The sequence below is a fragment of the Mugil cephalus genome, chromosome 11, assembly GCF_022458985.1.
Source record: "Mugil cephalus isolate CIBA_MC_2020 chromosome 11, CIBA_Mcephalus_1.1, whole genome shotgun sequence".
Lineage (NCBI taxonomy): Eukaryota > Metazoa > Chordata > Actinopteri > Mugiliformes > Mugilidae > Mugil > Mugil cephalus.
In genome coordinates, this window is record NC_061780.1 from 18,007,313 (window position 1) to 18,070,210 (window position 62,898).

General features: G+C 44.6%; 1 protein-coding gene across 6 annotated transcripts; it reads right to left on the reverse strand.

The window, feature by feature from the left end:
* Positions 1-12,405: 12,405 nt before the first annotated feature.
* On the reverse strand, positions 12,406-60,010 carry LOC125016266 (zinc finger protein 516-like). Of its 6 annotated transcripts, XM_047598644.1 has the most exons (7): positions 57,241-57,674; positions 48,677-48,762; positions 28,856-31,076; positions 24,815-26,215; positions 21,660-21,764; positions 19,274-19,344; positions 12,406-16,197 (listed from the first exon to the last, which is right to left on the reverse strand). In XM_047598644.1, exons 3-7 carry the CDS (start codon positions 30,621-30,623, stop codon positions 16,138-16,140), a joined length of 3,405 nt encoding a protein of 1,134 aa, XP_047454600.1. In that variant the 5' UTR covers positions 30,624-31,076; positions 48,677-48,762; positions 57,241-57,674; the 3' UTR covers positions 12,406-16,137. The 6 variants fall into 6 exon arrangements, with proteins under 6 accessions (XP_047454600.1, XP_047454596.1, XP_047454599.1 ...); XM_047598640.1 differs by lacking the exons at positions 19,274-19,344; positions 57,241-57,674 and adding an exon at positions 59,936-60,010; XM_047598643.1 differs by lacking the exon at positions 19,274-19,344 and having other exon boundaries at positions 28,868-31,076; positions 57,241-57,676.
* Between the last annotated feature and the right edge of the window lie 2,888 nt (positions 60,011-62,898).

A 62,898-nucleotide genomic window follows, 5' to 3' on the forward strand; every position in this document is an offset into this window, starting at 1 on the left:
AACTGTTCAAACTGAACTTTATTTAATGTCTCTTGTTCTACTTCCTTACAATTGCTAATATTATAAATGATTAGAATTAGTTAAAAGTAGTAAAACGCTAAATGCACATGTATGTATTAGTCACAATCAGATAATGTAATAATGTATATAGGGGCTGTTTATTACCATAATGTAGATTTTTTTTAATTTTGACTCTATAATGCAGGGAGGTATGAGGTAATGGAGCGCCTTTACTTAATATGCATAATAAATGAAGGGTCTACCACTTCACTAATATGACACAACAGATTTTGACAATGTGTTGCCCTAAAATTCAAATATGCAACACAAAAAACAAGCGTTTACAGTTTCAGGTCTGGGTGCAAGGAGTAAACCTGCATGAACTCACACACAAAGCTATAGAAACTCAACACCTGACACAAAGCTAAGAGATCACTGTGATGTGCAGAGAGTAAACATGACCAAAGCAAAGTATAAACCACTTTGACTGTGTTCCCTCCTCTGTTGCTCCCCCTCACAGACACGGCGAGTCTACCCTTGACGTCGGCCGGAGAGAGGCCGAAGACTTCACACCTGAGACGGCCCGTCCATCACCTCTCATCCTGCCGGGGTGCCTTCTGAGGGTTGCTGTCCTGCGCTGTGAGAAGCAGCGGGTGAGGCTGGGGGGTGAGGCTAGGGAGGGGTTGGGGTTGGGGTTGGTGCGATCGGATGAGGGAGGCGAAGGGGAGGGAGGGGGGATGAGGCGAGGCGAGGCGAGGCGAGGCGAGCGCGTGAGGTGCTGCTGTCCGGGCCTCCTGTCCTGCTGTCTGGAAACTCTGCGGCCACATGGGAGCCCACGGCGCTGTCAGATGACCTGACAAACCGAGCTGCCGTCACATCTTCTGTGTATACGGGAGGCATGAGGCGCGGGTTTTGTTTGAGCGTACACCTGTGTTTCCTTGCGCGTGTGTCTGTGTGTCCTTGACTGTCATGTATGAGTGTTGGTAGCTGGCTTTTATCTGCGCTCCTTCTGGCCTGACATCCTTGCACTCTACTGTGGCTTAGACTAGAGAAAAGAAAAAAAAAATCTATTTTTTTCTAAAGCGACATAAAAGGAAATCAGAATGCAAGTCTGGCTGACAGGTCTAGCAGGATAAGCAGCTCAATCATCAACTTGCCAGCTGTCAAATCCCCGAGCCAGACAGAAACACACAGACACGCGTAATGCGGGAGGTTAGCGGGCCGCTGGGGGCTCGCTTCAAATCTGGAGCTCTCCGTATCATCTTACCTTTCCTGGGAGGTGCGTGAAGCGAGGTGTAGCAAAAGAGCCTCTTAGTCTAAACGTTAAAATTATAAAATCTAACGCGGCGAACGCGGCCTGATCGGAGATGCCTGTCTCGTTGCTTTTTGTAAACACGGGGCCCTGCTCTCTTCCTCGCCACTTACTTGCCAGTCAGGCTGCGGTGGTAGAGGGCTACCCCCCCCCCCCTACACACACACACACACACACACACACACATACACACTCCCTCCTCTTCCCCTCCCTTCCTCCTCCTCCTCCTCCTCCTCTTCCTCTTCTCTGTCCCACGGCCTGCTGCTGGGCTGGAGGATGACTGACGCTGTCATAACGTCTGGCAGTCAAACACGCCCGCTCCTGACGGGTGGCGGCAAACGCAATGTGACACAGCCAGCAGTATCTGGTTTCTCCTGCACCGACTACATTTCATATGGCTCAGAGGGGCTTAGAGCGGCCACGGGGAGGGCGTCTCTGTTGGTGTGTGTGTGTGCGTGTGTGTGTGTGGCTGTAGGAGGTAATCGAGCAGATGTCAGGAGAGAGTCTGAGAGGGGATGTGTACACTAAGGGACGACTGAAACCTGTCACATTGATTTTTGCAGTGGTCTCGTGGCGCGCGGGCGCGCTTGCGTCCGCGCGCGCGCCGCCCTCAGAGTGGCGTGCGAAGCACAGGAGCGTGTCCACGTTCAAAGCGGGCATGTTAAATTGTTTGCGAGGTAACAGAGCGAATGTAATCACGCTGCGGGATCGACCCGTTGCGTTCCCTCATTGTGCTAATGCCACCGCCGCACGCAGACGGCACAATAAGAAAGGAGATGTATAACCGTTTAAAAAAAGATCAAATAAAATGCATTTGATATTTTTGGAGCGTTCGTATCAGCTTGTGCTCATTACACGTGTGAATATAAACTGTAATATTGGCACATCATGAATCATAATCTATTCTAAGAGAGCCAATTCTGCATTTTCACATGTTGTATTTTTGTGATAACGATAATGATTCCCAATTAACCTGCTGAAAAGAATAATAATAAAAAAAAGGTTGGGGGGGGTGGGGTGCATTCCAATCATTCATGTCTGGCAAAAAGAAATTGTTTAGCACAGACGTAAAAACTGTACGAGGAAAGAGTGATTAAATGAAATCGGCAACACCCATAAAAAGACAATTTTTGGCGGGATTAATGAGGATGCTTCGTGACAAATTTTGCTCCAAGACGATTTTTCATTCCTCTCTCATTTCTTCTCAAGACCCCCCCCCCCCAAAAAAAAAAATATATATATATATATTCGCGCATACCACACAATGTGTCCTACCTGGTTAGTCAGTGCATCTATTTTCTGTGCGAGACGTTAAAAACACAAACCATCAGAGTGACCATTATTTTTAGTTCTCAGATGTGCGCTCTAACTCTGCGTGTTCTGTGGGCAAAATGAGCCGAGGGCGCGGGGATAAAATGTCACAGCTATATATCCTCAGGCTCATTTTGGTGTAAAAGCAGCCACAGTACGGCTTGTTGAGCAACATGAGCCGAAGCATGACACCCGTTCACCTACCTAGCTCCTTCTTCTCCCTCCTCCTCCTCCTCCTCCTCCTCCGTCTCCTTGTCTATGAATCCTAGAAGCAGAACATTCCCAGAAGAGGAAACACAGACGCTCTCCAGGTTCTAGGTTAAATACAGACACCGCAGCCGCCACAACGCTCATCGCAGAACTCTCCCCGCCATACATAGTGTGCCATCTTTTGGCCGCTCGCAGTACTGCTTCCCCCCGCCCCCCTTTCCTTCTTTGCAGGAAGAGATCATAAAATCAGTGAAATAAAGTGAAATGGTTGTCAAGGGATGGATATGTCCCTTGCAACGTGAAGTGGAACTTGAGGAAATCGACGGATCTCCTGCGGCTTTGCGGAGGACTACTGCTGCAGGGTTCTTTTTTTTTTTTTTTTTTAAACCCTCACAATTTATGCGGGCTCTCTGGTAGCCGTAAAAACACACATTTCTGCCTTCTGATGCCTCGCACGCTCGCTCCTGATGAGAGGATCGGATGAGTGAATGAGCCCGAGAGCCGAGAGCAATTACGGCGGTTAAAAACAATTAGAGATAAATATTACAACTTTGGATAAATTCGCAAGGACCAAGGCGTGCACGTCTGCGGCGGGCGCGCGTATGCGTGAATGGCATGCGTGCATACATTTCAGCAAAACACGGGGAGAAATAGAGATGTTCACCTTCGAAGGGTCACTCTCCTCTCCCTGGCTCATTAAAAACAGCCCCATTAGCGGTGTTCCTTCAGAGCCTGACTGCCGACAGATATGCAAGTGTGTGTGCATGCGTCTGTGTGTGAGAGGAGTGTGTGGGTATGTGTACCACGGATGGTAAAGACATGCAGCGTTTTGGAGGCCTCTGGGCTGCAGAAGAATACATTAAACAGCAAAGAGCCCCTCTCCTCTTCCTGACTGACTCCTGCTGGGACTACTTAGCATTTCTGGGGTGAAAACTTCTCCAGCAAGGTTGTCAAACACTATATACAAATTACAGTGGAGCCAAATTGCTCCTGTATATAGTTATTTAACTTTTGTGTGTGTGTTTTTTTTGCGCGTGTGTTTGTCTTGGCCTGACGAAGGCTGTATTCCCCCGATGCACTACGGGCAATGTCGCTAGAAGGGAGAGAGAGAGAGCGCGGCGAGAGAGCGAGATCTGTAAAGATTGTGAAAGAGACATTCAAAGCTACGAATCCCACAAGAGTCCAAAACAACTTCGCAATCGTTTGCTCATGAAAATTCGAGCAGTTTTAATCTGTTTTTTAGGTCACAGATGGTAAGAGAAGTAAAAATGTCTCTCTTTTTTTGCACTCATTGTATCCTGATCCGGGGAGAATTAAGCAGAAAAATTAAATTAAAATGCTAATCACAGTCAAACCACATCCAAGTTTGTGTCCTTGGTGCCTGATAAAGTTATGATGAGTGTGGTTTGACTGGCAAAGATCGGACCTCAGATCCGCACCGAAAGTGATAAGTGTAGCCCTATTTGCATGGGATTAGTTTTTACTTTTTCGCGACTTTTGTTTGATTTGCAGCTTTTTTCTAGTTCTTGTCACTTAGGAACTATGAAGGATGCTATAATTCAGAGTTTTAACAGATGTTAGAGCGTAAAGTCAAGCTGTAGCTGAACTATTCACTCGTTTAGACGGATGAAACCATTAAATCTATCATGAATGTGTTCACCTGTAAGGGTGAAGCTGTTTTAAACCACCAGGTCATTGGTAATAAATAGTATCAAAAATATATTTTTATCATCCATTATAATTTGCAAAGTAATTAAAACTGTCTCCGACACGCAGTGGAGTGCGACGGAAAGTAGCAGAGCCAGAACAACTGAATGTAAATTAGAGTAAAACACAGTTTGTTTATCCCTTGTGACTAAACCACATGAAACACAGATGTACGGGGTGGTATTTGAGTCACAGGATGTCCGCAAGTATGTGATTGGTTCGCTTGGTAACGTAGCGTGTTTCCACTTCAGTATTTCCAGCTACTTCTCCACCAACTCTGAAGCAAAAATTTGGCTCAAGTTTCAGTTGTTCAAAGTGAAGCAGGAAGTAGAATGAGAAATTAATCCAAATGGCAAAAAAGAAAGTGTTACTAGTTTTTGGGTGGTGTTTTGACAGAGCGAACCAGGCTGGCAAATGCACCGGCGTAGGCTACATGCGTGGGCTGCGGTGTCTATGTCCCGCAGGACTTTAACTGAGCCTTTAAACCCCGTCCTGTCCTGCTGGTGTAATGAGGAGTTTTTAAGTGTGTGTTTAAGGGATGTTTGAGGTGTTTGAGTGTACTTTCTACTTCCCCATTGTCCAAACAACAGTGAGTTTCAGGCATCCAGACACACTCAGATTCTGTACACAAGTAGAAGCACAAGTATGTCTATGAAAACAATGGAAAAATGTTACACTGTGTGTGTAAGTATTATTTGGAAAAATTAAGTTTTAAAAACAAAAGTGGTCTTACTGAAGGGAATAATAATTCTTTGTTTGGGTTTCATTTGACATTTTTCTCTTTTGGTCTCAAACAATTATTGAAATCTGTTTTTTGGTGGAAGACAGTGGACCAGCTTGTCTGGGAACGACTACTACTGCTGCTTGTGTAGTGTTTCCACCACTAAGAGGCTTCAGCAGCACAGTTTCTATTTAAATCTACTTCTTTAAGAGAAGTTATATGCAAAGCAACATGATCAAGGTTGTTAACACGGATCAAAATCGTACTATATTTAAAAATTCAATCCCAGTTGCCGAATTCTTCGTTTAATTCAAGATCAAACAGATGTTTTTGGTTTAGCTTAAATACATATTGAGCTGTTAGAATGATGTTCTGGGGAACGGAGGGTGTTCGTGAAGGTCTGTGGAAGGACAGTAGGGAGTGCGAATGTGCATGTGTGTGCGTGCGCGTGGACCTGTCTTGTAGGAGTGATAACAAATCGCCCCGCCGCTCCCTGCCACCGGTCATCCATTAAAAGTGAACCAGGATTCAAATACTCGACCCATCAGAGGTGCCAATAACGAGGAGCGCCATAGAAAATTACAGGGGGAATTTAAGTCTGCTGGCTAATGGCATTGGCACCGACACTTTGCCAATACACATTTAGCGGTGCGGTGGTGCGCCTGGCCCGGGGTGCCGGCAGAGACTGACACATCTCTCTTGAGTCTGTCCAGATGGGAGATTGGCCTGTCATTCAGCGGCCAGACCACTGCCATTACCCCATGATCACCCCCAGCTCTTCTCACCCTTTCAACCTCCCCTCGCCTCACCCACCCCTGCACTGAAATACCCTCCGTACTCCCTTCATTTACAACGATCCTTTGTGTTTTCCTCTGTCACTGCCAGCCCTGTTGTCCATCCCCGTTTTATAGTGGATTGTGGTGGTAAACAAAAAAAAATGGCCCTTGACAGTAGTAGTATTTTACAGTAAAATGCTACAAATAAATGATATCTAGTGTTGTTTAGTTGCTTTCAATCACTAAGAGGTTAAATAGTCTGAATGCCTGTTAATTATTTGAAGTGGAGTAGACTTATTGAACTGGTTGAACTTTAAACCGAGATGAAGAGCGCAAGGTCGCGCGACTCACTTAATTTTTTTTACATGAGAAAGCCAAAGCGATTCAATCGTTCATTTCCCAGCCCTCAAATAAATGCAACCGTCTTTTGTGCGTGGAAAAACTACCGTCACCTTTGTGAAATCTTGCCGCTGCCGAGCCTGGTGTCGAAACCACCTCCATCGCGTGACCTCCGCGAAGAAACGCACGGGAAAAGCTCGCCGCCCTTGAACTAGGTTGGAGACCGTCGCTAATTAACCAGAGAGGCCGTTGTTTGATGGAAACGCAATGCTCGTTTTTCACGCAGTAATCTCCGCCGTGTACAGATCCGGGGAAAGAAAATGTCAGGATTTCCCCTGGCCCTGTTATCCCCTGTGATTCGCCTTTGCTTGGGGAGAACTATAGCCAAGTGAGCCACTGAAGAAGAGATGAAGGGTATGGGACAGTGCTTGCATCAAAAGGAATGGCTGAGGATGACAGAACAAGGGTTGAGCAAGAAATGAGATGACCCCCCACCACTGGAGACAACACACACACACACACACCCTTTCTTAATCTCATGTCATGTCAATTGCTAAAGAGGGCGTGACTGATAAAATAGATTTCCAACTTAAAGGCTTTATAACACCCACTCCCTCCTTTGCTTTAATTCTTCTCTGTTGTCTTCTTGCAAAGGAACAAAAAAAAAGTCGAGAGTAAAAAAAGGGCAACTGAAAGATTTCTGCCAAAAGTGTAACGTGAAATTTAAGCTGCAGGAAGCAGCCACCAGCATTAGCTGGTTAAGTATCAGCAGCAGAGAAGGGGTAATGAATGTAGAAGGGGAGACATATGAAATGTCATTAATGTTAATTCTAATCACTTTTTGGCTATTAAGCACAAATTAGCGAAGGCGATGTTAAATGTCATGGTCTGTCCTGGGATTCGTGGAAGAGAGGGTGGGGGCCACGGAATAGGTTCTCATTTCCATACTTAAGATCCAACTTAATTCTCAGAAGGGGTGATGGAAAAACGAGGTTGTAAACCGACGACGATGACACGCCGGCTCTGGGAAGAACACAAACGTTTTCTGGCGGCTGATTCTTCATTGTTCGCGCTCAAGGTTATTTTCTTGAGCTTGTCGTCGGACGTCATTCCCTTGAATAATTCTGCTCAGGCTTTTCCTCCCCTCTGGCTTTAAGGTTTCTGCGCTATTTAAGACCAATCATGTCAGCGCGGAAAAGAATTAATCCTGCTTAAAAATATGTTCCATGACTAGAATGCGCGTTAACATTCTGTCGCCGGGTATAGACTTTAGTTCAGTGGCACCCGAGATAGTTGAAATAAATAATTGCGCGGGCCAGATATGAAGAGGAGTTCATTGTCAAGTTCACTTGTGAACTCAGAAGCGCTTGTTTTCGTGCAGGTACTATCTGTCAAGCATTAAATCCTGGAAGAAAATTAAGGCAGCGAACAATGCGGCATTTTTAAAAGCAAGTCGAGCTAAAACCCCACAAAAACCCTGTCATGTAATTCGTTGCGATAGATAGATTAACCTCAGTGCACCGCAGAGGCCTCTGCATTCTTGTCCACATTGTTCTAATGGCAGCCCACGGTCTTTGGGAATATCCTGCTTTTTTTTTCTTCCTCTCTCTTCTTTCCGCTGTGCATACAGTTGACTGTGGGAGAGTAAATAACATTTGATATGCATAAACAGCCCCTTCCTATTCATTACTGTCAGAGCGTTGGAGTGCAGGAGGCGGAGGTCAGCATGTGAAGGTCCTCCTCAGGCAGGAGAAACGCCTGTGGTAGCTGTCACTCCTCTACCCTCCCACCACCACCGCAACTCAACCCCCAGCCCTCCCTCCACCACCTCCTCTATCCTCCTCTTCCTCCCTCCCTCCCTCACTCTCCTATTAGCACAGGCTCCAGGTCATAACCTTTCCGTGGCATTTTGCGATTCCACAACCCTTTGATTAGTGCAATATTTACATATTTCACAGTGGAGAGGGCGTTCTTGTGTCGCAGACACTTGAAGTGTTGTAAATGTGTTTGGCCTTTTGCCTGGGAAATGCGGAGGAGTCAGACTCTCCCGTGGTAACTGTAGTCAAGGCTGCCGTGCTGATATACACCGCAGTGTGTTTTAAGTATATTTACCCCACACCGGCGCAGCCGTTCTACACATACAAGAGCCGTTCCGTCTGTGATGTGGCCCTTGTCCTCCTGAGGAAGACCGTTTAGCGGCCATTAGAGAGGGATAGTGCTCCCTGGTGGCAGATACAGATCAGACTCTCTGACTCGGACGGTGCACTGCAGAACTCCACAGAGGAAAAGAGGAAGCCAGAGGGTGGCTTCAGTTTATTCTGAAGCCACCCTCGGTTCCTTAAACTGAATTTTCAAAGATTAGTACTATGTTAATTAGAAATATAAATGGGAAAAAAAGTGAATTAATTGAAGACAGGATGAGAAACTTTATTCTGTCTTCAATTAACAACTTGAAAAGCTTCTAGGTAAGCAGTAAGTCAACATTAACACTGGAAGTCACTAATTATTGCTACTACTGATGCACTATAGTTTACTTTTATACATATATATATATATATATATATATATATATATATATAAACTAGTGTCCATCCAGGTGCTGTGTAGCTTGGTTTAGCATAAAAATTAAGTAAAGGAATATTTTCGCTCATCATCAACTTGCTGGTACCTGGGTCTTGTTCATTTGTCTGAATGTTGCATGCAAATTTAATGCTTCAGGTTTGTAAAGCAACGAAAAATGACCAAACGTGGTGCCTCAGAGACGTTTTTCCTACTTTTTTTTTTGCCAGTAGCACTACATGGAGGACTAAATGTCTCTTGTCAAACATCTTATCAAAATGAATAAACTGGGGCACAGCGTATCCACAAACTGAATCTAAATATTCCTTCTCAAAGATACAGTTAATATATGTTTAAAGGCCCAGTATGTCAGATTTGGTGCCATCTAGATGTGAGGTTGCAGATTGCAATCAGCACTCCTCGTCATCAGTTTCCAGTAGCTGCTTCCACAATTATCATTGTCTAGGCTTGTGTGGTCGGCTGAATCAACTAGCACCAAAACGTTTGTTATTTCTTGTGTATAACTATAGCTCATAGCTTCCACATCAGGTTTGCCTCTGGTTTGTCTGATCTGAGCAGCTATAGAAACATACAAGCTCAACATTTTTGGATCTGTGTAAAAAGACATAGATTCAAATGTCTGACAGATTCATAGTTACAGGTGATTGTACACTGAAGTAGCTATGTATGCTATATTTAATTTGTGCTATCCTACTAAATCCTGCACACTTGTCAAAGAACGACTCTACAATCAGAAAAAAACGCAATCTGCAGATACCTCTTTGGTTATACCTGTGGAAAAGCAGACTTCCAAAGAGAACATTCAACAACTTCCCTTTATGACACATAAAGATGTGAAATAATTTTCCGCTGTGTTCTCCACCACACCTATCCATCAAACCTGAGTCAACCTGACATTCGGCGTATTTTCCGCCTCAGCCAGTCATTCTATCAGTCAGTCAGTCAGTCAGCGTCTCTCTGCTGTGTCACAGAAAGAAGAGATGTCAGCGAACAGGTTTTTTCAGGCAGCTCTGGGCCGTCACGTCTGCCTCCGCGGTGACTGATGAGGTTGGGAAGAGTGACGGGCAGCAGCAGTCTTTTCTCAGCCCGCGGGCCTGCCTGGCATTAACGTTATGTGCCATGTTCTCAGAGGGAACCTGTCATTCAGCCGTCACTCACACCGACAGACAGATGGTGCACACAGACAGCGAAACATGAAAGAGACTGGCAAAGTGGCAACCGTTCCCTAGGTGGTCCCTCGCAGTCGAAGGGTGTGGGTTTCTCGTCACCGTTGCTTGGCAGCACGACTTCAACCGCAAGGCCGCACATGGACATCAAGGTGGCAGAGGAGCCCGGACAAACATCAAAGTCCCGATCCATCAAACGTCACGTGCGATGAAAGGCAACAGCTTGCAGTGCGGCTTGGGCCTGATCTGTCGTCACCTCACCTTCATGAATCACAACCACTTTCGCTTTCTTCTGCAGGTAATGGAGATTATTCACAGAGTTCAGTCAGAGCCAGGAGGCACCATTAGAGACGGCACTGTGTTCGAGAAGCAAGTGAGATAAGCAATGCCACGAGTTTAAGTTGTGTAATTGATCCCAAATACAGTGTAAAATGGCATTTATATAATTATGACTGCGGTGTTTTGGGGGTAGAAATACTTCTAAAGGGGCATGGCTGCTATCATCAGGACATAAAAAAGGACATAAATCAGGAATTAAACAATGTGCGTATCCATTCGCACTGCAAAGATCCCTGCATATTCAGATGTCCCGAGATTTATTAAGTTTACCCAATAACGATAACATGATGGATAGCTAGACAGCAAAGAATGTGGCTTTGGTAATGCGCTGTGGATCTCACAGGTTAAGCAGATCCTAAGTGGTGGTCAACTGTTTGAAGTGGTTTGAAGATCATTTTATACAAATGTGGCAAAGCAAGCACGTTGGTACACCATCATGTCTTCTATATCAGGAATTTAAAATGGAAAAGGACTTATTGGATGGAGATTTAAATTATTAAAGATGGCTTTATAATTTGTGGCGGCAAAAAAAATAACAAAACATCAGAATCCCAAAATTCACTAGACAACATAAAGGACTGGTCAGGGCTATGGACATTTGTCTTGCCAACTATCTGTAAGGAAAGTGTCACATTTAGTTATAAATAAATGGTTAAGTATTTGCCACTAAACTATTTAAATTATCCATATGAGATAGGCCCGGGGTTATGCGGGATGTAATTCTGTTGCTTTTTTTGAAGAATGTTCTACTTTTTGGTTGAGTAATTTATTCTATGCTACTGTTTTGTCATGACTGCTTTGCATGTTTGTATTTATACGTCCCATGTTCTCTGAATTAGGTCATTTATGAAAGCTTACCTGAACTTAAATAAAGTGTATAGCAGCAGTTTTTAAAGACTCTCCTGCAGCAATAGAAACCCGCCCATGATATATTAAGTTATGTTCAGTGTTTTGTCATGGTAGTATCATTAACTTAATTCACTTGTTCTGGTCAGTGTTATGGGGGTCTTTTTTGAAAACGACTCCATTAATGAGTAGATCTTAGGCCTCAAACAGGGGTATGTTTGGTGTGATTGTCTGATCTTGAGTGATTTTGACTAACTATGGGTTCTTTTGGGCTGAAGCTGGTGATGCAGACCGATGGCTCACATCGCTGTGACTATCTCCGTCTTTATAGTCTATGACCTGTAGCCAGGGAGGATTAAGTGGTCAGTGGAAGCCAGATAGAGAGATGTCATCTGTGACTATAAGGTAGAATACATGGATCAGTCAAAACATTATGACAACCTTCCTAATATTGTGTAGGTCTCCCTTGTGCTTTCAAAACATTTGTGATTTATCAGAGACATGGGTCTTCTGAGGGTGTTCTGTGGTGTCTGGTCCTGTGGGTGGATCAGGCTTGTTCTGGTGCATCCTACAGATATTTGATCAGGTTGAGATCCAGTGAATTGGAAGGCCAGGTCAACACCTTGTGCTGTTTTTGTCTAAGTAACGTCCACATGTATATCTGTAAGTGTCCATAAGTTTCCCAGCAGAACATTGTATTGTCACAAGATGGTCAATGTTCTTCACTTCACCTGCCTGTGACTTGTAGTCAAGGAGGAATTATACATGAGACTGACTTCTCTTATCAAGTGACTGAGTGGCCCGTGGAAGGCCTGAGGCCAGAGATGTCTCCTGTGACAATATGGTAAAATATTACCAGATGATTTGTGAGCAAGGTACCGACAGTGACGTCTGCTGTCACCGAATCATCACGGTGAGAGTGACTAGTGTGAATAAGAATAAAAAACATGCCGTGTTTGGTAGAGATGATCCACTTCACGGTGTGTGACTAACAGAGACAAATAAAATCTCAAAACCAACCAAGCTTTTTTCATCTAAACTTGGGCTCGTTCCGTCACCGCGGCTGAGGTAAATCTAAAACAAAAAAGGAAAGCCAGATGAAACAGCGCCAACAGGTGCCATTTTGTGTGTCTTTATTGTGGACATGACATTACATCTTTTTGAAATGATGTACAAAAGTGTAACAGAACTGAGAATGGCTCAGACGAGGTAGAGCTTTCACATCGGCTTGCTGGCTTGAAAACTACACAGTATACAAAAAGAAACAAAAAAAAAACAAAACAAAAAAAAACAGCAACGACACCCCAGGAAAATCAAATTAAAAGCAACAATCCCGTCTGCCTCCGTCCTCTTATCCTTTTTGAAGTGATAATAAATACAGATATCAACCAAATACATTTGGAATAATAATGTCTTCTAAGTAAATTAATCAAGTTCATAACAAATTAAAAAAATAATAATAATAACGCAATACGGACACAAACAATACAAATTAAGAGGCATGATAAAAACCCAACCAAAGAGAAAAAAACAACACCTGCCAGCCCCTCTGGGAGGGCAGCCGTGACTAGCTACCGAACAAATCCTACAGTTTAGCGAAGAGAAAGACTAAAAACACACTCTTACCATCTTTAAAAAAAAAAACAAAAACAAAAAAAAAGCACTGCAGCACCTAGCACATTATCCGACTTCCCATTAAGGAAAAGTAGCTAAAAAGCTGTGCCGCACAACTGTCACAGAACAAGTCATTTGCCATTTAAATCTATGGAATCAACAACGAAAGCGTCTAAACCAGAAATAACATTAAAGTGTGTTAGCCGGCACCGTTTAAAAAAAACAAAAAAAAACCCAAAAAAACTCTCAAAGAAACCTTACCTAGAACAGGACAAAATGACAATTGTTAAAGCACTAACCTAGTCTAAGTGCACTAGTAATGCCATTTGGTTTCTACTGCTGTATATAAAGGGTTTGGTAAGAGTGGATTACAGATATACACTTTATTTTACATACACTCCATACGCTTCATACGTTTTCTAAGTCACACTTCGGAGTACAAATTCGTAACTGAGGAGTTAATCTTAAAGGGAATTCTGTACAACATTGGTATTAGTACTACACTACCTCAAAGGCTAGAGTATCCATTTCAAGTATTTTCACTACCCACACCTTCAATATACACATTTGTGTATTATTAGGCATATTCAAGCACACGATACTGTATGCATAACTAAACAACCAGCAACCTTTACATCATGTGTTCATGTAAAAAAAGAAAAAGAAAGAAAAATAAGAAAGGAGGATTTAAAACAGGTGGAAAGAACAGTACTCTGTATGCACCACTATCTTTAGCCGGTGTGAAGTCGTAATCTAAGAAACGGCCGTTTCGCTCTTGCTCTCTGATTTTGCTTTTTCCCAACAGGCTGAAGCATGAATTTCAATCATTTTCCAGCCAAAACACTTGAATTCATAGGAAGGGAGGTAGCCTAGTATACGAAGCATCTAGAAGGAGCAGCGAGCATACACCGAAACTACCGTACACAGGTTTGTAAAGAATGCACAAACACACCTAGCACACACACACACACACCTGTGTTGAGGCTGTGACATGGAAAAGGCTTCAAAATATCTTCCAACTTGTGTATTTATCCCTGAACTCTCTGAAGTCTGACCTCCTGACCTCCTGACCGCTGGCTGCTCTCTATCTCCCTCTTTCTGACCTACTCACTCCGTCCTCCTAGGATGCAAATCTTAACCGCCATTCAAATGAATTGAACCCACGGCATGGGAGTTTGCCACGTAAGTCTGCTTAAGTGTTCCAGTAACAAAATCAGCTCTGGTGTTTGCATGTCCGACGAGCACGCTAATACATAGTGGATGCGTTCAATTATACGTATGTTTTATCTGTTAAACAAATCCACCTGGCGTACGGTCTGGGGAGAAACATAAAGGCTTCACTTTGTTGCCGAGAAGTTAGAGGGAAAGAGCAACACTGCTGTCATGTGCGTCTGTCAGGTATTGCCAGGTAGCTGACTTAGCTTAGCGCAAAGACAGAAGACAAAGAAGATCATGCAATTATCTAAGTTTTAGAGTCTTTCCGATATTTAGCAGGTGAAAAAAAAATGCAATTTGACTGGTTTTCCACCAAAAAAAGGCCCTCGTCGGGTTCAAAAATACCAAAAATTAGCATTGCAATGTCTGGTCGACAACTGGTTTACGCGTCTGACAACACAAAGACACAAAGCATGTCAGACTTTTTCAACCATCCCCCCACCATGTGACAGCTTCCAAAGGGTGTTCTTCCACACTAAACATGTGAAAGGTAGGTGAGACATTTTGTTTTGTTTTGCATGAGCCACGCTAGCTGATACGGTTTTGTTTTTCTATTATCTTTTCGGTAGTTGGTCCGTGGCGCCTCCTCCTTTGCCGTGAAACCGCAACTTGTTAAATGACAGGGAGCTACGACCGGATGGTGAAGTCTGTCAAGCTACTGCAAGGCAGTGGCATTCATTTCCAGTATTTATACAAGTATTTTGTAGCCTAAGTCCAACAGAAGATGATTTTGGTCCCAAATATTAATTTTGAGGGGCTTGCCAGTGCAAAATCTGTGCAGTCGATGTCATGTTCCTGCCACTCCCACTGTTATGGAGTCAGTCTAATTTAAAATCAAAACACTCTAACATGAAAGGTTATGACGGAAAACTCCGCCCGCTCCCTTCCTCTTAAATGGACAATAATTGAATGGCCATAAAAATGGTACACTCATTTATATTGGCTATTAAAAACGCAAGCTTTTTTTTTTTTTTTTTTTTAATGAGCACTAAAGCAGACACCCCCATTAGCGTTCTCTCTCTCTCTCTCTGTCTCTCCCCCGCCTCTCTCCATCTTTCTCTCTCCTTCTAATCAGCGTCTACGCAGCCTCAGAACGGTCACTGCATTCCCACCGTTAACACCGCGAAAGTGGAGGGAAGTGAGTTTAACGCGCCGGAGCACGCACACACGCATGCACAGGCCGAAAGAAAGACGCAGAACCCAGAGGAGACCCACTCGCCATGTCGCCGGTTGTCTGTTGATGAACCGCACAGCGTCCTCTCTTGCTGTGGGTTGATGATTGGCGCCCTGAGGAATGCACTCAAACTCTCACGTACAATAAAGCGAAGAAGAAGAAGAAAAACAGGGGGGAAAAACAAAAGTGTTGACGGGGCAACTACAGCAGCCGCGCGACGCCACGGTCCTCGAGTACAATGTCTTTACGTAAAGACGTCGACTTCTCCTATAAAGCTGTACTAGGACACTTTTCTCGGGCGGTACCTCCAAATCGGCAGCAAGAGGCAACTCTTTCACTTTTTGAGGGCTTCTGTATTCAGGAATCCTTCACGGCGGCTTCCTGTTAAAGAAGACCACCTTTTCCTTCTGTGGAGACACTTACTTCCTTCTTCATCACAAGACACTCTTTTCCGCCGCAGGCCTTCTTTGTAATTTTAACTATAAATAAGTCTCTTACTGATTTTTTTTTTTTTTTAAAAAGAAAAGAAAAAAATGAAAAACTACAAGAACCTTCACAGTAGAAAATTCTTCTAAAGTCACTGAATGACATCGGGTGGAGAGGAGAAGCTCACTTTCGCACAATCTTGGATTTTTGTTTTTTGTGTGTGATTCCCTGACTCGGGTGGTCCTCAGGTCCAGCTGTCTTTAGAGTTTCTTATTGTTGTGGTGTGGATGGGTGTTTGTCAGCCAGCGCTCCTTGCTCCTCCTGGCTCAGTAGCAAGCTCCTGGTGTCGGGGTACTGGCTGTTGTCAAAAGGCATATGGTGGACGCTCTGGACGTGCGTCTTTAGGTTCCCTTTCTGAGAGGCTCGGTATGGGCAGAGCTGGCAGCAGAATGGCCTCTCCCCTGAAGAACACACACACGCACACACAAAAGAAGTTGAAAGGTCAGGTAGTGGCCAGAGGTGACCGCACACTGTACAGATGATTTACTAGGATATAAACTGCAGATAAGACTGCGGTAGAGGTGGAGAAAAAAAAGGGGGGGAGGAGGAAATAAGCAAACGCAGACAAACATAAACCAAGACGCATGATGGCTTTCTGCTAGAAGTAGGCAAACATTATGCAGGTCAAGTGAAGCATTCACATTTAATTTTTTTCACATAATTTCACTTAGAAAGTTCTCTATCCTGACCCAGATGGAGCATCAACCCCCCCCCCATTCTTCTCTGCCATCTGGAGAAGAGTGCCACGCATCCCCTGTCTGAACAGTCCTACTTTTATCCCCGTGTATTTCTCTCAATCACCTGGGCCACCCAGTGCCCCTTGTCTCCTCCAACCCCCCCACCATCACACACACACAGAGTCAATACACACTCCATTCACACCTTACACTCCCTCTTCTAATTAGACTGACCTACAATGGCACAGACACCCCAGGCAAATAAATAAATAAGTAAGCAACACACACCTGAATAAAACAAATGAGAGTGCCATTTAATTGCACCTAATTATCATTTTGATAAATGGAAGAATATCAAAGCGGGAAAACAAATGACTCCCCGTGCCCCTCCCGCACCCCCCCCCCCCTCTCCCAGAAGAAGAAACACAGAAATATAGCTGTTATCATACATCATCAGAAACGCAACGGAGAGAAGGGAAATTGAGGGGAGGGAGGGGTGGGAGAAAGAAAGAGAGAGATAAAAACAAAAAAAAAGGTGTAATTAATCACACATAAATCACCCAATGAAGAAAAAACAAAAAAAAAAACACCAAAAACAAAAAAACAAACAAACAGCTGGAAGGATGGCGAGGTTGGCGAGGGTGAGACGTGAGAGGAAAGCGAGAACCTCCGCGACGCCGTCCTGCGAGGAAACATCGCTGACGGGACCGGTGCACTACATTATACTAAAGGTTATCGTCACCGTAAAGCAGCGTCAACACTGCATCTAATTGGACCCCTCCGCCGCGCCCGCTCCCATCATTCATAGCGCGTGGTAAATCTGCGTCCGTGTGGGTGAGCGTGTGTGATGTGTGAGATTAATTGTGATGGAGGGCGTAGAGCCCGGCCCTCTCCGAATGTCAAAGAAGAGCAGGTTTGGTCCTTTGTTCACTTTGCCCTCAATCCCGGTCTCCGTGACTGCTGCGGCAATTTGTTCTGTGTGTTAAATGTTCGCGGCCCACTTTCCTCTTTGCCTTCAGTTTTCTTGTTTTTGATGGCTGCATTTAAATGTGCCGCAATATTAGGGTTACTAAAAAGCCAGAGTGGAACCCCGGCGCGCCTCATCCAGATGTCACTTTTATGCGCCCGCGGTGCGACGTAAACAGACGTCACATACTTTATGACAGTCAATATGTCTCCTCGTCTTCTTTTCCAGGCCTTAATGCTTGCAAAGAGTCGATTGGACACCCGGTGGCGCATATGCATTGCAGGCAGGTTTTTGGTGACGATATCAGATTTAGTCAAGGAAATGCACTCACTAGAGAATGCTAGTGAGGTCATTTTTAAAACCGAACAGACCTCCGGCGATCCCTTACGGCTGAATTACGGTAACTCAAACAGTGGTTTGCACTGAACACTGGGAAGTTGTGCTTTTGTCTGGAAGACCTTCGTGACATCTCGAGGGTGTCACTAACTTTGTTTTTAACCAACAAATTCCTCCAAGCAGCTCTCTCCTCCTGGGTCTCCCCGGCCTTGCATTGCTACCAAACCTGCAGCCAACAGCAGCGGTGTGTTATCATTACCGTAATGGCGCAATTTCCCAGTGTTCAGCCACACAATTAATACCGCAAGCTTTTTTTTTTTATCCGTTTAGGTCTTAAAGGGTTAAGTACACGTTAACTAATCCATACGATAAGCCGCTAACTCCCTTAAACTCACAGTCTATAAAATATCCGAGAATAGAGATGCATTCAAGATGCAGCTTAAAATATGTCGTACACACCGATCAGGTATAACATTATGACCACTTTCAGCCTTGTGGCTCCAGAACAGTTCTGACCTATCAGAGAATGGACATGGGCAACAGAATGTTGTTATTGGGGGTCTTTGGGTCCTATGGGTTGAGGGGAGGGGCCTCTGTGGATCATACTTGATCAGTTTGGGATCTAGTCGACACCTTGTGTTGTTTTTCGTGTTTTTTTTACTTGTTCCTAAACCGTTATTGTGTGAGCCTGTGTCAGGCTGCTGCTGTCATCAAGGAGTGTCAATTTTAAGTGGTGGCGGTGTCTGGTCTGGTCTGGTCTAGGTGGGTGGTACATGTCTAGGGAACATCCACACGAATGCCAGGTCTAAAAGTTTCCCAGCAGAGCATTGTAGTGGTATAAGATGGTCAGTGTCAATTAGTTCTCCTGTCAGTGGTTTTAATGTTATGGCTGACCGTCGTGCCTGTGGTGAAGGAATACGTCACAGTGAAGTTGACCGTGTGGAAATAGATCTTTGCCGATCTTTGAGTCTGAGCCAAATCTGAAGAAACGCCACGGAGGCGTTCCCGAGATATCCCGCTCGCGGCGTCGCAGGCAACCCGAGAACGCCTGTCACCAACGCTGAGGCACGACTGACAAATAGAGACGAACCAACAAGGTGTGCGCCGCCGTAACCGGAAATTTACATGAACCCACAATCCTAATGAGTGCATGAAAGCCACCAGCACTGATGTGTGTTTCGGAGCAGAATCCTTTCGACAACAGTGGCACAAAAACGAGACGCACACGCGAGTGTCAGGTGTGATCCAACAGCCTGTGTTAATGCCAGGTGTTAATGCCAGGTGCAGAGTGTGCCACGTGCGACTGTAACACACACGAACAGGAAAAGAAAAAAAAAAAAAAAACTGACAGAGCATGAGAGGCTGCATGATTGACACACACACACACACATACTCACACATACTCACACACACACACATGCGAAGTGAGGTGAGACAGTAATAAGAGACATGCAGAAGTCATGAGGGAGCCCGGTGATTAGCCATTGTGCCACATACTTGTTTGGGAGCTTCAGAAGCGGTGGTGTGAGCGTCAGTACCTCTGTGGAGTCCGTTAAAATCAAACCCAACTGTGGGGGGAGAAGGAGGAACGGGGAGGGAAGGAGGAGGAGGAGGAGGAAGGGGAAGAAGGGGAGGAAGAGGAGGAGGGGGGTTTGGTTAAACTCTCTACCAGATCCACACATGAACTTTTTTGTGTTTTTTTTTCTTTTTCTTTTTCTTTTCCACCACCACCACCACCAGCACTCAGAGGCGTCTGCCACCAGCAGCACTTATTAATGGGGGAGGGGTGTTGGGGGGGGGGGCTGGCAGTGATGATGATGGTGATGATGATGGCGATGGAACCTGGTGGAGGCAAGTCGGTGATTTAATATGACGCATGTTAATAGAGGCCGCGGGGTGGCTGGCCTTTTCTGCGTGTGCACGTCCATGGCGAAGACAACTGTCGGTGACAACATTAATTACAGCCTCTGTGAATGTTTACAGAGCTTATGCGTGTGAGTGTGTTAATGCTGTGCGTGTGTGTGTGTGTTTACAATAGGGCTTGCGGGGCGGGTGGGGGGAACGGAGGACGGGGAGGGAGGTGGAGGAGGGAGGGGGGGGGAGGGGGGAGGCTGAGCATTGCATCACTTACCATTTGGCCTCTGTCACTTAGAATCACTGGCCGTGCCACATATCATTCACACTCTCTATAAAGAAGCTACTTATCTCACTGTCTACTGTGATCACCGCCAGCCCGGCTGATGGACATGACAGGACAGGAGAGGGGAGGGGAGGGGAGGGGAGGGGGGGTGGAGGAGAGGAGAGGAGCAGAGAGGAGAGCCGACGAGAGAAGAGGAGGGGAGGCAAAATGTGAAAAGAGAGGATGTGGTAAAAGGAAACAGGAGGGCGGTGGAACAAGAGGAAACTGAAGAATCAAGAGAGTGGAACTGTACAGAATGATGGAAGACAGGATGAGGAGAGAATATGACGAAACCAGAAGAGAGAGGAACTGAAATGGTCGGATGTAAAGAAAAAGGGGGGGGACAGGAAGCATCAAGGAAAATAAATAAGAGACGAGAAATGAAAGAAAAGGAAGCAAAGGATGTGAAAAGTAGTTTTGGGGGGAGGAGGGGATGGGGGGATTGGGGGGGGGGGGGACGCAGAGGAAAAGCCAGGATGTCTGAATCAAGCTGTTTAGTGAGTGGCACCGGGATGCATGCAAATGGATTCGTGAGGTTGGCATGGACAAATGCTGTTCTGCTTCATTAGAATGCACAATTCCATCCCTCTAATTGACATGTGATTAATAATGTATACAATTTGTCACAGGTCAGTATCCGGAGCAAATCACGTTTCAGTTTAAAAAAATAGAGACAGCTGCCCAGCCCAGGGCGGGGAAGGACTCACAGGCTGGCTGTCACACTCAGCCGAACAAAAAAAAAAAAAGATCCGTGTTGATTTATTTTCTAGAATGCAGAGACTCAGACGATGAAATATTGTGAATCCCAGTGCATATATATTTATATGTATATACTATGTGTATATCCCTCATGTCAGTGGTGCTGGGTCGGACACAGTGACAAGAAAGGCGATGCGTCCGCACAGGTGTGGACGACTGAGGGATTACGGGAGTGGCTAAAAAAACTGGGAACATCTGCATGAGTTAAAAGTAGCTAATGAGGTCGTACAGGTTAAAGCAGGACGCTGGACTCCTCTCTGTTACTGCACGCGGCCACCTCTCTTCCTCTCTTCCTCTTCACTGAGGTCGTTCCTCACAGCTTTCCCTTTCTGATATTTTTGCAGGTTCTGTGACTGATGTTCTTGCGTCTTGCTCGGCAAACATTAATCCTCCAAAACTCGTTGCTGTGCATGACTTTGGAAACTGGAAATGCTTAAGAGTTTTGTGTCTGGTGGTCGTGGAGAAACGTGGATCTCTCAAAAAGATTAAAAAAAAAAAGTTTATGTTGTTATACCTGTGGACACTTGGTTCGGCAAAAATCAGCTTTTACCTATTTTATAAAAGTATATATTTATATCACACATTATCACATTCCTAAACATAAAACATAATTACATACAGTTAGGTCCATATATGTTTAGACATCAACATCAACACAATTAATTAAGGAATTAAGTAACTCTTTGTGTAATTTAGGGACCGAGAATCAGCACAAAAATTATTTAGGCATGTGTTACAGACTCTAGAGGAATGTTGGACTTCCACCATCCCTACAAAATGGGGAAGGGCGTCAGTACAGGGGGCTCCGTGACGTATTTCGGTTATTTTTTACTCGACTGCAGCGGAACTACGTCATGTGTACGCACGCACTTTGCGTTCCTCTTGAGTTGTGTGTTTGTTTGTGTGTTCGTGTGCCAGTGTGCGCAGGGGAGTGGTTGCATTTACCTGTATGGGATCTCATGTGAGTGCGCAGGTGGCTGGGCTGACTGAAACTCTTCCCACACTCGTGGCAGAAATACTGGCCCTGCCGCATGAGGGACCTCAGCATTCCTGATCACACACGCACAAAAGAAAAAAATACAACAAAAAAACACAAAAAAACATGATTTAAGTGCAAACATTTTTGTAATTCCAGACGTCAAAAAGCAGCATATACAGTACACTGGACATATGATTAGCAGATTTAGCTGCTACTTCAGTGGGAATCAACAGGTCTTCATTTTAGAGGAGATCTAAAATGGAACGGAGTTAAATACACAAAAATATGTTTATTCATTTTTAATATTACTTGGATTTCTCAGATAAAAAGTGTGACAAAATGATCTCCTCAACTGGGAGGTAATTTTTGCTAAATTTGGCCGTTAAAAAAAAGTTAAAACTGTAAAAATAGGAATTCACTTTTATTAAAATATAATAATAATAAAACAACATTCTCACAAACAAATTGTAAAATGCACTTGTGTCTTTTTTTTCCTTTGCAGGGGGGGATCAAAAAAAGTGGACGCCTGCATCACGTCAGCCCGAGTACGGGGACATTTCCGCGCGGCCGTGTTTGCAGGGACGGAATGAAGACGTAAAGGTCAGTAATGGGCAGAGAGTGAGTGGGTGTGCGTTCAGCTCAGAGCCCGGCTGGAGCGGTGAAGGTAGGTAGCATCAGTAGTGGACTCGCGCAGGCATCATTAGTATGTCTAATGTGTCATTATGAGCGGCTAGCTCCAGGGGCTGGACTGCAGCTGTCACACAGCATCATCTCAGAGGCTGACAGCCAGACACACACGGCACACACACACCGCATAAATTACAGGCAATTAAAACGCCCCGGCTGTGATGTGCCCGCTCCGCTGCCCGTGTGTCACATGTCAGGTGTGTGTGTGTGTGTGTGTGTGTGTGTGTGTGTGTGTGTGTGTGTGTGTGTGTGTGTCGGCATGTGTTTCTAGAGTTGTGTGTATGTGCTGTTCGGACCGAGGGAGGAAAGTAAGGCCTGGGATGTGGCCGCATTTACCCGCACGGACGTTACATGCGTCCGTCTCCGTTGCACGTTAATGGCCTTAAATAGCAAAAAGGCACATCTTGTTGAAATCTGAAGCTCTTAAAGCTCAAGCTCCATCATGTTCACTGGCGTAAGTGACTAAATGTAAAACGACATTTTCTTATCAGAGGCAATGAAGGGATTCGGCCGCGTTGATCTGAGTCCAACTTTCTTGCATTTACAAGCTTTCTGCAAACACACCTGTCGTGACAACTGAAACCTGAGATCTTGTGACGATTCTCTGTCAAAGGACAGCATGTTTAATTGGGCAATAGCCTAATAGCAGCTAAATTAAACCGAAAACTTAAGGATGCTTTATACTAGATGCATGTTATTCTTCAATTTGATTTAAAACAAAAGGAAAGCCCAACAAAGTTTTACCCGAAACTATAATGAAGTAGCGTAAGAGAGGAAAAGGCCACCAGGAAGTTAATTGTCGAAGGAACGGGAAGCCATGCTGCGTTCGGTAAAGCTGGGGAGAACGCACACTGAGTGGCTCACAGAGCGGGCCTTCAGCAAAGAGAAACCTGTTGTTAGATGACGGAGAGAACTGGAAAGCTCCGTGTAAGGCGTACTTTAGATAAGTATGCAATAAAAGACGTTAGATTGCGATCATTATTTTTTTTTCTTTGAGATTGAATGTTAACCTTGTTGGCGTGGGCAGCATTTAACGACGGTCGGATCCGTTTAATGACATTCTGATTATAGTACACACTTCCCTGACAGACAAAAGGCCTCGGGGGGTTATGCGGTGCTTTCAGCGAGGGAGGCTTCAAGTCCTTGAACCCCCGATAGACACGGGAGCACCCTGAGCCTGGTATGTACTCGGACAGTGTCCACTAGTTGTGTGTGTACTTTTTTTGTGCATGGATGGGGGAGGAAGAAGAGGGCGCAGCGGGGACAAGGAGGACGGGGGAGCAGGGGGAGGTGACAGAGAGCGTCTCTGGCAGCCCGACTGCTGGCCTCTGGATACTCTACTCCTACTCCGAGCCGCCAGCCCTTCTCACTGATGCACTAATGAAAGACAAGACAAGAGCTGGACGGAAAGCACAAGCAGGCGCACACTCACATTACGGGGGGAAAAGAGGAGGAGAAAGACTCGGTTTGCTCAAAAAAAGGTCACTTTATAGCATGTGACTCAAAGGGCTGAGGCAGATCGTGACGATATGCGCCTGGACGGGTGACAGCGATGTCATGCGTCTGCTCTGGGGCTGTTGTCTCTGACCCCTGGCTCCGCGCAGCCCCACTTGACCTCGGAGACACGACCGAAAATGGGCAAATAATACGGACGCGCTGGTAATGACCATTTCCAAAGCAGCTGGTAGGGGTAATTATTCTGTCTCATCTTCCTCTTTGCCTCCCTTTTGTTCCCGTTCTCTCTATCCGTCTGTGTTTTTTGCCTCCCTCCGTTCGCATCTGTACTCTTAGTCTCTCGTCAGGTAGAGCCGTGACCCAAACAGTTTGTGACAGCTTTCTGGGAGAGTGGAGCCGGAGACTAGGCATGCCTCGCAGACCTGAGAGTAGCAAAGGTTCTCGCACGTCTTTCACGGTATTAAAAAAAAAAAGGGGAAAAAACACACACATACACACTCGCGTCTAAAAACCCGGGCACATATGGACACGCGGGGCTGCCTTTTGTTTCGCCTCGCAAACACGCAACGACACGTGTGTGCTCACTTAATGGATGCCCACTTCATTATTAAAGAAAGGAGCCGTGTTTACGTCCGTCAATCACTTGCCGCCAGATGGTGACTTAGCGCGTCCACCTATTCGTGTTGTGTCGTGTCAGTTGTGGATATGAGCGTGGGTGTCTCTTTCTCGTTTCTCTCCTGTCAAGGTTAAGCAGATGCACTCAGCTCCAAAACAAGTCTACGGAAAACATACCTCGATACAACTCCTGACATTTAGCATTTTCTTCTCTGGGCATTTTGTGTGTGTGAGCTGATGATGAGAGACCTTTTGTAATCTGACCTTTTTTTCCCTCCCCAATTTTGAACCGTGGTACTGCTAATTTTCTCCAAATACACATGTAAATCAGCCAAAAGGAAAAAGAACAAAAATAACTCCCTACCAGTGGGATCCAGCAGGGCATTGGCTGCACCCCAGCGGTGGTACAGGGCGGCCAGCTCGTGCGGGCTGTAGTTTTTGAGGAAGCCGAGAACGTCGGTTGGCATCTCTGGCGTCTCTGCGATTGGCTCCTGCTTAACGTCTCCGCGGGCCTCCGAAGGTAATGAGGAGGAAGAGGAGGAGGAGGAGGAGGAGGAAGGGGAGGCAGAACTGTGCAGAGTGCCTCCCTGTGCCTGGGAGGCGCCGTAGTTGTGGCCTGCTGCTGAACTGTGGGTGATGGCGCTGGGCCTCGTAGTGTTAGCCCTGGCCTGGCTGTGGGAGTTGGGAAGCGGCTGATGGGGGGAGCCCCTGGCCCGGCTGTACTCTGCCAGGCCGTGCTTGCTGGACAGCATGAACCCCAGACCCTCTTGATGCATCAAGTAGCGCTCGGTCATCCTTGAACCCGCAGCGGCGCTGGGACTCGGGGCCGAGGAGCGAGAGAGGGCGCCGGTGTTCTTCTCCAGTGAGCTAGAAGATGACGCCGAGCTTCCCCGGGGGTACATATCCACTTTGGGCCTGAAGCGAGACTGATGACTCTGGTCCTCGGTGTGTTTCATGCCGCTGCTGCTGCTGCTGCCGCCGCCGCCGCTGCTTCCGGGCCGCACAGGGACTCTCCCGCCCTGGTTGTGTGAGGTGGCTAAAGAGCCCCTAGATGAAGAAGTGCATAGTGTGGAGGACGACGCTGACGCTGAGGATGAGGATGACGAGGACGATGATGGCGTGGCTGCAACGGTGGCTGGCCTGCTCTTCTTCGGGACCTCACTGGGGCCGGTCGGAGGCTGAGTGCGTTGGCCGCGCATCAGTGGAGGCAGAGGTTGACACTCCTTCCCTTCCAGGACTGGCGGAGGTCCAGTGCGTCTCCTGCAGGATAACAAGCTGTCCCTGGAGCCCTTTGAGTTGTTTTTAAGAGCCCATTTAGGAGCCAGATTGGAGCTGCTGCTGTTGATGCGGTGAGCCACAGTCTGGTGCATCCAGAGCACCTCTGGGTAACGGGTGGAGTGAGAGCAGAAGGAGCACTTGTGGCTAGGGAGGCTTTTCGCGTCTGAAGTTGAGGAGGCCCGGCCCCTGATGCCCTCCTCCCTCACGCACAGATCCACGGGGGCCATGCTGGGATCGAGCGGAGAGGATCGAGCTGAAAGGTAAGGAGGAGGCGACGCGGAGTTGTTCAGCCCCTGAAGAAGAGCTTTCTTCAGTTTGGGATATCCACCAGAGGCGCCTCTGCCTGAGCTGGAGCTGGAGCTGGGGCTGGGAGTGGGCCGGGGACTGTCTTTGGAGGCAGCGGGGTGATGAACACGAACATGGGTCAGATAGGCCTGTGACTCTGCGGTGACAAAGTCACACAGGCTGCAGATGTAAGGCTTGTCATCTGGAGGGAAAAGGAACAACAACATAAAGGTCAGTGACTGCTACAGAGAAGTAACATCTCTTCCGCTAGGTACCTCAGAGCTCATTACTTGAGCTCACCGCACCACATTCACAGTGTTATTTTGCTGAACCACCACCAGGCTACAGCATTGCTCAATATTCCCATTTCCTCTTTTTTTCATTTTAGATGTCATTATGTTCTAAAATATCTTACTTCTACTATTACAAAAATAAGACAAATGCAGAACATATCATTATGCTGTTGAGACATTTTGTTTAATGCTGAATGTGGACAATTACAACCTTATATCAAATATTACCTAAGAGCTGAATAAACACCTCAGTATTATAAAAATATTATATTATTAAAGCTTATAAGGCTGGTTTGTCAGACTCTTACTCTGAAACTTTTGTTGTTTGAGCATGTGTTAAAGGAGTTTGCTATAAGATGCAGCTTTTTAAGTGTCCCACAGGGTGGCGATCATGAGCCATCTTTAGAATTGGCTATAACTGCTGGCACTGGGGAGCCTTCCAGGTCTGATCAGGAATTAAGATATTAGATATATAAGAAATAGTCATACTAGATTTGTCTTTTCTTCTTCTTTTTCTGATGTGAAAGTTTAACAAATGTACATAATTTTTCCAAATTAAAACTAAAGGTCAGGTCAAGCGTCACTGTGGCATGTGGCATGCACGCACATACATGCCTATAAAGTCTGATATGATCTAACTGCTGCATCAGGTACTGCTAGTAGCACGTTATTGTACTACGCACCACCCCTCCTCTTTTTTTTTTTTTTTTTTTTTACAATAACACCAGTAGCCTACCATCTGTTTTTCATTTGGCTTCCTGTTGGCAACGCTGGCCAACTCTCACAGCTCACATTCTGCCAAGGTAAAACCTTGGGAGCTGGGCAGTTTAGCAGGCAGGGTGGCAAGGCTCACTGGACCAGCACTTTTATCCCTCACTTACTGACCAAGTCAGAATACGAGAAAACTATGTAACTGTCGATAGCTTTGCACCAAAAAAATATTTTGTTTGATATAGTACAATACACCGAGTATAGAAAACCACACATGAGAAGCAATGCAAATCATTTGCTTCCCCCTGAAAAAAAATAGCCAAAAGCCCATAGGGGAAGTGAGAGTATTTAGGAATGTTCTCTTTGTCTCTTTCCCCATTGTTTGCAGTGCCCCTTCCATTGCCACTATAAATACCCAATCCCTCAGACATTAGGCAGCCTGGATGGCTCAGTGGTGAGGAAGAGTGGATGAGTGACAGTGGAAGTGTCACATGAGGTAACCTTAGAGATCGGGAAAGAGCCGGTGGGAGACGGGGAGGGAAGCTATCGAGAATAAAAAGGATGGACGGAATCCTTTATGTATCCAGTACGAGAAGACTCTTTTGTCAGGAGCTAAATTCTCCAACATGTTTCACATGAAGATGAAAATTTATACTAAATCTAAGCATGTCCTCATTTAGCCGCTAATGTGTGAAAACAGATCTGATGGACGATTACGTATCCAGACAACAGGATGTCTGTGGTTTGACAGAATACATTTACTGCTATGGATTCAGCTAACAATGCCTCAAGCTGCTGGAGTGCAGAACTGTCCTCTCGCATTTCCTCTCGTTCTAATTATTGGTTGTTATACAATAAACATAACATTGGCGAGTTAAAGGAAATGTACAGATATATTGTTAGGGCTTAGACATAAAACAGAGACCAAAAGACACATTCACACGCAGATAAGGGGGGGTGAGGGGGAGTTTCCTGACACAGGAAGACCTGAAATAGCGCACAGCTCGATCAGGCCTGAAGAAATGCTGCTGCTATTTTTGAATGTCTGTACTAACAGGGAAGAATGGAAACAATCACTACATATCTTTGCTACACAGAGATATCAACAAGTTTGAAAGGTAATAGATGAGCACCAGTGATATCTCAAGTGCTGCAAACAATGGAATTCTTCCTTTAGCATAATTCAGTTGTGATAATGGGTATTTTGCCCTTGCATGGCTTGGAATTTTTTTTTTTTTTTTTTTGGCCCGGTGGTGTTTATTGGTTGTGGAGGTGAAAAAATGACAGGCATTCCAAAAATGCCTTGTGCTCGGCTGAATGGCCACTGGAAGTTTCATGTAACTGTTAACTTCATTGTTCTGTGATCCTTAATAGCAGCGCCGCTGTAAACACTTTCCAGAGCCAATTAAAGTTTATTGACCACATTTGATCTCATTTGTGTGCAGCAATTCTTTTCTGGAGTGCTCCTCACCGGGTTGTCATTTTGACGTTTGGCCACTTGGTGGCTCCAGTTTCCACTCCATAGTGAGCTTAGGCAGAGTGCCTTCACAAAGCACATTTCAGCAACAGATGTTTACTACAGACTGACAGGGGCTTCGAGTGGGAGGCTTGAAAGGGCCTAGTCATTTCTGACACTTTAAATCCAGCAGAGCAAGTTTCTACATCTACATTTTCCTGTGTTTATGCTAAAAAGATGTATCTCAACTCAACTCAAACTTCAAGTGTTCGAAACTATATAGGTCACTGTCACACAATCTAGTCATTTGTGCATTTAGTACTTAGAACAAGGGGGGAAAAACAGGTAGAAACTATAGAAAATGACTCAGATGTTGACTAACCTGTGAGCTCACCAGAGTTTGATGTACCCATCTCTGAGGCCTGGTCTACAAGGGTGGAGGCTGGCGGAGAGTCTCCATACCCTGGAGTGCTGGGCCGGCTGGGAGAGCCTGACTCTGGATCACTTGTTGAGCCCCATCGGTCGTCTCTGCTGGAAGTTCTTTCCTTGTCCCCCACGGATGCCCTGCCTCCATCCTTCCTGTGGACTCGCTGGTGGACGATCATCTGGTGGCGACTGCGGAACACCTTCCCGCACTCAAAGCACTCGTTGGACTTCGTGGACGCTTGTGACTGCGACGGGCGCCGCCTGTCCTGGCGAGATGAAGGTCGGTACTCCGAGTCACTGAGGCTCTCTGGTGTCCGGTCCCCTGAAGAGGTGTGGCTTCCCAACCCAGAGCTGCTGCGTCTGCCCGGGCCGCGTTTCTCCTGACCTTGCAGGACATATCGACTGCTCTCCTTTTCAAAAACCACAGTAGCTCCGGCGAGGGCCTCTTCCCCCATGCTTCCTCCCCCGTAAGAGGCCTTGTAACTAGGCTCCACAGGCTCCACAACCCTTCCTTTAGTGGCTAATTGCCAGGCCTGGTAGCTGCAAACTGGATCTAGCTCTGGGATTCTTTGACCCAGAATCTTTTTCTCCTGTTTTTCCTCTTCATCCAGGGTCTGTCCCTCAGCAGGCTGAAGGTTGAAGTAGTCAAGGAAACGCCTCTTAGCAGCTGGGGAGTCCTCATCATCACTGGGTCTGCATTTGCTCTGGGATTTCCTGCCGTAGCTGAGACTGTGGACTTTTTCGTGGGCTCTCAGGCTCTCTTTGCTGTGAAACAGGTTCCCACATTTGGAGCACATGTGATAGATCGATGCAACAGAACCAGCAGCAACATCAGGATCTTGGGCCACATCGTTGATGGTTGCTGGGTGCTCAGCCGGATCTGGTTTTGACCGTGACCTGGATCTGGTGTTGTGTGTTTTCATGTGAGACTTGAGGAACCAAGCTTCACGGAACCGTCTCCCGCAAATGCGACAACAGTGGTCCAGGATCCCTGCGTGTTTCTTCATGTGTGACTTCAAAAACCATGCTTGGGTGAAGACCTGGCCACAAGTCTCACATGGGAAGGTCCCATCACCCTGGGGTTGGATGGCTTCGGATTCAGTCACGGCCTCTTCCTTAACAATGGCCTCCTCTTCTGCGTCTGCTGTTATGTGGACCTTCTCGATGTGGCTGAGGAGCTGGTCTTCCCGCTGGGCCTCGTAGCCGCACAGACGACAACAGAAAGGCCGCTGATCGGTGACAGACTTCTCCCTTTTCATGCTCCTCGCAGGCACTTTCCTCCGGCTTTCCTCGCTGCCGTCCCCATTGATCATGCGATTACAGGCGGAGCTGCTCTTTGTCGGACTCGTGCCTCCATCGAGACCTTCCGAAACCCTCATCTCCTCCTCCTCAGCCCCACCCACTTCATCCTCGTTGGAGTGGTGGCTGGACAGCGTGCCCAGTTTGTGGCTGCGGATGTGGACCTTAAGGTTGCCCTTCTGCGAGGCCCTGTGGTCACAGTAGGGGCATTTGTAAGGGCGTGCACCCGTGTGGCGTCTCATGTGCTGCGACAAAGAGCTGAGGAAAGGGAACCTGCGTCCACAGATGTTGCAGTCGTAAGCCCCAGGGATTTTATCATCCACTCCCTCCATCTCAATTCCAGGGCTAGCCTTGTCTTCACTTAGCTTCTCCTTCTGACCTCCCGCCTGGGTCTCCATTACCTCCACGCTGTCCCTGGGATTCATGGTGTAAATTAAACTACCCTGTCTATCCGGCTTCTCACAGGTTCAATCACAAGAAGCTACTGCTATCTGCAGCTGCACATCTAGGGATGTCTTATGAGCCTTTGCTGGTCAGATAAAATGCTATCTGCAGCTGCACATCAATCATACAACAATTGTGCCGCTACCAATGCAGCTGATTCAGCAAAGTTCAGTTAATGGATGCCACAAAACGTATCCATCTTCAGTGAATCAACGCCATAAAAACAATTTGCTTTTTCATGCTAACAAAGGCTGGGCACATAGTATTTATAACTGGGAGAGAGTTGGAGTCGCAGAGTAAAGTTTTGTCTTTCCATCAGAGAAGCTAATCCACCACTCGTCTGTTGCTCACTCAGCCGGCCTCATCATCTTCAGGTATTACGAGCTTCACCAGCATCAGTCAGTGACACAACCTTGAGCCCTCAGAACATCCACCTGAGAGAGAAAAAGACAGAGCAAATACGTTAGAAAGCTTCCTTACTTTGAGTTTATACTTTCACTTTTCACACACGTTCACCTATCCTCTGAATGCACTGCTAAGCGAGCTACATTAGGTGGACTGTATGTGACATTTGCACACTTTCCTGCTAGTGCAGAGATGAAGCTAAGACCTCGGGTTGTTGACAGACACCACAAAAACACTGATTGATGATGACATTTTTAGAAACATTTGAAGCTGCAGTTACTTTAAGCCAATAAAGCAGACACCAGCAAGTTGTAAATGAAATCTGTACCTCTAGGTATATGGATGTAGTATGGTACTTGTAGAATTATAAATATCCCGTTTGGTTGAGGATTGCACAACCGTCACAAAATAGTTAACAATTTTGTCACATGTTTCAGTCTCCAATAAAGGTTTTATACCACTATAAATTGAGTGTGGGATGGGTTATTGCCATGTGCCATGCCATTAGTTGAAAAGAAGTTGGCTAAAAATGTGTTAGGCAGAATTAGGTGGCGTATTATAGTTTAAGCTTTCTAAATACTGGGAAGGAGAAAAGTTGCATGGTCGATGCAAAGACAATACGAGGGCTGGAAAAGAGTTGTGTCTATATTGTAATTCTCGACTTTCTAAATAATGCTTGTGATCAACTCATCTACACAACAAACAACAAAATAAATGCCTAATGAACAATACCAAACTATGACATCTCTGGTCTGTAGCTTGCACTGAGCGGCACCACTATACATGTGCAGGCGTGTGTGCTGTGATTGTGCGTGGGGTCGTGCAGGGCTCGAGGGCTGGAGGGGGGGGCTCTGACGCCACCCCGGCTGAGTCGACACTTTACACAATCGGGGTGGTAGTCGATGGGGGGGAGCAGTCGTGTTCACATCAGCAAGATCAGCAGTGCCACCATATTCCCTCCCCGCACTGGCCTCACGCACCCGACTCAACTGACACTATCACATGACAGGGATCTTAAGTACACAACAGGAAGTGGCTCTTCAGACAGTTTGCTTTGCTCTATTTCTCAAACTGGAGTTGAATGGGTTCAGTTGGAGAGTCAAACAGAAACAGAAACAGATAAGACGAGGCAGACAAAGACTTCAACTTTGACTAAGTTGATACCGCATACGTTTCAGTAGGTGGAATACTTTCATAATTTGCATATCAAGAGTCTGCGTTAGCTTGCGCTACATTTTTGTCTTGACATTGATACATGTTTGCATTGCATTTTTTTATTATGACCTATTACCTATTACAGGTTAATCACATTGTCAGCCCATTAAACATCAACATAAAAAAAAATGACAAATTTTACCTATAAAACTAGAATCCATTTCCAAATTCCCTCTCATCAAACTCTGAAGCATGAAAACATTTCCATGGGAAACCTGCCTCAAAGTGTGGACTCTGTGAAATGTGAGTGACAACATTATTACAGGCTATTACATAAAGTGTCAGAGCCCATGAGCTGAGTTACTGCCAGGCTCTAATTATAAGTGGATAATTGATCATAATCATAAGAGGATAGGTGGTGGAGGAGGGACGTTAGCACAAGAACAATCATATGTTTTAGAGCCTTGCACTGAAAATGACTACCCTGTACCAGAGCCACCTATCTATCTGGAATGATTTGAAATCAGCCTCAGCTGTTCACTGTGATTTTCTCCTGCAGGGCTTACTACGCTCGGGCTTCCAAATGGACAAGGACAGCTCCTGTCAGAAGTGTAGCTGTAGCTGACATCACTTTAAAAACAAAGTTTACTGTCAGATCCCGACCTTGTACTTTGTAGACGTATTATAACCAATGTTGATCTTGACTGGGTAGAGACTGCTTGCATCTGTAAAATAAAAATTACAGCTAATGCTGCAGGGCCATGGTGCTATGTAAGTATGACCGGTTCGCCGCTTTGGTTCAGATTAATGTCTCAACAACTGTTAGATGGATTACCACGAACATTTCTGACCATTTCCGTGGTCCACGGAAAATTAATCCTTGCTGAAAAGTTTATCCTGTGAAATTTCTCAACACTTATTAGAGCAAATGGCATTTAAAACTTGGCAGATATTCGTGGTTCCAAGAGGATAAGTCCTGTTGACTTTGATGATGTTTAAAGAGTCAGAGTCCTGTAGTTATGACCAGATATGAACACCTTTATGCTCCTTATCTTTAAGGAGAATTTATTGCTCTCTTTCAAGCAAACATTATGTTGTACTGGCCTACACACTAACTTAATTATAAGAAAGAAATAAACTGATAAACAATCATGTGATGATGGACATAAAACAGGAAAATAAGCTAAACAAAGCCTTCCAACTCCTGTCAATTATCCACAGTAGTTTTTCCCCCACCATCTGTTCCATCTGCTCATGTTAATATTGCTCATTAATACTTAGTAGTTTCTTCCAGTTCTGCCGCTAAAAACAGAGGATAATGGTCTTATTTCCTATTAAATGGCCTTGCTGACTGGGGGTCAGGAGGGCTGGGAGGGGTTGGGGCTCTTCAACAGTAAGCCTGTCATCCACCAGACAGTCACATGTGCAAATTGAAATGTAATGAGATTAAGCACCAGAAGGGAAATAATGCAGGCTCCACACCATCCAGGGTGAGGGGGGTAAAAAATAAATAAAAAAAATGACAAATTGGCTTAAGGAGGGAGAAACTGTCCAGGAGAGACGGAGTAGATTACCAATTATCTGAGTCATCAACAAAAAGAAAAAGAGAGGCAGCTTCTCAATCTCAGTCAGTCAGTCACAAACCAATAGCATATACCAGATGAACTGAACAGCGTTTTTTTTTTTTTTTTTAATGAAACTACCGGTCCACTTTGTAAACCTTGACTGTCATTGACATCCCCCAGCTAATTAACCTTACACACACATACAGAAGACGGATTAATGACACAGGAGAGACTGGCAGTGTGTAGCTGGATTTGGAGCTGAAATTGGCGTTCTATTTCTAAGTGTTTCAATCCTAATAACATTTACTTGTATTTTATTTTTATTTTTTTCTGCCAGGAAATGACTATTCAGACTAACCCTAGTTGTTTTCACCACTCATGATATCAGACGTGCCATTAATGGACACTTAAGGTGCCCGACCGTGAGTCACCCAGAGTGGATGAGGTCTTCGCTCAGCTGATCATGAGACAGAGGCAAACAAAACCTTTAACAGTTCTTCTTCCCCTTCTCATTCCTAACATGAGAAGTTTTTTGGGTTTTCAGTTTCTGGAACTTTTGGAGAAAGCACCTTGTTTTTTATGTGTGTGTTTTTTCTTTTTCTTTTTTTTTTTTTTGCACTGCAGGAACTGAGAACATGATGATAGTACTCTGTTGTTGTTGTTTTTTTAAGCTCCTAATACTAGGTAGGTATATGCAGCAGCTAGAACGAGAGGATTAAGTAAGACTCTCATTTTTCCATGCATACCCACTCTTATCAGAGAGGCCTGAGTATTCCTGTTTCTCAGACTCCTGAGGTCCACATCTGGAGTGAATCTGGAAACAAATAATGTCAAACGGTGCTTGCAGGCCAGCAGAGAATCTTTTTACAGGTGTCAGGTTTTCTATTTTGTATTTGTTTTTTTTTTTACACAGTGTTGATATTGAAAAGCCTTAAAAACCAAGGACGCTATTGAAAAGGGCAAAGCTGGTATGGTACCAAAAAAAAAGTTAACCTCTTCGTCCCTATGCCTATTTTTCTGCCCCCTGTGAGAAAATGACATATAACACATAATGGGTTATATCTTCATAACTCTAAAGGCTGTGTGAATAATTTTGGTCACCTGTGACACAAACACCAGTGAAATTGCTGCAAAAGTGTCAGAATAATGACATATGTTACTGTGTCAGACAAAACTCATCTGGAACAAAGTAGAAAATATAATTTTCTGTTCTCTCCTAAAAAAAAAAACACTTTAACTAACACTCTAACACTTTAGCTAGAGTAAAAACCACCCGATATGTGGGATAGTGGCCCAGTTCAAATATGACTTAGTAATATAAAATCTGATGAGTAACAGTGCAAAAGTAGATGGTAAAAAGGTGAATCTGAACAATTTTAGAGATGTTCTAGCCCATTTATGTCCAGGCGGAATCACAAATTATGCCTTTTTGTCACATTTTGGCACCATATGTGCCATTTGACATTTCTAGGGTAACAGTTTGGAAAAGTTTTTGTTTCACTGATAGATCTCTAAATACAAACACAACAGTTTTGACTCATTCACCCAGACCATGTGTGAAAGGAGGCCTTCGGCTAATTTCAATGGAGAATATCTGCTGATTGACACCTCTATCGACCAGAGTCTACAGAATTGAATGCCATGCCCAAATTTACCATAGGAACCACCAATGACGATCCAGAGCGAATTAAACACAAAGATCGTATATGGTCAGCGACCCTACGCTCCAACCTAGAAGCCTCTTCCTTTTCATGTAAACAAACAGGACCGCCATGATTCATTTAAAACTGACGCAGAGTCATAGGAGAAGCCATTAGCAGTTTTTTGGTGGTGGACTATAACTTTTAATCACAAAACAGCAAAAGTAAGATATACTTTATGATTTCGCGAATGTTATTTTCGCGACTCTTTGGCTTCTAGCTCTCTGAGTTTTTGTCGCACAGTGAAGAGACAGACATCGTTTGTGTGGCTATCTTGAAATGGTGAGGTTAGTGGAAGCACTAAATGAAATGTTCGCCATATCCGTGTTTTTTTTCGTCACGTTCCCATACAATTGCTTGGGGTTTTATTTGTGTATTGTCCAGGTGGCAATGCCTGAAAGAGGTTTTTAGATAAGGTTCTCCCCATCATTTTCGTGTATTACATGTTGGGAACAGTGCATGCTATCATGTGTTTAGACTGCCTGTAGCGCACGGATCTCACCTCAGCCCTCTGTATGGGGGGCGCTCGGGTCGATGGGCCCCCCACCTTAGAGGCCATAAATTCTCCTTACAGCTAACATTTAGTGCGATAAGGTGCATAAAGGTGTTCATATCTGGTCATAACTACAGGATTCGGACTCTTTAAAGAGTCATATAAAGGTTTGCTGAAGGTGACAGGCCTCACCGTTTTGTTCCCCTATGATGAAAAACACTGTCATCCAGCCAGGTAGCACCTTCATCACGACAATCATCTCAGAGGCAGCAGTGACACCCAAGGGTGCGGGAGATTGGCTTTCATAACGCACTGACTCACTCACACTGTCACCTTATCAATGGTAATGACCGCGGGTCGTTCTCGTGTGGGACATCCTTCAGCCGTGATGGGATCAGTTTCCCTCCCACACAGGCCAGCACAGAGACTAGCATTTGGGATTGAGGGAGGTGGGAGGGGGGACAAAAAAAAATAAAATTAAAAACCTAAAACACAGCGGTGAAAAAATGGAGAGTGGACCATCTGTTAAAATGAACACGCGTGCATACATGCAGGGGAACTAAGAATCAAGAAGCAAAACAGAGGGGGCTTTTAATGTTGTCCACACTCATCTTTTGAAGGTCTATATGCACACACTGTGGGCTTTTAACACCGGTTCATACAGGCAGCATTGAAAGCTTAACAGCCCATAGAGAGAGTCGCTGACACACACACGTGCGCAAAAACGTACACATACATTGCTTCGTGGAGCATAGCATACAGAGAGCACTTTACAAAAAACCTCGCTATCCTCTGCTCATAAAGTGGAGACATTCAGCGCTCAGAGCGGGACAGAGGCGATGGTATGGAGCCGTTGCACGCACACACACAAACACACACACACATACACAAACACACACACATACAGTGCAGAGCCAGTGTATTCTCAGACCAATCAATAATCCATTATGAACAAACTGCTCCTCACCTCCCACCCGGCTCTAAACCGGGAGACAAAGAGGTCTGCTGTACGCTGGACGTCGAAGCGAGAGAAAGAAGCAAAGCACAGCTGGACACACACACACACACAAACACACACTACAGGCTGTTCGCAAAACACACGCACCGTAGATTTACGCATTTTTAGGGTGACAAACCAGTCACACACGCACACATGAAACTTTTTTGTTGACTTTGTGGTTGACAAACAGACAGAAGGTTTTGGTTGAGCTGCTGTGAAGTAGTTGATTCACGTACACTTACTTTTATGTCAAAAAGGTCATAAAACCTGTCAGTAAGTCGTGAATGGAAAACACATATATCAAATGTACTTTCTCAAGGCTGATGTGTAGGTTGACACATAAATACACAGTGTATGTGTGCAACATTTCTCGCATATTTGCAGTGAAACCACATCTGGCCATAGACAAGCAAGGCAGGGCAAGTTTGCAGACTAAATGCAGATATTTTTCCTGATTCAGGTCTGTCCCGATTTCAAATTGTGTAGAAATAGAAGCTTTTTTTATAGCACTAGACTAATACTCTGTTTAGACGATTTTGGCACAAGTGTGACTTTGATGATTTTGGTTCTAGCTTGGTAAGAACAATACACGATTATACAAAGTAGTTACATGACAGGATATGCATTTGTCTGCACTGTGAGGGTATTCCATTTTTAAGAAGCTTTAGGTACAGTTTGACTGAGCTTTGGTAGTGTGATTCTAGTTTGATTGAGGCATCTCCTGTTTAGTTCAGACACCAAACTGACTCCTATTTTTATCTAATCTACGATCAATTTGGATCCAGTCCTGGCTGAGCTCTAGTTTTCCCTTTAGTCCCTGCTCTGTCAGAGCAGGTCATTCTCATAAGCAGAAAGAGCAGTGGGGGGCTTTGTGGCATTGTTGGGGTCTCCGATTCCCATCCTACCCCTGGTTCCATCCCTACCCCCCCATCCCTTAAACCCAACCAGAACAATAGAGGGGGTCCACGCTGTCTGTCCCTCCTCAAACCAGCCCCCCTCCAACTTCTGATAAATAGGCCGAGAAGGGATCCTGCCTGCCTACTCCATTTGCGTGAGAAGGGCCTTTAGATAGAGAAAGAGTCCACTGGGTCTCTGTTTGTGTGTGTGCAGGACGTGGCAGGTGTTTGGGTCAATACTGTCATGTTACATTTTGGTGACCCGTCCGTGCTAGTGGGATTAATATCCAGGTAAGGGGAGAGTTTTTACTGCAGTGTGCACCAGACGCTAAGAAATTATAGCTCATAAATTGGTTGCCAACATTATTGGCAAGGAACTGTAAGATTTTTGACTTCTTTGGAAGCAAGCAAACAGAAACCAAAGGTCCAAATGGTCCAGAACTAGTATAAACACACACTCTTTCCCCAGTCTAAACTGTGCACTTACTGTACATGTTTGCCATCTGCAAATGGCGTTTTCCATTTTCTATTCTTAATTAGAGCACCAAGCTGATCAGCATGGAGCGATACCTGCTGCTATAATTTAGCTCCATTTAAAGCCAACAGGCACTGCTTGCTCCCGTGGGCCCAACCATCTTCAGCTTCCGCTGGGATTCTCTGTGTGTTTGCACATGTGCGTGTGTGTACGTGGTGTGTGTGTGTGCGCGCATACACCTCCCAACCCCCCTCCTTCTCAAACTCTGCCTGTTTTTCTCACACTGCTCGTTAACCCCTGGGTGCTCCTGCCCGTGGAGTCCCCCCTCTCCCCACGCCTCTCCCCTGAACCACGGCAGCATTCCTCGCACACATACACAGACACTGAGATCTTCTGTCACCGTGCGGCGCAGACTGAGCTATCGTTGCGCTCATCTACGTCACCTCAGAACAGTTCGCAGCGTTCACAGTACAGTGTGTTTGCTGCGCGGACTCCTCTGGCGATCGCTGGCTTTAATCGCTTATTCTCAAACCCCCTAAATCAAACTTGAACCTTTATTTAACCACAAGGCTAAATCCAACTCTTAATCCTAAATTAATGGAGTGGATGTAAGGATGATCAAAATGTGCTTACATAACAGGATCTTTTTTTTTTTCCTTAGGACAGACATATAAGAACACTCTGTGTTCCAGTCATAGAAACAAATATCATTTAGAAAAAACAAAACAAACAAAAAAAAAAAAAACAGCCATGCTCCATGAAAGATGATGTGTTGCATTGTTTTCTTTTTAGATCCATGCAAATTGCTGCAAAACCTGTTCCCTCATTTCCTTATTTTCCTAAAAGAAACCAGGAGCAGAGGTGAAACGAGCGCAACTGCAACTTGCCGGCGTGGTGACGGCGACAGGCGAAGGAGCCCTGCCAGTAATGGCATTTCGATTTAAATCTAACTTGAAACGCCTCCATCTCTTTTCACCCCACTCTCCAGTGTCCACTCTCCTCACAACTCCCCTTCCCTTTCTTCGCCCCTCTTCCCCTGTGTTCTCCTTCATCTGTCTGCAGCCCGGAACAACCTCTGCAGCTGAACCTAAATCAGTCTCTCTGAAGTGTAATTAGACCAGTGACCTCAAAGTTGGCCACCAGTCTTTCACACTGTCACACTTTCTGATATAACCGTTTTATTTTGCTGCTTGCTGAGGCAAGATGGCCTAGCGGTTAGTGAGTTTGCCCACACATGTACACATCACTCACACAAAAAAACGACATGAGAGAAGAGAGAGTGTGCGTTTCAAATGAATTACACTGCCGTGTAAATGAGCACTTTGATCTCGCGTAAATAGTCCAGACTGCGGGGTGAATGCGACGGCTAAGAGTTTTATTTCGGCATTTGCATGACTTACAAAGAGAGCACTAATAAGCTGATAAAAATCAAAAAGATTTTCCACTTTCGCATCTTATTTAAGGGCATCAGTTTACAGGAGGTTGACATTACAGTCACTGCACAAATATGCAGATGTCAAAATCACCTATATAGTATTTTGGGAGCTGGAATTTAGCTCATCAGGGTGGTTTCACTAACACTATCTCAAATATTCAACCAAGTGTTTAAATTCTTTTAACATGACTTCAACTGAGTTCTACTGAAAGAACCAGAAGGGATTTTGCTGCCATCTCATTCCTTTTTAGCTAATCTGACTGTCAATGCGTGCTTTGAGTAACAAAAGTCAATGCGGGAGCGTCGCGCTGGTTCTCTCGCAGCTGTGCATGAACACAATACGCCTGTACTTTCTTATGCCCACTCTCACACACTTGTGAGCTATGTGGTTTCGTTACTTGCTCTTCGCCTTGTTTTCAAACCTGCCTGTACCTCGAGGCAAAATCTAAAGAACACATCCTGTAAGAGTTGTCAAGAGCAGATATGGGAACGCAACGGGGCAACAGATCTGCTTTTGAGGCTTTCTCGCTGCCTGTAACGCATACAGGAACACACACACACACGCGCGCGCGCGCGCACACACACAAGCACGCACGTACTGGCAGCCAGGATGGGAGGGCTTCCACAGAGATCTCCTGATGGCTGTACTACAGAAGGAGTGTGTGGGCTCAAACAGGCAGTTGTTGTTGCAAAAGGTTCACAAACAGATTTGAAGTACAAACACACACCAAAAGAAAAAGACGTACACATTATAAAGAAATTCACTAACAAAGTAACTTGTGGGGGAAAAAAATCCAATTCTATCTACTTTTGCTGTGAACAGTAGGTATGAGTAAGTACAAAAGTACAAAAATGATTTACCTGCTAGATTTGCTATGAATTTCTTTTTAGGCACAACAAATTCTCTGTAGTTACAGTAAACACTACTGTAAGATACTATCTGAAACCCTGATAAACTGCTGACTTACAGTCTCAATTGTACTCAGTCTGGAAATGTTATAGTGTACAGGCTGTATATAAAGATGGATGAACCAATAAGTGTGCGTGAATAGAAGGTTCAAAGCTCAGTGTGGTCACTTTTGGCCGCCACAATCTTGGCTGTGCCTGAAACCCAGTTAACTCAACTCAATTTAACTAACGCGGGTCGTCATGAACGGGGAAATAAGCTAAGAAGTTAGCTTAGCTTAGCTTAGAGCACAGTTACAGGATGTCAAGGGGATATTTGAAGTAGTAGCAACATATTTGAATATTAAAGGACTTTTTATTAATATTGAAGCTTACAGTTTACATACATACATGAGGCCGTATTTATAGAAAAGCTACTTCATGATGTTGGGAAACAGGTTTATACACTTTCTTCCATTAAGACAAAAAATTGGAAGCCAGCTGGTTCTTGTCCAAATCAGTTTTTGTTAAATCTACATATCACCCTTGCTTGAAGCAAACAATGTATAAAATATTAACGAATGACCGTATCCGTGATAAGTGAATGTGGGTACCCTTGGGATGTTTCCTGTTTAGATTAATCCTTAGTGCTAAGCTTGGTTGGTGGTGTCCACTTCTTGGCAAAATAAAAAAGCATAACAAAAACTTTTTTTAATGTTGTTTTTTTTTTTCTTTTAAAGTCCAATGCGCTCTAATGGAGTGCAGATAAAACATTCTTTTATTCCCAGAGGGATTGTTACAGTGGGAATATGAAAGTGATACCACTGGAAATACAGAATACCACTAAGGTCACCACAAACTCATTATTGACCATCAAACGTCCCTAAAGGAATATTATAGGAGTGTTTTGTTTGTGTGTGTGTGTGTGAAAGTTAGTGTGTGTGTGTGTGTGTGTGTCGCAACATCTGCCCAGGATTTCATAGCCAAAACTAATAATAATAATAAAAAAAAGAGGCACCACACAGGAACTGGAGCTGCTAGATGAGAATAACAAACATTGTTAGTCTTTTATATGGGACAAAGACTTTTTCTGGAGGGTAAACTGAAGGACACATTTCTTTCATACGCCGGCTGACAGGCATTACGGCGTACGGTGAGAGAGAGATAGAGCTTATGTGGCTAGGTGATCGTGATGGATGGCTGTATAAAGAGAGATGGAGATCCCATCTGGGTCACGTCTTATCAGGCTGACTGATTCACATTGATGAAATCATGCCGGCTTGTTAACCCGCCCAGTGGACAAAAAAAAAAAAAAGAAAAGAAAAAAAAAACTAAACCAATACTGAGGAAAACAAGGCAGCATCAGGAGAGGGAGGGAGGGGAAGAGAGATGCATGTCAAGGAGAGCAGAAAAGGCAGAGCAAATAATGAGAGGGAGGGCAGCAGAGGGAAGATAAGTGGTAAATAGTGATGTAAAGTCACAGCAGGAGATGGATTGGGATAATAAGAGCTGACTGAGAGGGAGATAGAGTGCAAGAAAAAGAGGGAGAGGCCGGCCTGTGAGTGAGCTGCATGCTCCAAAAATCTTGCAGGAGTACTTGTTTTTTTTTTTTTTCTTAGGAATTTGGACTATTGATCAGCTCTGTCTGAGGAGAAGATGAAAATAAATCTATGTGCTGTTTTCCCTGACTGAGGACTGAGCGGTGCAATGGTTCATACCAAATATCAGTATTGTTTTGATGTGAATTTTGAATATACCAGCATACCGGTGTATTTGATGTTTCTGACCAAACCTATTTCAATGTAGTGCTTTTAAACACGCATGGTGCGACTGCATAATTGCGAGGTGCGGTAAAGATGGAAATGTCCGAAAAATGAAACGGCATAAATTGTGCTAAAAAAAGGTGCCGTGTCAGTTGTTTGGGGCTTTTTTTAGGGTGACCAGACCTCCCCGATTTATGGGGACAGTCCCCGTTTTGGATGACTTGTCCCCCGGCTAAAGCTGTCCCTAAAAGTGCTTTTTATGAATGAGAAAAAAAATGTTGCACGAAGACTACAACTATTACGGTAGTCGGTCACGCCGCTATTGACATTACAGGCAAAGCAGTTTAAATATGAATAAATATGTCGAAATGAATGAAACCGCAATTGTTCCAGTTTCTTCTTTTCATCTCGATAACATTTAATTCTTTTTTTTTTTTAAGTCTCTGACCTGTAAATGTCCCCAGATTTTCACATCAGCGGGCCGTGCTAAAACGGGGCCATGCAAACCTGCTTTACTAATAGTGTGGGATTATTCTACAATATTTACTCATCATCACAGAAAAATAGTCCATCCTTAGTCAATCTACTGCATTAGTTCCTCTCTCAACCAGTAGATGTGTTTGTGAAAACGTGATTATGGATGAAAAAATGAATCATGATTAACATTAAGTAATCGTGACTCAGCCACTCGGAACCTTCTTACAACAGATATTCTTTGCAGTGTAACCGCAACACAGGAAACTGGCAAGGAATAATTCTCTCAACCTTTATCCCACAGTCCCACACGAGCAGTCTGCTAGTATAGTGACACTTTCACACCAGCACCAACCCCCGAAAAAGTAAAGCGCAAATGTGACCGTGAATGCGGTATGCCTGTGCATGTGCTCTCATGTATGTGAAACAGTGGGTGGCCGTGTGTCGAAAACAGCGAGAAAATCTGAGTTACTTTTTCCTGTTTTCATGATGCTTTAGTTTCTCCCAAGAGATGGTGGTTCTGATTTCTGAAAATAAAAAAAAATCATCCTAGTTCCCACCACCTCTCTAATGCCGGAAAACATCTGTCTCCAGAGGTCCGATCGGAAAAGTGTCGCGATGTGACAAAGAGCGAAGCTAAACGCCACCTACACAGATGAAACGCGAACAGTTCAAAACAGGAAAAAATTACTTACTGTGAATCATGTCCAAGACACATGATTCAAAATGCTGCAATGGCTGAATATAAATGTGTCAAAATACTAAGAAAGAAAAATGCATCTGCCTCTCCTTCAGATCTTATTCCATCCAGGCAGGTGGGCTTACGAAAAAGCAGATCACAGCATCCTGTCGGTAAACGAGCAGCATTCCTCAGCCCCGTCTGTTTACACTGAAATGCAGCAGCACAGCCTGATCTGCACCAGTTACTGTGTTTAGAAACGGGTTCACCAGATCAACACCTGGAAATATGCAGCACCTATACCACCACGAATGTCAGGCTGCCAGACAAGCCGCCTGGTAATTGGCTGCTTAATGTCAGTGAGAAGTTAATGGTGACAAATTGCTGTCAAGAGGAGGCCGCGTTTCGAAGTTGTCAATAAGTTTGGAAACAGTGTAGGGTAAAGATTTGGGAAGATTAATTTGAAGGACTAATAATGATGTCACTGAGCAAATTCCTTGTATGTGCACACATGCTTGGCCGACAAAGCTGATTCTGAGCACGAGGTAGATCATCTCTACGCCGGTTAACACATTTTCAGTTTTACTAACTCTTAAATGTACAATGTACGCGCTATATTATCTCAGTTATCTCTGTAATTTGATTGTTTCTTTACAAGCTATTAAGAGGTTTTTACCGCTGCAGTCTACAAAAATCCCCCAACTTCCCATTCCCATTAACTGCTCTGGCTCCGTTCAAAGCAGTTCAACAACCTCTGACTGAATGTCCACGGCACTCGGCGTACTTGATTCATCCAGCTACATTGCTAATTGGCAAACGTTTGCATGCTAAAATCCTACTGCTAAATAAATCACCATCTCATTATATTAGCTGTAAATATGCTAACGGGCCTTATGTTAACAGTTAGCTCAGAGGAACACTGCGCCCAGTTATGTCCTCGCAGAGCGATAGTGTCGCTCAGTGTCGTTTCTCCTTTGGCTCCGACAGTGTGTTCACTGTGCCACAGCAGCCCGCGTATTCTGTCCATCAATACAGATTTTGTGAAGCCGAGCAGCTCATCATTCAGCTGGGGATGCCACGTGCTGTCCTTGAAATAACTTTCAAAGCAATAACACACTTTACCAGAAACCCCCCCAAGCTTGTGTCTCTCCGCTGACAAATACAGGTAAAAGAAATAATGTTAGACTCACTAGAGGACAGTAATAATCGATCACTTGCGATTATCCGGGGACCGAGAGAAAGACAAACATGAGTGTAAAATGTTGTTGCTTCACTCTCTGGCAAGAGATATGAGGCCGGATTTGTATACAATGGCATGTGTGTGTAGACACACACACATATATATATATATATATCTTTCGATGTATAGTCCAGAGAAAATGTTTCGACGTTTCGATAATAAAAGCTTGAGGAAAAACCTACGAGATATTTCGGTTTCTCAATTGCGGCTGCTTGACTAAAACCTTGAGCTCCTGATTCGGAGGAACCGCTGAGGGTAATATACAGAAGTAGGCAAATGTTGCATCAACCAGTTGTGTTTGCGCAGCTTTCCCAAGAGAGACCAGTGGCTCCCAAAAGGGAAAGGAGGTGGTGGGGGGATACCTGCATCAGCCGGGCGGCAAAACAGCCACTAAGGCAGGCAACCAGCCGGTCTTCCTGCCGTTACACAAGAAATGAGCAGAGGACATCGAGGATTACGTACTGTCACTCTCTCCACATCGCACCAGTGGTTAGCTTTGCACAACACACTGTAGCGAGTAGCCAGGGACTGCAGGGTGGGTTGCTAAAAATGGAGACGACTCGCTTCTAATGAGACACGTGCGCGCATGGAGACGGCGCATTGTGACAGTCAGCATTGACACAGCCACATAAAACGGGATGAAATATGTTTGACAAGTTGTGCAGTTCCACTGTAAATACCATATAAACAGCAGCAGTTACGAGCTGCGCCTGTGTTGTACTGTATGCACGAGAGACCGATGTGTTAATGCAGGATCATAATGTTGATTCACTGCAGATCACTCACTGTTACGTGCCTAACAGATTTATGTTTATTGAAAAAAAAATTAAGTAATACTACACACACCGAACCGATCGCATTCCGAATTGGTTCCACATGTTTGGTAGCAGCAGCTGTTTTAACAAAGGCGGCATGAGGGCTTTTTTTCCACATTGCGTATTTTCTCTAGAGTTTTCGAAAAAATCTAAAAAAATTGGCAGTTTTTAAAAACCGCATCAATTTGAACGGTTTGCTGAGGTGGTTTGCGGCTTAAATTAAAGAGCTGGCATTGATAGCCTTCCAAGAATCCTAATATATACAAGTGTGCCGCGCAAACATCCATCTCGGATCTATCTGGGGCAATGATGCCTGCAGAGCCTGCTGCCCAGGTACTTAAATCTAAGCGCACCAACTGCTTCTGGGATGCAGACCCGGGCCTTGAAAATCAATACGCATTTGTAAGGAGTCATGCCAAAATATGCGCGGCAGCCATCTACAACTTTAAATGATCGCATTAGGAAATGGTACGAGCATTGCTTCTGCACTTCGAGGAGGTAATTCACATCTCAGACGGTCTTAATACGATTTAGTGCAAAGTAACACATTTACCGGCACAAAATACAAATATGCCGCCTTGTCCTATTGTCATCTTTTATTCCGGATGAGTAGCGTTGACCGTGAGTCCTGCCTGCTTTTCTGTTTGAGACTAAGCATGATTTTAGGACTCCGTAAATGGGTCAAAATTTTCTATGGGATTCACTGGGGTTTGTTTTTCAGGGAAGACGGGCTTTTGTGACCATCCTTAAGACTATTAATTGGGTGATTTTGCAGAGTTGGTCAGGTATAATCTGATGGGATTAGCGGCTACGCTCTTTAAATAGAGTTCTGCAGCCAGGGATTAGATGATCACAGCCAGCCGCGCTGAAAAGCAAGAGATTTGTATCTCTATGGTTTTAGTAGCAGGGGGTGGGGGGTGGGGGGGGGGGGGGGCGTAGTAGCGGTGATTGTATAGTGACAGATGTTTGTTGCCTCGTGAACAGTCACAAAAACATAAAAGAATACCGACATGGAAGTTTTCAGATAAGATTAAAGTTGGATTATTTACTGCGTGTAAATCATTTGTTTATAGGGAGTTTACAATACTGGGAAAGCTGTGATTTTTGGGATGTTCAGGGCCGTTCGGGGCCTGGAGCGGAGAGGGGAGGGCGGCAGTGCCATGGCCCACGTCTTCCTCCCCCTCAAGTATCCTCCTCACATCTGGATATAATGCAGGAGCAAGGTAGTGAGACCAGGGGGATAGCTGAAGGGAAGGTGTTAGTGTAGAGGGGGGATTCTTTGCAAAACATCAAGAGTGTGCTCCTGCTACTGGTGGTGGTGGTGGATATTGGAGCAGTAAGGAGGTGTGTGTGTGTGTGTGTTGTGGTGGTGGAAAGGTGGTGGGGTAGGACGGGGGGTTCTTAAAACCTCTTTGGTCTCTTCTTCCCTGTGTAGTTGACTGCAAGGCCCTCGAGCAACAGACTGACAGACAGGCAACTGGGAACTGAGGTAAGCAGCAGACAGCAGCCCAGGAAGCACAATGTGGGAGCATGAACCCACATGAGGTAAAATGTTTTTTTTTTCTTCTGGTTTTAACAAGGGGTTTACACTGCATATAACTTGACAATACCTCCAGGTTCAGACTGACCTCCATAACCTAGTTAACCGAGACTTTTTTATGCAATGGAAGGTTCCTAACTGAGAGAAATAAAGGACATAAGTGGCAGCCATGATAAGAGGAGGTTGAATTCTCTAACTGCTATCGAAAGGCGGCTTAATGCTTCCTTTCTTATCTCTTTTTCTTATCTCGTTGTTGGGAAGATATCGCCTGAAATTAACGTTGCATGATCAGAAGAGTTCAGTCTGTTTGTTGCATTGCCAGACTTTAGGAAGAGCGTTACTCTTCCACATGCAGATGCACAAACCCTTGTCTTATCAAAGGCAACACTGGAACATTTTATAGCGTATAGCTTGTCCTGCTAAAAAAACAACGCTATTTAAGAAATACGTTTAGTAGCCCCTCTGCAGAATTTTGAAGAGCTCTGCCAACATCTTCCATCACATACTGTAATTATGTAACCTAGTCACTAACCCTAACCCTAACCCTCTAAAACCTAAACCCCAAACCCTAACCCTAACTACGTGGTTGTTTTTTCCTAAGTCCTGCTGAATTCTCCTTCATATCTTTCCTTGACTTCATGGTCAAGATAAAGTGTTTACGAAAAGACACTGCGCGCAATTACTTTGTTTGATTTGTCAACTATGGCTACTGCAACCAACGGCTTGTATTCTGCGTGCACTTCCTTCTTGACAAGTTCGAAAACCCTCAGATCTCACAGTGCCGTTCTTCCGCCAACACTTCAGAGTGAGCCCAGGGTCAGGGATTCTGGTAGCGTGTAATGCAGCCTTGAGCTGCCAGCCACGAGCAGAGGCGAGGAGGTCCAACACCGCACTTCATTCTTTCTCGAACTCGCATCCTGACTCGCCACTTGAGGACATTTGCCAGACCACCCCTCCCAACACACACACACACCCAAAACATGTACACAGACTTGTAAGATTACTGCACTTTCACTTTAACATTATGCAATGCACCAATCTTGTGGAATAGGAAGCTGAAGGACTAAAATAACAATCTGTTTCTAAAGCTCACAGAGCATAACGCAATGTACAGTATATCACTCACACCCATAACAACACTTTAGCATTTGTATTATTTTTTTTTTTTTCCTGCAGATTACAACATAACCCTTGGGCAGATACAAAGATAACATCTTTTCTAAAGCTCACAGAGCATAACGCAATGTACAGTATATCACTCACACCCATAACAACACTTTAGCATTTGTATTATTTTTTTTTTTTTCCTGCAGATTACAACATAACCCTTGGGCAGATACAAAGATAAGAAAGGCTTTTATTTATTTCCTGGTTCCTTCTACCTCCCTTGCTGAAAAGAATCCGCTAAAATAGATACTGGATGCACGTCTGACATGCATGTTCATACTATGAGTCTGATTTCGGGGTTAGCAAATTAGCCCCCCGACGCTGCCTCCTCCCCCCCTCCTCCTCACCTTTGTCCTCAGTGACCCTAAAGCCTGCTTGACCCTGCCGGTGCACCTCCTGTTACCACATCCTCAGCGCTTCTTCATTCCCTTCACTGCAAGTATAAGAAAACATAAAGAGTAAGACTGACAGCGACGGCTCTCTAAGAAGGCTTAAAGTTCACTCTATCATAATTCACAAGAGTCTCAGATTAAATGCTGGCCCACTTTTGGATTTTCTAGCTCCCTTTTTTCTGTTTGTTTGTTTGAATACGGTGACTTTGTTCCTATTATTCATGGACTGGCCAACAGTTTCTGGGAGAACAGAGGAAGTCGAACTGCCCTCTGCATTTCCATGCGAGTGGATCTGCCCCACCACGGAGACATTTCTTTGCTTTTCCCACAGCAAAAAGGTCACAACAAGTCAATAACGGAGCGGCTCGTTTAAAAAGCGATGCAGTGCTGCGGGAGTACGGATTTGTTATACTAACTGTGATGTTTCGGAGATCTGTTCCCATAATTGAGGACATGAGCCTTGGATTTCTACTCTATAATGATCGGTAAACATTTTACGACAGGGTTAAGTCCAAGTTTCCATCTTTTTCGTATCCCCACCAACACACACACACACACACACACAGAAATCGGACCGAAACACATCGCGGCAAGGTTAGGCTGACATCAGTGGCTAACGATCAGTTCCTCTGTGGGCTGAATGATTAGCTGCAGTAGCCCGGAGACATTTCCAGCTTGTTTCCCTAAGTTAGTCAGACATGCAACATCACAGGCCTTCAGTCTGGACTAAAACTAACAACATCCTCTCCGTCTAATTCCCTCTGATTCTGTACCAAAATCAGAGAGAAGACTTTTAGGGACTAATAGTTGACGCTAACAATGTGGTAAATAAGGGGCAGGGCCGAGATGGAGTTTAGAAAGTTTGCATTTGAATTTGGAAGAATGGGAAACATTGTGTATGCATGCGCGTGTGTGTGGGTGCGTATATGTGCGTGTGCTCATATTTGCATTAAAGCGAAACTAACGTTTACTATTGCTTTTACTACGCCGTACTTTTACAGCGGCAATCCATAACTTCCTGTTTTTTTTTGTTTGTTTTTTTTTTTTACTATTCAGCTGAAGTGCTTCACATTGACTGGTGTCATAATTCCGCTCCCCACTTCCCAGAAATCAGAAAACTCAAACCCGCTTTCACAGCTGTAAAGTTCCTGTAAATGACATTTGTTTTCTTCAGCCTGCACTGCCAAAGTGGATATCAAACTGCGCTGACATTTTTTTTTTTTTTCCTACTCTAAGATTGTCGCACGGTTTCCTGCACAGCTCTCGGGTTATTATTATTTTTAGGAGATAAAAATAACTCACACACATATGTTGAGGCCTTTAAAGAGATTCTCTGTCCCCACTTAGAGTGTGTTTATTAACTGGAACAGAATGGCGAATGCTTTAAAAAAAAAAAAAAAAAAAAAAGGAGCCTCTCTGCTTAGGAAACAGTTCACCCAACCCCCACTCACCCTTAATGCCCTCTGGGCTGCTGTGAGTTTGGATTAAGTTTGGGTGCCATGTCCCCTCCCTACCGGGCCGTGCAGAACACACACACACACACACACACACACACCTACATTTTAAGTGTCTGCCTCATCTTTGTCTGTCACATTTCAGAGAAGGGGCCAGAAAGACTGCCGAGGCAAGAAAAGCAGGGGTTACAAATCATTAGGCATCTCCAACATGTGACGTACTGTGCAGAATATAGTTCATATAGCCAAATTAGCAGTATCCTTTTCGAACTCTCATTTGAATCATATCAGATTAGAGCCTGAGTGCATGTGAGTGTGGTGAGTGCAGGGCTGTGTGCGTGAAGCGCTGGATCAATAATGGTAGTCTACTACAGTGACATCTGGGCTGGACAAAGAGCGCTGTTCCTTCCCGCGGCTCTCCCCTTCTCTCTCTCTCTCCGTCTCTCTCTCTCTCAATCCCCGATCACAGCCACGTGGTTCGCTGGGCTATTTCTCCCAGCTAAGCTTATTTCTCTTCTTTAATCCCGCAGCAATCACGGCGACAATGCCAAGCGTCGGGTTCGCAGACGCAAGCCCCGAAATCTATTAACTATGATCACTATGTCGGCTCAGAACTGATCAGCGGCGCTAATGAATCCGGCGCGTCCAGCTTGGGCGGCGTGTGCTCGCGGTCCGTTATTTGTTTTCGCTGGATCGTCGATAGCGAGCGGGCCTTGAAAAAAGCCAACGTGAGTGACTGTGATGCGACTTTGAAATGATGGAAACGGGCTTCGGTACGAACTTTCGGGCAAAACGCTCAATTCAACTGATGATATGTGCTGAACATTGCAGGGCGTAACTGATAAATGGAGCTGATATCCAAACCCTGGTAATCAGATTATCCGCCGGTCAGTGTTGTCCATTTCTGATATAATTATTATTTACCAGCAGGATTAGTAGTACTCAAGATTATCAGTGCAGATGCATAGGGACACATGTCATAAGATGGGATAAAATTCCCACTGATTTCCTGTTTAATAATTTCTAATGACCTCACACTAAAATTCCAACAAGGCCGTACACATAAAAACAGGATTTAGTGCTATCGCGCAGAAATTCACACTTACAGTAAAAGAAAAATTCCAATAAGAGGTGTAACTTCTTGTTAAACTACTTACACTACAACCACCACCACTACTACTACTACTAACGCCAATCAGATTCTTTCATCACGAAAACATTTAGGAAATGTCCCCGTGTGTCTGAACAATCTCACAATGACTAGACACGTTTCCTCTGAACGTGTCGTGTCACGTGTTGAGCGCTGTCTTAGAAATTCAGGTGCACCCTCAGTTTTTTTTTTTTTGCGTCAGCTGAGGCTCTGTTCATGACGATTTCATTCCAGTGTTGCTCCCAATTTCGAATAATCCCGTGCCCTGAGCCCTCGGCGGATGTGTACAAACGGCGGCGCTAATAATGTGGCTGTTGTAACGTGCGCTGAAAGAACGCAGGGCTTAGCTGCAGCTAATTAGTGTGGGTTGTTCCTCGCATTCAGCTGCTGCCGCTGCTGCTGCTGTAATGAGCGGACCTGTTCTCTGTCAACGCTCTGCCAGTAACTCCGACAAAGATGGCTCAAACAAGGAGGGAGTATGACTAAACTGAGCGGTGGCAGGTACGCCTAAACACATGCACCGATCAGCCGCGCAATAACATCGCACAATAACATTGTGACAATGCGACGCGACGCAATGTTCCGCAGAGAAGAGCCTTCGGACCTGGCATTTGTGGGGATGTGTGCCACCCACCTAGACCAGACCTGTCAGCAGCCATCCCCGACAGGATGCAACCTGACACAGGCGCACGCGCAAAAAAAAGTTTGAAAAAAAAAAACAACACGAAGATCAGCACAAGGTGTTGACCTCTTCTACAAATTCACTGGATCTTAAACTGATCAAGTATCTGTGGGATGCACTGGAAGGGGGAGGCCCCTCCCCTCAACCCACAGGACCCAGAGTCCCCCCAATAACACCGTTCTGATTCTAGACCACAAGACACCTTCAGAAGGTCCCGATGAGGCACTTCTGATTTGGAGGCACAGGGTGTGTGTGTTTAAACTAGTTTATTAAATTCCTGAATACAAAATCCAAAATAGCTCACAGTGGGGAGTTCATGAGTATCATGTTCTTTCAGTGGGAATTTCCACCACAGTTACAATGAATTTTGAAAAGTTTTAGGTTTTGAAGATCACAATATCTCAGTAGGTTTCATCAGCGTGTCTTCACTTTCTATCACAAGGATGCGCAACATTACGCAACACCACTATTCCATTCTTCTCTCCTATTATAACATGTGAAAGGCTAAAATGGCCCAGTGCCTAAACCCCCCACCCACCCACTACCACCACCCCCACCGACTCTAGCCCTTCTCCTATCTTAATCCCCTGATTACTACATCGTTTTCTTTGGGTCTAATTTAGGCTATCGGGCTCCGCGGTTTAGTACCTGGACAGTGCCGCTTGGATTGGCAAGGATCTATATTGATCCATGTCGTGTGTGTCGGAGGGTGCAGGTGTGACCCAAATAAAGGGATTAATCACCCACCTGTTACCAAAAGTTTTCAAGAAAACTTGCACCTAAGAATAAGTGAATAAGAGGCGGCTTAAACGTATCTCCCCGCGAAGTGTGCGGGGAGACGGCAAATGCAAACTCCTCCTGATTATCCCGGGCAGTAAGCAATACGTTTCCCATGGAGGGCTCATTTATAATTTAATCCAGGAGCTCGGTGTTTCTAGGCTAACACAGAGAGATTGCCCTTTCAGAGTGGAAACCCCCCACCACGAGGCAGGGAATCAATGCCAGAATAGACCCCGTATAAAAATGATGCCACTGTCTGGACCACCAGCACGAGAGCGCCATTCACTTATTTTTTCTTCTTTTTTTTTTTTACTTATCTCTCCTTCTTGTTTCCTTCAGCAAATAAAATTAGCAACTGTTGAAATAATTTTGCACTTGTTAACTGGGTCTAAGCAACAAGACGAATTTGAGGAAAGGGCAAATCGGAGTGGCACATCTGTCTTATGATTTGATGTCTTGTTTTTTTTTTTTCATATCCTTTGCAGTTTTAAGCCACGCCACACTGACACGAGCGGTCGGGACAGAAATGCGAGCGAGCAGCCAAAGCCGGGTAGTGATTACAGTCAAAAAAGAGGGACTGAATGAATTTAATTTACGACCTAACTACGCGTACACACAACTCAATTAACTTGCTCTGGAAGCTCTCTCGCTGAATTCAAGGTGTAGGGAGGGATACCACCCACAGAGACCTTGATCCACGCTAGCGCTCGTCATTGTTACATGAAAATAAACAGTTTTTTTTTTAATCTTTCCTAAGAGAGCCATTCACTAAAAATGTCTCACCCTAAACCCGAGAAAGCTGATTTTGATTTACTGCGGCCGACCGACGACATGAGCTAACTTAACAGTTTTATTTATTTTTTTTATTGGTTTTAGGGTTTTTTAGTCAGCAAACAGTAGTCTGTTTACACATCACACAACCAGCAGTAGCAGCCCACCTTTGTTTCATTTTACACTGTAAATCTGGGGCTAACATTTACATATTTTCTTTCGGTCTGTTTTGCTGTCAACCAACTGTTTTCTGTGGGCTCATCGCTTACAAGCAAACTTTCCATGTTACACATCGTGACTTGATTCATGTAGTTACAGCATCTCTAATATCAACTGTTGCAGAATCATCCTTTCACTTAGTTCAAAAAAAAAAGAAAGAAAGAAAGAAACACAAGTTTCCCCGCACCCAGTCCCGAGATATCACCTTAAAACATCTATAATGACAGGGTCTTTGTAGTTTTTGAACCCCCCCCCCTCCCTCTCAAATGGTGAAGGTAAATGACTATGTCTGTGGTGAAAAGGCACAAGGCAGTAATGAGTAATGAAAACAGCCGAGTTAGTGCTGCCATTCAGCAAAGGGCCTGCTGCTGTGGAATGTGAGGCGCCATTCATTCACATGGGTTAAAAATGCATTTCTGCCACCACAAAGCCCTGCCTTGTCCTCATTGTTTCTGGCCACACCAATAAAACACTTCCACATAGTAAAGGGACGAGACCAAAAAAAAAAAAAATGAAATGAAATTGCTAATTTTACTCCCACAGATGCAGGAAAAGGAGGGGGATTTTTAAAAAGTGTATGAACTTTCCAAAACAAAGCCAGGTCTTTGGAAGAGACGAAGAAGCCGTGGCGGGGTTGAAAGGTTGATCGTGGTGAGCGAGGGGATGGAAAAGGAGTAAACACGCCAGCTACGTACACAGCTAAGTACACAAGACAAACAGTCCTATTGATGGAAGCCGAATGTGTGCAGCGGTTATTCAGCGCGTGAAAAGACAAACAATGGCGGAGGGCAATCGCGGAAAAAAGTGTCACTGGAGTCATGTGCGAGCTCTCGACGGGCGCGTTTTGTCACTTTGAAAATCACCACTTTTCTCCGCGAAACGCTGCACAGACACGATGAATCACTGCAGGTCAACTGATCCACAATAAGTCACACTTAAACATAGGTCATGTTCCTCTTTCACCGCAACGAGTGACCTCAGTATTTATCTACTTGTATGACATAGCTCAGGTGGAGTTTTGTTTTTTGTCTCTAACAGACACGTAAAAGAGAAATATAAAACCAAGTTGCAATAGAAATCTGCTCTAAAGTGATAAGTCACGTGCTTATTCCCTGAACATTACTGATTCAGTGTGTCTACCTTTAATTTCTTACACTGGTTCTGCTCATGAATTTGCAGAACAGGTGGTGCTCTAAAGTGCCATTTATTATCTAACAGTTAATTTGGGGAAGTTAGATCATCTATTGTTGCTGTGCGTCTCTCCGGGGTGTTGTATTCAGCCATACAACCACAGGGCGAGAGCTGCAGGGTGAAGAAAAAATGTTTAACATAATGTCTGAAATCTGACATGGAGGTGGAGAGGGGGGTGGGGGGGGAGACAATGTAATCCTGTCTGCAAAACAACACTCTGTCTCTCTTCCTCCCTCCTCCTTCTCTCCCTCCCTCCCTCCGCTCTCTATTTCTTTCTCTTTCTGTAAGTGTGTGTGACCTTAAACAGAAGCAAATGCTGTATCTTTCGACAGCTACAAGAGGGGGGGGGGGAGCAGCACCCCACGGAAAGTCAATCTCAGAAAAGAAGAAGAAAGAAAAGTCATCGAGTAGGAAAATAAGCTGCACCCAATGAACACTGTCAGTCTGTTTGAGATAATTACTGGAATACACTAACACTGCATACATACAACCTGGATGGCAATACCTTAAATGCACACTTTACCACACACTTAACTCAGGCTATCACACACAAGTGCGTATTATATAATAGTGACTTTAATGTCTGAGCTAACTCCACCAATACAAATCCACCCTTATTTATGCAACTGTTGGGAGCCAAAATTCCACCAGATAAGACGACGCCTTGTCTTTGTTGGTGTTTTCTCTCTTCCTCTTTCGTAAGATATCTAGAGACTTGAGGTGCTGCCACTTTCCACAATAGATACAAGCAGGGAGAGGGGTTGTACAGCACCTTGCACTGAATCAAGAAGGAAGTCAGTTTAGTATCGTAAGTTCTAAACTTTTTTTTGTTTTTTGTAAAATAGGTTTAGGTTTTGTGGCTAGCAGTTCTCAAACAATAGCCTGTTTACACATTACACATGAGGCATGAAGCAACATTCAATCAGACCGCCCCGCTTTGAGCTGCCATAAAAAAAAAAAATTAAGGACTTGTTGCTCCGTTTTCTCTCTCAGCCAATTAAGGAAGAATCACCAGCTAGCCCCGAGAGCTAGGACAGTGAAGAGACAGGAAAACCAAAACAATAAGCTAAAAGACCTCATACCCAACTTAGCTGAAGCAAACTGCATAGACAGTTTCGCCAGAGACAAGCCATCCATGCTGCATTTTATCAAGCAGCTCTAATATCAACTATTGTATTACTTGGATCATAAGTCATTCTTTTAAATTGGGTTCAGCTTTTGCAGTCAGCAAACAATAGTCAGTTTACACATTACACATCAGACATGAAGCAACATTCATTCAATCGGACCGACTTGTTTTGTGCCACATTAAACATTTTAGTGACTTTTTTTTTTACTCTTAATCAACTCACCAGAGCAATAAAGAGACCAGAAAACCAAAACAACACACGGAAAGGTGTCACACCCAGCTTAGCTATGGTAAACTGCTGTTATCAATTCAACATTTTGTGTGTGTGTGTGTGTGTGTGTGTGTGTGTGTGTCTATGTCTATATATACATATAATATACATATATATATATATATATATATATATATATATATATATATATATATATATATATATACTAGTCTTTGTTGTTGTCCCTTTCTTTTTTTATATCAGTGCAAGTCTACAAACAAAATGAAGGTGAGCACGCTTTGGCGCACGTACGCGCGTACGCATACACATGCGCGCACACTCTCGCTCTCTCTCTCCCGTTTACATAACTATCTCTTGTGATAACTACTCCTGCTTGTCCCTGGAGGAGGATCACTCTGACTATAATATTATTTCATTTTATAGCGATACTCGTAATTTTCGTGCTTATGCGTTTGCCATGTCTGCAATTCATTTATAACGCTGTCATGTTAACACTGTCTCATATAGACACATAGACACAACATTGTCTGATATAGATATATATGTATATATGTGTGTGTGTGTGTGTGTGTGTGTGTGTGTGACAATGGCTATGAAATTCCTCCCAGAACTTCGTTTTGCCTTTGATTCATATCACATGATCCCTCTCGCCAGGTCCCAGTCTCTTATCAAGCGTTCCTCAATACGAGCCTTATCTCCACACTCCCGCACGTTGTATACTTTTTGGTGCCCGTTTCTTAATCAGTCCCCTGCTCTGCTCCCTCAAAGGAAACGACTAGGTTAAAACTCAAGAGTCTTGTAATAGCCAAAGATTGCAGCACAAGCAGCAGAAGCAGCAGCAAAAAGCAGCACTTGGCGAACACGCCCTCAAAATAAGAAACAATAATAATTATACACGGCCACTTCCTTACCAGTTGAAAACACAGCTTGAGCTCTCGTTTAAAAAAAAAAAAAAGAAAGAAAAGAAAAGAAAAATGGGACCGGTGCAGCTCTCCAGAAGCAAAATGTTAAAGAGTCCAGATCCAGATAGAGATAGAAGGGAAGGACCGCTGTGTCTTCCAGAGCAGCGACTGACAACAGCAACCCGCGGATCAACTTTGCTCAAATAAGTGTAGAATGATTATTGTTGTCTCTCGCGAATTCCTATCCCCTTGTGCTGTAAAACAGTACAGGTTCCTCTCTTTCTCTCTCTCTCTCTCGCTCTCCCTCTCTCTCCCTTCGCTCTATATGTCTCTCTTTCTCGTGTCTTGTCGTTTCGCTGCTGCTGCCTTCAGGTGGTGTCGGAAATGTTGTGATTCACAGATACGGAGTGGTAAATTGGATAATAAGGCGAAACGATTGCGCATTCAGCCACATGCCATCGTAGCTATTATTTCACAAAGTGAAAATAGGGATACATTTATAGATCATATGAGTTACTGGCTGAGCATCGTGATAGAGATAGTAATTAATGATTATTTTGATGTTTTTTCTAGAAAAAAAAAACTAGAAAAAAAGACAAATATTTGCCTGTGTCTCCACAATAGCGACACGTGTTGCTTTTAGCTTTTGGGGTCCACAGGGATTTTTCACTTTCAGATTCAGACAGAGAGACTTGATAATTAATCGGCAATGGAATTTTTTAACCAAGTAGATCCCTGCCTTGGTTGCTAATGTGTTTAAAAAGTTTCGGTATAAATAAATATTACACATGAAACTGTCCTTTGGAATATTCTTGTTTGTGATTGTGTTAATAATCACCAATGTTGTCTTTTTTTCCCGCAACGATTGAGATCTATACGTTTTCCCATGACACATGCACAAGTTAAGGAAGTGCACCACGAAGCCTAAGAATAAAAGTCACGTACAACTCGCCCCAACGTCGCCCATGCCCAGCACCAACCCTACGCAATTTCTGTCCACATTTGCTAGCATGGTGATGGCGGAGCTTGGGGGAGCACCTGAACGCATCCTGGATGGAAAGAAGCATGTGTGTGTGTGTCTGTGTGTGCGAAACAGCGAGGACGAGATCGAGGGCGAAAAAAAAAAAAAAAAGGAGAAGCAGAAAGTTTGTCCCCGCGGTGTTAACCAGCGCCACTAAACCTCAGCGCGCACACAGAGGGCGCACATTCCCTTGTCTTTTTGTTTCATTTATAACTGCATCGCTTCCTACCACGGGGAGGAGGAGGAGGAGGATCTGCTGGCGCGTTCATGTGTGCGTGCATTTAATTATAAAGTGTCCAGAGAAGAGGCGACACCGAGCAACTGCCTCTTCCTGGCCTCGCCAGTGGCCCCGTACGTGCGTGCGAAATCGGATTTGTGCACAAAAGGAGACATGTCACGCTGATGAACATCCACGGGTTCGGGCTCCGCACTTACTTTCGCACGCACGCGCGTGCGCGTGCTCAGTCACCTGCGTGTGGCCTACACAGCCCGTCATTACCACGCATTGTCTTGCACTGTGCGCCCCTGCAGTCGCAGCTTTAGTCCCATTGTGTCCCTTTAAAATAACAGTAAGCTCACATCCTGTAGGTGCATCATCATTTAGGAGGGTGGAAAAAAGTTACAAGCAAAGAGCCCCCCTCTCATTGCCCCCCCCCTCCCCAACACACACGAAACACACGATTGACCCCCCACCACCACCACCACCCGCCTCCCTCGCCACATGTTTCCGCCCCCCCAGTACCCCCCCTCCACACCAAACGCGCACGCGCGCGCGCACCGCATGCAGATTGCGTGAGTTTGAGCAGGCGCAGAGATTGAAAGGAGAAGAAATGCGACACACCAGAGAGCTTCCAGCGGTTTCAGATCCCCATGCGAGTGAGCTCGAGAGCCACCGTTCCGGCTGCTGGCACCTGTGCCTTGCTCAGTGGCAGTTGTGCCATGTCTATTATGTAGGACACCACTTCCTAATATGGATTACCCCTCCACCCCCCACCCCTTACCCCTCCCTAACGTCCACCTCCACCCTCTATGCCTGTCTCCGTGTGAATAAAACATTGTTTTCAAATCTTTCTTCTCTCTGGATATTTCCTGCGCTTAGCTGCCTCTTTTCTTTTCTTCTTTTTTTTTTAGTTTTGCTAACAACTCTTTAAGTCCCATCTATCCGTGATCCGTAATGACCAAACATTACTCAAGGAAGAGATGAGTGTGTGTGTGTGTGTGTGTGTGTGTGTGTGTGTGTGTGTGTGTGTGTTGAGAGCTGGTGGAAAGTTTGCACTGATGTCGGTGAAGGACACCAGTCCTTTGTGCTCCTTTTATCCCAACACTTAAAAACCGAGAAGCATAACTTTAGTCCGCTTTTTGTTGATGTGAAGTGTGATGACTTACAGACATGACAAGGCTGTTAATCAAACTGGGAGCCACAAGTCATTGTGTCTATGTGAAGTGGAAATGAGCAATACATTCCTACCTTCTCCGCACTGAATAGCCACCGACAGAAGGTCATACATGATATATATTATCTTACAACATCATTATACAACAATACACCATTGCCAATGTGTAACCTATTTATAAATCAAGATCAGACAATCGCCTTCCACCTACAGCCAATTCAGAACACACAGGGTTGTTCACTAGACTGTGTGTGTGTGTAAAAGAGAAAGAAACAGGAGATCTGCGTACCTGCTTTATCCAAAAGACTAATCCAGGGTGACTTCAAGAAGCATAGACAATCCTAAAGGTGAAAGCATGCTCTTTGCAGTGTATGCTGAAGTGCATGATTGAGTAGGTCGAGTCCATTCGGTCTTGTGGAGGGGGCGTGGCGATTATTTCTCCTCCGGTTTCGTTCTATAACGCATTTACGCTTCGCTTTGATATTAAACAAATAAATGCGCTCACCTTTTTGCAAACACGCCGACCCCCCGCGGTACAAACGCGCTGCACTTCGTGCCCGTGGGAGCGGATTTGGCAATTTCCTGGCACCCCCTTTTCCGCAACCGAATGGTTTCTCCCGCATTAAATGGAACTGTCTGCTATTGTCCCATCAGCGAAAAGTTGTTGATACTGCTAAGGACTCAAAATAGTGCTTCAAGAGTGCGATACCTCACTTAGGGGGTTATTCAGAGAAAAAAAATAAATGTGACGCAGAGATACAAAATTGTATAATGATGAAGTCATTGACAGTTGAATCTACTTCGATTGAAGAACAGGAACAGATGTTTCTTAGAAAGATCATAATAATGGTTTAAATCTAAGTGAAATGTTATTTGATTTCGGAGAACACAATTTAAAACAAACAAACAAACAAAAAAACATGGCTCAATTCCAATCTGACAAACTTCCCTGTTTAAGTCCAGTACATACATGTTACATACAGTGGTGCGTTGTTACGCTAGTCGGCCAGAAGATAACCCCCCCTTCATTGTTTGCAAAGCATTTAATAATTTATTAATTCATCCATGTCGTAAAGTTTATACCGTAGCTTTACTTTGACTTTTAGTTTTAAGATGGCAAAATAAAATTAAGGCGACATGTTTTTGTATTGTCTTGAAGAATGCAAGAATGCATAACTAAATCCTGCTTTATTTTCAGTCGAGCAGGTTTTCAGTCCTGTTCCACACATCCACACAAACATGATGAACAGAACGGCTCGGCAACAGCCAGGGATCAACATATGTGCGAGGATTTATGTTTAAAAAAAAAGACTGCTGTACAGTCACCACTCATGGTGGCTGCTGCTAGCTGTATCCCCAATATGACTTTAAGTTTTACTTTATTTTTTAAATGTCACGCTAAATAACAATAATGAAGCGATTAATTGAGTTATTTTTGACACACCCCGGAGAAATGTGCCTCCCTTGCATGACTGGAAAGTCTAGAAAAGCATGAAAAATGAATGTGATCATCATCAAAGGTGTGGAGAAGTGTGGCTATTCGCTTCCAGTGAATGTGGGTGAACTGTACGTAATAACTGATGAGCGCCTCGTGTTATACTTGTCACGTATCAGATGTGATGCTACACAGATTTACCAACGCGGCAGATAAAGTGTACTCTGGCTTATCGTACGCTGAAGTCATGTGTAATAAATGTCACTCCGCTGCTGCTGCTGCTGCTGCTGTTGTTGTTGTTGTGGGTGTTGTGCGGAGGTCAGCCTTGTTTGCTCAGCACCATGTTGCTGACTGCTGATGTACCAGTGACTTAAGACACACAGACATCTAATCAGCCGCAGGGCCTTGAATTTAAACGGCTGGCAACTGTGCTTTGTATACACAGTTCTGGGAGCTCCGCGGGGACATTTACATGCACAAACACTAAAACACACACTCCTGTCCATACGGATCGATGTGTGTCACTGGGACCGAAATGCACCGCTGCTTCCTCAAAAAAAAACAAAAACATAAAAAAAAAAGCCGGAGCCGAACTCTAGGGTCACACAACATGAAGACAATTGTCATTACGTCCTTTTTGATGAAACGCGATCGGCTCAGCTCCGAGTAGGAAACACACACCTGAGAACATTCTGATAGCCCCTAGAGCACAAACACGCACGCATGCACAGCTCTGCCAAATTGCACTGCAGCACTCTTGAAATGTGATCCAGTCGCTCACCCAACGCACACATGTGCACTCACATCAGCGCGCCGCGTTCATGTATGTGGGCTTCCTCTCACGCGCACACAAAGATATGTGTGAAAAAAAATAATATATATATATATATATAATTCAGTGCTGTGGAGATGTCTTGCCACACACATAGATGGTGTCATTACTGATGTTCATTATTACATGCCTGAAATAAATCTACTCTAAGGGTGTAACAAAGATACTCTCACACACACACACACACGTCACACATTAGTGATACATACAATGAACTGAGCCTCCCTTCTCTCTCGTTCTCCCTGTAGTGTGTGAGTCACTGTTCAGATACTTCCTGTTATAAGAGAGCCGTCTTTAAAACAGCCTCCCTTTCTCTCCATTCCTGCTTTCCAAGTTGAAGGGAACGTCAGGCAAAGCGCACACCAAGGTGTCCTCTCTGTCTCCCTCTCTCCCGTTTCTCTGTGAACCAGTCGGCAAGAGAGAGAGAGAGAGGCTCTTCTCTTTGGTTTGCTCAACGCCCTTGTGCCTGCACCCACTCAGCAATTTGAAACATACCTCAGTGAACCTTAACCTTTTTTTTTTTTTTTTTGCTAAAAAAGAGGAGATTCTCCTGCTGCTGCTGCTCTTGTGGAGCATGCAGATAAACAATGCGTGCATTTGCAGAGGCGACTGCATGCACAGCTGCTTGTGCATGCGTGGCAGACACACACCTCAGGGCGGCTCTTATAATAGCTACCCCTGCTATCAACACAGCCATGTTCGCTGTTCCAGCCGACACTGATTTGCCTCACTCTGTGCGGTGTCAGTGCGGATTCCTGTTACCTGGCTGCAGGTTTATTTGTACAGGGATTGATACTAAAACAAATAATGTATATGTTACAGGCATTTATATGGAAACGCGGACTTAAGTCAAGCCCCGGTAAAGTACCAGTCCTTCATATGTAATAACACTTAACGTGCTTCATCTCATCGCATCTTCTATAACCGCTTGTACTCTGGAGCACAGGTGTCAAACATACGGCCCGCGGGCCTAAAGTGGTCCGCT

Excerpts from the sequence above, each read along its gene's own strand:
- LOC125016266 (XM_047598642.1), bottom strand. The coding sequence starts at position 30,623 with ATGAATCCCAGGGACAGCGTGGAGGTAATGGAGACCCAGGCGGGAGGT. Across the intron at positions 21,765-24,814 it reads TGCCCTGCTGGATCCCACTG|GAATGCTGAGGTCCCTCATG; the intron begins GTAGGGAGTTAT and ends GTGTGTGATCAG. Across the intron at positions 16,198-21,659 it reads TCACATGAGATCCCATACAG|GGGAGAGGCCATTCTGCTGC; the intron begins GTAAATGCAACC and ends TGTGTTCTTCAG.